Source organism: Python bivittatus, unplaced genomic scaffold (assembly GCF_059951505.1).
Source record: "Python bivittatus isolate LINGU-HERP-01145 unplaced genomic scaffold, Pbiv_v1 ctg000080_np1212, whole genome shotgun sequence".
In the NCBI taxonomy this organism is placed as follows: domain Eukaryota; kingdom Metazoa; phylum Chordata; class Lepidosauria; order Squamata; family Pythonidae; genus Python; species Python bivittatus.
In genome coordinates, this window is record NW_028277035.1 from 88,313,826 (window position 1) to 88,366,320 (window position 52,495).

Consider the following 52,495-nt stretch of genomic DNA (forward strand, 5'->3'; position numbering starts at 1 on the left):
AAACCCTGCTTGACGTCGCTTGGCTGTTCACCCCCGGCTCTGCTTCGCCTTCCTCCTTGCTTGCTGTCTCCCCCAGCCCTCTCCGTCCTCCCTCTCGCTAGCCCGCGCCGTGGGCTTTGCGGCTTTGGCTACAAACGGTTCCGCCCGCCCGAGAGCGGGAGAAGAGCCGAAGCGAGGCGCTCGGGGCCGCAGGTCCCCTTCCGAGGCTCTTGGAAGCAGCGCGGTTTGCCTCGTCGGTTCCATTTGGGTAGAGAGGATAAGTTTCTTCCTTTCTCCTGGCGAAATCGGGGACTCCGGGTGTGGGTTGGCCGGTTTCCCCCATGGAGGGACCCGTTCCAAATAAAATGGCGCCGATGGACCTGATCGTTTGGCACGACCGTAGCAGATGACCCAAGTCTCTGAGTTTGTAACACGGGATGGAGCTTCATCCCGACCCACTTCGGATGCGAACGCTCCTCCCTTCCTTTGCGCGGACTCAGAAAGAAATGAGAGGCGGCGGGCGGGCTGGGGGTCATTCACCCGCGCCTGGCCTCCCAGGTCCCTAAATCAGGGCGAGAGATCTCTCTTCGCGCTCTCCAAATGCCCCCACGTTACTTTTCTCCTTCGTAAGAGATTTCTCAACAGAGTTTCTCCCAGCAGCTGGATTTCTTTGCGTAATCCTCTCTTGGCTGATGACAAGGGGCGGCAGGTTTGGGAGAGAGGATAAGTTTCGGTTTCCATTTCCCTTCTGGGGTCTGCCATTTCATCCCGTGGCGGGGCTGTTTGCTCTCGAGGAGGAAAATCCTCCTCCATTGCGAATCTGCGTGGATCGGTAGCGCAGGGCGGAGGGAGCAAAGACTGGAGTGGGTGGCAAGGCTGGCAGGTAACCTCTCGCTTCTGCGATTGCCATTATCTTGACACTTGTAATTCAAGACCATCGGGGGTTGCCAGTTTAGGGAAGGCTGTTCTGCCACATGGCCGCCAAAGGTGAGCCTTAGTTTTTATTGTTTCCTTTCCTTTGCTCATCAAAACTGAAAACTTCTGTGGTAATTTGCAGATTAAATTACTATGGGCAGCATTGACCAATTATGTGCCATCAAGTTGTCTTTGACTCCTAGTGACCACATAGATTTTCTCCACGACAATCTATCCCTAACCTGTTCTTTCAAGTCTCCCAAGGGTGCCCCCATCACCACTATAACTGAGTCCATCCACTTGGCTGCTGGTCATCCTCTTCTTCTCTTTTATTCCGCCATTCCCGGCATTATTGCCTTCTGCAGAGAGCTGGGTCTTTGCATCATGTGTCCAGAGTAGGATCATTTGAACCTGGTCATTTGTGCCTTGAGTAAGAACTCTGGGTTGATTTGTTTGATGATCCATCGGTTTGTTTCCTTGGCTATCCATGTTATTCTCAGGAGTCTTTTCCAACACCAAAGTTCAAAGGCATCAGTACTCTTCCTATCCTGCTTCTTCGGAGTCCACGTTTTGCTTCCAGAAAGTGTCACAGGGAATAGCATGGCTTGCAGGATTTTGATCTTTGTAGGTATAGACACATCACAGCATTTGAATTGGCAGCATAGTATGTTTCAAATATTAATGTTTTGAGAAATCCAAGTCACCTAATGTTTTTCAGACAGTTATGGAAGACAGTGGCTTAAATGTTTCAGACAGTTACTCGTGACCTGGTCACCTCACAATTGAATTATGGCAATGCGCTCTACATGGATCTGCCATTGAAGACCACCCAGAAGCTATAGCTGGCCCAAATTGCAATGGTGTGAGCGGTAACAGGCACCTCTTGGTGTGCCCATGTGTCACCACTGCTACACAAGCTGCATTGGCTGCCACGTGGCTTCTGAGTGTCATTCAAGGTGCTAGTTATTACCTATACAGTGGTACCTCTAGTTACGAACTTAATCCGTTCTGTAACTCTGGTTGCAACTCGAATTGGTTTGCAAGTCGAGGTAAAGTTTCCCATAAGGTTCAATGTAAATACGGTTAATCCGTTCCGCCCTCAGAATTTGGTCACACCACAAGGCAAATTTCCCCATAAGGTTCAATGTAAATACAGCTAATCCGCCCTCCGAATTTGGTCGCACCCCGAGGTAAATTTCCCCCATGAGGTTCAATGTAAATACGGCTAAACAGTTCTGAAACATGCATTTTATTTTTAAACCTCAAAAACATGAAAAAAAGTACAGTACAGCACAGTATAAAGAGGGAGAATGGGGTGGGGAGGCAATTATTGTTTGGAGGGAGAGTCCCCCTCCAAAGGGACATCGGGGAGATCTCCTTCAGGGGTTTCCTCTCTTCTTTGCCTCTTAGCTGCAGGCTCAGTTCTGGGGAAAAACCTGTCTAAAGTCAGTTGCCAGCCTGCTCTGCATTTTCTTTGGAGCCATGCTGACAAGCACACCAAAAACCTTCCAAACGCCACAAAACACACCACAAGCCTCACCGAACGTCTCCTTGCTACCGCGATCTCGCCCACAGGAAGCCGCGACCATGTGGCAGCAGGGCAAATGGCCGCAGATCCAGTTCGTAACTCGAGGCGGAGTTCGCGTGTCGAGGTAAATTTTTGGGGCCGGAGCTGGTCGTATCTTGAAAAATTCATAAGGAGGGGCGTTCGTAACTAGAGGTACCACTGTAAAGCCCTGTATGGCCTCGGGCCTGGGTATCTGAGCAACTGCTTGTCTTGTTTCTGCCCGCCCAGTATGTTCCAGCAGAGTGGGTGCGCTCCAGCTCCCCTCCATGAAACATTGTCATCTTGTGGGACCAAGGAAGCATCCCAGGCCTGGGGTTCGTGTTTGTTATTTGTTTAATGGCCCATTTTGTTTTGTGGATTTTGTTATTAGAGCTTTTTAGTCTAGGCCAGTGTTTCTCAACCTTGGTGGCTTTAAGCTGTGTGGACTTCAACTCCCAGAATTCCCCAGCCAGCATGGTGTAGGCTGTCTGTCTGATTTAATGTTTTGAACTGTTTTTATGTGTTTTTTTTCTAGTTTTGTACACCGCCCAGAGTCCATTGGAGTTGGGCAGCCAATAAACTTTAAGAAATAAATAAGGAAAATTAAGGAAGTTTGAAGAAGAGAAGGTTCTCCCTGACTTGTACCTAGATTCATAGGATTGGATGAGACCTTGGAGGCCCAGAACAGGAATCTTCAGACCATCCAGGACCAATGGCAGTTCAGTCTTTTCTTGAACATCTCCACTGATGGAGCACCCATGACTTCAGAAAGCTCAGTAACTCTCATAGTCAAGAAATTCCTCCTTATTTCGAGTTTGGATCTCTCTCTGTAAAGCTTCCATCCATTGGTTCTTGTCCTATCCTCAGCTGCTAGGGAGAATAAATCTACACCCTTTGCCCTGGGATATCCTTTCTTGGGTTAAAAGACTGTTCTCTTATAACTTCTTAGCCTTCTCTTCCATAGGAGAAATCTAACCAGTTCCTTTAACTGTTCTTCATAGGCTTTAACCTCCAGGCTCCTCACCATCTTCATTGCTCCTCTCTATACTCTAGTTCCTCGGTGTCCTCATATTGTGACAGCCAGAACTGGACACAGTATTCCAGGAAAGGTTTGACCAGTGCAGCATAGAGCAGAACAATCGGTTTCTATGACCTTGATAATATACCTCTATTGATTCAGTCCAAGATTGCATTAGCTCTTTTGGCAGCTGCAGCACATTGCTGGCTCATTCTTCCACATTGTTCACAAGGCTCCCCCAAAATCTAGAAAAGCTTGGTGGGAACAGTTGCCAAAATATGTGAGCAGTAGAAAGGTAACCAACAAGGTTGATTTAAAAGCTTTGCAGCAATATGCACATGAAAAATGCATATGTATTGATATATTAAAAGGACGGTGAGAATGAATGACTTTCCCTGGCATTGGAAAGATAGAAATGCCTTCACTGGGAGAGAATTCCAGAACCAGGAACTAGCACTGTGAAAGTTTACTCCTTTCCATTGAACTTCCAGAAATTTAGAATCAAAGCATTTTTTGATTCCCAGCTATTCTGCCACTGTTCTAGTATCTCTGTTTCTATTGCATTCCAGGAAGTGTTGTTGTTGTCATTTAAATTTATTATAGCCGCCCAACTCCAATGGATTCTGGGTGGCATACAAAACCAATAATTTTTTTTAAAAAAATCCATAAAAACAGATAAAACTTCAAACCCTACAGACAGCCTATTTATTCCATATTGCAAACAAATGAAAGCGTTTGTACTTTGCTGTCCTTCCAAAGCAAAACAAGGAAACAGTGGGTTGCAATTCCCTTTCAAAAATATAAATTTGTAATAAAAATATACTTGCAAATAAAAAAATTGTTAAAAACAGTAATATTCCAAGAGCATAAAATTACTGGGGTATCCCCTTGCTTGATAAACCCTGTGAGGTTCTTGTTTGGTCTGCTATTTTTTCTTTTTAATAAATTTACAGACATTTCCAAAATTCTGTTTTCACTTTGTCATTATGGGGTACTGAGTGTAGATTAATGAGGAAAAAAATGAATTTGAATGATTGTAGTATCAGGCTGCAACATAACAAAATTGAAAAAAGTGAAGGGGGCCTGAATACTTTCCGAATGCACTGTATATTACATACAGGTAGTCCCCAGTTTAAGAACAAGTTTCATTCCCAAGGTCTGTCCTTAAGTGAAATTTGTATATAAGTTGGAACAGCATTATTGTATAATATAGTATAAGTAGTATTGTGTAATGAACTCAAATCATTGTGTATTTAACTCGAATTTTGCTACAGTAGGCTCCATTCTTAACAATGGGTCCTCCTTAAACCGAGCGTTCTTAACCCAGGGGCTCCCTGTGTATAGCATCTGACTGAGGTATTTTTGAATTTGTATTTGTAGTGGGATAAACTAAAGAGGCAGGATAAACAATGGGCAGCTTAACCTCATGAGACTGGGCAATCTTACAAAATTTCAGCTGTTTAAAAGTTAAAACTGGTTCCATTTAGGGAATTTGCCAGTACTGTGGCAGTTCTGGGCGGTATGTTATGTCCTGTGTATGTGGCTTAGGAGCCCCTAATTCCAAACTCTTTTTCACTGACAGCTCTTGCCACTATGAAAGAGGACAGTGATCTCCTTGAGCCTTTTCTGCTTGATGAAGACTATAGAGAGCACAAACTGGTTCGTAGATCTTCCTATCAGAAGAAACCCGGGGAGCTCCTGTTACTAAACTTTGCAGTGTTATGGCATAACATAAAAAGTGGCATCAAATATAATGTGTCCTGTTTCTCCCATAAGCACACAATGACCGGACCTCCACTCAAAAGAAGTACCTGGGTTTTGATTCTGGTCCCTTCCATTCTTCTTACTATTGGAGGAATGTGGGTTTGGCGCAACCTGCCCATTGCAGTAGCTGACCCTAAAAATCTCACTGTTGCAACCCTGCTGGAAGCCAAAAAATCCAAACCACTTTGTGGGGCCATGGAAAAATGCTTGGATAAAGCTATCAAGGAATTCATTTTGGAGCCGGATATTGTAAAGGAGAATGCCAAGATGATCCTTGAGTGTAATGGAACAAGGAAGGAATTTGTGTCAGGTAAAGGGGGAAACTATATTGAAGTGTTCTGGGTAGATGGCCAAACATATTACACGGTCAAAGAAGCCAATTCAAAAGCCCGTATGGCAAGGCTGGGGCGCCAACCTTTACCACTCAGTCTTGCCAGCATCTTGAATGTCTACCAAGAGTTGGCCTCCCATGAAGGCTCAGAGGACCTGCGGCAGTGCCTGAATAAGACGATAGAGGAATTTCCCAAGGAACCCTCAGATGTGCAGAAAAATGCCAAATTGGTGGTGTCATGCGGAGAGAATAATGTTATCTTCTGTTCAGCTGCTGGAAAGAATGAAATCACTGTGTACAAAGATATGCACGGGAAGATTGAATTTAATGTGAAATATACAGGATGGGCTTGGTGGGCCAGTTTATTCACAAGAAGGCAAGTTAAGTAATGGCACCAGAGAAGACAGTGTGGGAAGAAGCTTTGTAGATGTGCTGCAGAGACAAATGATTTATCTTACAAAACTTCAGCTAGCATCTCCTCACCGTACCTTCCCACGTGCATGGTTACCGAGATCGTGCCAGAGTTCTGGGCCTATCAGTCATTTGGTTGATGATAGATTACTGTTTGGTTTCAATAATCAGAATGCTTGATCAGCTCACAGTTCCAGCATTTCTTTTCTCAGTAAATAGATGTAGATGAATCACAATTCCATGTATAAAAAGCAATTAATGGTCAGAGTCTTGCAGGGCAATCACTTTATCTCCACTCCAGGAGTCCACCAACACTGTATTATCCATATTGTATTCCTCTGCTCTCTTTTTAATGATTGCTTAAATAAAGCTTTAAATTGTTACTAGATGACAAAAATGTTACTGTCCTTTTTCTCCTGTGATATCCCAGGCTTTTAAAAATCCTCTTCCTACAACTGCTAGGATATGTTTTCGATACAGATCCCACAACATTTATGAAGACAAAAGGCAGACACCCTGGTTTCTCCCTGTCTCAGCCCTTGCTTCCCCACAGTGAAGAGTCTGACAGTGATATTTGGTGGTCCAAGGTGTCAGATGGGGCAGAAAAATCTACCAAAAGACAGATGGTTTGCTTTGGCCACCAGCAAGTTAATGATACAAACCAATGAAGATTCCATAGAGTATCTTAGACAAAACCCTGATTGAAACAGGTCCACAAGATTAATAGAAAGTTAAAGGAGAACTCCATACTGTAGATGAAAACAGGAGAAGAGACATTGGGTAGAAATTAGAGCAAGCAAAAGGATCAAAGAAGACTTTCTCAACAAAGTCTACCACCTCTTCTAAAGCAGGAGAAAAAGTGCAATTTTGTATACTGTTAGCTGGAGCTAACGCTAGAAGGCCAATAGTAGAATTAGAGCTTGACTCAACTAAATACTCCATATAAAATAATTACTCAACTCATTGGAAGAATGTGAAGAACATTCCTTAGCAATTGTCTGTAAAAGTGGATCTAAAGTGATTGTAAAGTAACAACTGTTCGGGAGGCTTCAGTTGAACAGATTTTATATTTTGAAAGTAATATTGTTTTGCCTGCTCCAATAAAAGTACTCTTACATTGATAACATTCCCACTTAACATTTAAAGTTAGGGTTCTAAACAACAGATATTAAAATATTTAATATTGATATTATTCTCTCTCTTTAATGTTCATATCAACAATGTGGTGTTTGAACCTTCATGACCATTATTTTTCATCCTTCAATTCAGGACCAGAAACTGCCTATTCTAATGTATGATACAGTCCTCCTTTCCTTGAATACTGTATGATAGCCCTAGGAGGTTGCTGATTATGATGGGAAATTTCTGCAAAGAAGAGAAATTAGTAATCACCACTCTAAAAAGTGGTTATTTTTTGAAAAACAAAAATGAGAGGTTTATCTGGCCTGGAGGCAGAGCAAATATGTTCTTTATATTTCAGAGTGTACATGTTAATAAACCAGTAGATTTCCCATTAGCAGAAAATAAAAATTTCAGTCTCTAATAGAACATACTCAGTTTTTTTCTTTCATGGGGAAGACAGTTGATAGAACATGGAGAAATCTATATAGGGAAAGCTGTAACGTAATTGTTGGGTGGCTCAGAGATTTGGGGAAAGAGGAATAAGGATTTATCAGAAGGATCTTTGCTTTTCTGGGACTGTTTTGGAAATCATTGTCAATTCCTGTTTTTCTAGATGGTATACTTGCCATTCATGATAAACCACCCCTTTTGCAAGATTTAACTTTCTCCGCACTGAGATTTCACGCTCACGCAGTCTTAGAGATTTTGCTGCCTTTTCTTGGTTGAGCATGTATGTACCGTATTTACTCAACAGAAAAAAGAAGTCCCGCCATTAGACAATTACTTCTAAATAAGGAGGGGTACACATTCACTACTGAAAAAACTTGGATGCCTCTGAATTTTAGCCTGAAAACGCTTGAAAGGCACTGCTAGCCTAGTGAATTTAATTTCTCTATAATGCATAAACTGTGTTTTTCTTTCCTTGTCAGTTCAGAATTTATTCCCTCCTCTCAGCTCTATCAAATTTTGTTCTTCCCTCTGCTTTCCTTCTCTTCATTTCCCAGCTAAACCCTGTCCCTCATCTTACTTCTGGATCAGCGCGTGCATGTACTTTTCTGTTTCTGCGTAACAGTAGTTTGTGTGGGTGAGAAAGAATAATAGAAGGTATAAGCAGATGGGGATCAATTAATTTTCTAAAGGACTATTTTATTTCACAAGCAATTTTATTTAGTTATTAATTCAATTAGTATTTATATTTTTTATTCTGGTCCTGAGGTTTTTTGGAGGATGACTTCTGTCATGTATACATACATGCATACATATATGCATACACATATACAAATGTTACACACATAACCATTTATTAGGGGGGAATCTTCAGAATTAGTTTAGGCTGGAATTGCCAACTCTAGTTTAACAATTTGGAAAGATGTCTGTATTCTTCACAGAAGGGGCATTCATCTTAAACTCAGGGTCAAAATCAACCTTCCTTTTTGAGTAAATACAGTGGGGCAAAAAAGTACTTAGTCAGCCACCAATTGTGCAAGTTCTCCCACTTAAAAAGATGAGAGAGGCCTGTAATTTTCATCATAGGTATACCTCAACTATAAGAGACAAAATGAGAAAAAAAAATCCAGAAAATCACATTGTCTGATTTTTAAAGAATTTATTTGCAAATCATGGTGGAAAATAAGTATTTGGTCACCTACAAACAAGCAAGACGTCTGGCTCTCACAGACCTGTAACTACTTCTTTAAGAGGCTCCTCTGTCCTCCACTTGTTACCTGTAGTACTGGCACCTGTTTGACCTTGTTATCAGTATAAAAGACACCTGTCCACAACCTCAAACAGTCACACTCCAAACTCCACTATGGCCAAGACCAAAGAGCTGTTGAAGGACACCAGAAACAAAATTGTAGACCTGCACCAGGCTGGGAAGACTGAATCTGCAATAAGCAAGCAGCTTGGTGTGAAGAAATCAACTGTGGGAGCAATAATTAGAAAATGGAAGACATACAAGACCACTGATAATCTCCCTCGATCTGGGGCTCCATGCAAGATCTCACCCTGTGGGGTCAAAATGATCACAAGAAAGGTGAGCAAAAATCCCAGAACCACATGGGGGGACCTAGTGAAGGACCTGCAGAGAGCTGGGACCAAAGTAACAAAGGCTACCATCAGTAATACACTATGCCGCCAGGGACTCAAATCCTGCAGTGCCAGACGTGTCCCCCTGCTTAAGCCAGTACATGTCGGGGCCTGTCTGAAGTTTTCTAGAGAGCATTTGGATGATCCAGAAGAGGATTGGGAGAATGTCATATGGTCAGATGAAACCAAAGTAGAATGTTTTGGTCTAAACTTGTGTTTGGAGGAGAGAGAATGCTGAGTTGCATCCAAAGAACACCATACCTACTGTGAAGCATAGGGGTGGAAACATCATGCTTTGGGGCTGTTTTTCTGCAAAGGGACCAGGACGACTGATCCGTGTAAAGGAAAGAATGAATGGGGCCATGTATCGTGAGATTTTGAGCGAACACCTCCTTCCATCAGCAAGGGCATTGAAGATGAAACGTGGCTGGGTCTTTCAGCATGACAATGATCCCAAACACACCGCCCGGGCAATGAAGGAGTGGCTTCGCAAGAAGCATTTCAAGGTCCTGGAGTGGCCTAGCCAGTCTCCAGATCTCAACCCCATGGAAAACCTTTGGAGGGAGTTGAAAGTCCGTGTTGCCCAGTGACAGCCCCAAAACATCACTGCTCTAGAGGAGATCTGCATGGAGGAATGGGCCAAAATACCAGCAACAGTGTGTGAAAACCTTGTGAAGACTTACAGAAAACGTTTGACCTCTGTCATTGCCAACAAAGGATATATAACAAAGTATTGAGATGAACTTTTGATATTGACCAAATACTTATTTTCCACCATGATTTGCAAATAAATTCTTTAAAAATCAGACAATGTGATTTTCTGGATTTTCCCCCCCATTTTGTCTCTCGTAGTTGAGGTATACCTATGATGAAAATTACAGGCCTCTCTCATCTTTTTAAGTGGGAGAACTTGCACAATTGGTGGCTGACTAAATACTTTTTTGCCCCACTAAGTATTTTTAGTGAAAAAAATGAAATATTTACTCTCCTGCCAATTAGGTCAATCAAGGATAAATTTCTTGCCACTCTTTAGCAGTGGAACACCTTAAGAGATATTGAGATTGTGACACAATGTCTGGTAGGTGACAAAACTGAGCAGGCTGCAAAGTTTGCAACAGCAGCTACAGAACTGAACAAGCTTTCTCTTTGGAATTGCAGTTGGCCATAGAAGTGGTAAATGTCCTTAATGGTTATTGGTTTGAAATTTATTTCTGCTGATTTGCAAGTAACTGAAGAATATGTTCATACATTGTAGAGTTTTATTTTGTATATTTATATACTTGCACTGCAAAAATTGTTGGCTAAAATAAATTTCAAGCTGCTTACATTCTGCAATCCCAGAATCTTAGCATCGCACACTACCGAATATTCCTAATGTGGCATATCTCAGCTTTGTTTAAAAAGCATGATGCTTTTAAAAACTTCCAGTCCTTTTTCAAACAGTATTCCAAATCAAATTTGTGAGCTGACTTTTCCATGTAATTTCTATAGTGATCTCAGTTGTTTTTGTTTTATTTGAAGCGTTAGTCTGAAATGGGCTGGTGTTGAACTTCGAAATGTTGTACTTTTGGCTCACCTCAAATCTTAAGTTACCCTGATACTTTCTATGGTGGGAAATCATGATTAGCCCACTATCAATTAAAACAGATTATTTTATTAGTAGCACTGTTACAAGCCAGAACACACATATCTTGCATTAAGCTGTGGGTTGCTGGAGAATTGCCAATGTAGTCATACTCAAGGGCTCCAACCATACAAACCCCTGCACACACAGGCGCACACACATACACACAGTACCATTAGAAGGCAAATAATAGGCCTGTCTAATTCTCAATTCTGAGATGGCCACCAAAACGTATATGGGAGCCATCAAAACATCACTTTGAGTTTGATCAGCCAAATACTAATTTGGGACTGGACAGCAAGCTGAAATCCTTACAGGAATATTTTCTGACATATTCAAGAAAGTTCACATTCAATATATGGTCGCCACTTCAGTTTTTGAACTTCCAAGTCCTTCACCTATTCAGGAGAGCTCCATCTGGGTGTGCACTTATTACACTCACCCTAGTCCTTGACTATCTAGAAGTAGACTTTCTTCTCACTTAATTGCCTGGAAAAGGCAGCCTTTAAAAAAAAAAAAAAATTCAGACTTAACTCACATATGGTGCAGAAGCTCATAAAGGCCACTACCAGCTTCCCCAGAAGAATGGTGGACTTGGTCTTGCTCAACTCACCACCCACTGTCCTACAAATGTCAATTTTTTTAAAAAAAATGGATCCATACATACGAAGTACTCAGAATTTCATACGTAATTTGAAAGTGCAATCTGGTCTAATTGTGAACATGAGAACTGGTTAAAGACCCGTGTTTTCTCCTTCAATTGGTTTCATTTGGAATTCCTTTATCCAGAACAGAACCTTGGTAGCTAAAATGAAGGCAGCTGGGATTCCTTTATCAAGAGGTTATATGATTTTTGTTAGGCTTTTTTAAGGTCAAAGGGGAAGGGAAAAGAATTACATACACACTAATACATGAAGACACATACATAACAGATATCTTCCACTTTATTATTTTGCATGCTGTTTACCACAGATTTGCTGCTGTTATCTTTCCCCGTCTGTATTTTAAAACCATTTTGCCAAAACCCTAACAAAACAAAACAGGCCTTCTTTCAAAGATAGCCTTCCACTGCTGCTGCTGCTGGATGTACTGGGATTAAAGTGGCCACGATGTACAACCTTTGGCCATGCTATATGGCAATCATGAAAGCTGTCCCCTAACAAATATAGAGGACAATAGGTAGCAAAGGCTATTTTGAGAGGGATCAACAGGGATCATGTAGCTAGCAGGATGATGGCACATCACTGCACAGTAAACCCAATTTACCTGGACTCTGAATGTGCAAACAATTTTTGGCTTCGTTCGATGCCCATCTCCTAAAGGGGAGATGCATTTGAAGAACGGTGGCTTGAAAGGGGGGAGAAGGTTCGTGAGAAGTTTTACACTGAAAACACCCTCCTGTGTCTGTTTTGGCTCAGCTGTACCTGCCAACAAACACTAGATTATAGTGAAGATGATGACAGGGGGTTATATTTGTGGTGAAATACTGGAAGACATTCAAATTCCACTGAAAGTTACTAAATTTGACTTCTCTGCATCTCTGTTTTTCTTTTTTTAATCTGTGGCATTTTCCTGACTAGGCAAGTGCCATAAGCTATTTGTCTCACCATCCACAGATAAGATGCCCACCACTCAACTTACCACTGAGGGAGTCTACTTGTATCTGAAGTTACACAGCTGAAATATCACAGGCAAAAAGCTATGAACTGAGAGATATTGTGCACTAGCCCTTCTGATGCAATCACACTGCATTCGAACCATAAGACACGCTGCCAAAGGATACCACCAGAGAGCACTTCCTTCTGTAGCTGAATCAACATTGTGATTTCAGCACTTTTCCTTTCATGGGCCACCTCTGCCAGTTGGTTGCAGCCACAATTGAATAGCAAAGCTTCAGCAATGCACAGAGGCAGCTCTGATTGTGGCAAAGAGAATGGTCTCCCTAGCCTCCTTGACTTATGCTCACTGTGCATTATAGTTTCCTTTTATTCTGCATCCACTCGACCTGCCAGCAAAAACAGGCTGTCGAGAAATAGATCATTTCCACTAATTATACAAGCAAAAGTTAAACATGTATTGTAACTCCTTCAAAAGGAGATGACCTCCCTCCACAGTGCACAGAATGGCCACCTTTTCATTCTCTCACATCTGACCAGCCTTGCCCACAGCCAACGCAATCTGTACGGCTTGTTGCCAAACACTCGACTAACCTTAAGAGATTTTGTTCCCCCCAAATTTAACTGCAATCCAAAATTTCAGAGACTGAAGTTTTAGATTACAGAAAAGTACAAGCTCTTTGCTGTTTCTTGCAAAGGTTTGCCTTCTCCAAACCTTTCCTATACACCTTTAAAGCAGTGTAATGCTGCTTTAATAGCATTAGAAGCCTAATGTGAAACACTCGGTATGAAAGCCCTTCCCTTCTGTGATGCTTTGCTTCTTCTGGTCGGGGATGATGTTGCTTAGTAGGCAGACCACTGATGCCTGCTCTCTTCCCCAGTGAGAAGCTGAGTTATGAAAACTCCATAATTCAAGGGCGAAGCGTAGCAAAGGAAGATGGGGATTTGGTCATCTTGTTATTCCCAGTCCGTGGGTGGCCGGATGACTAGGGGGGCTGCATTCTTGCGCCCAGCACGGATTCCTGGGTAGAAAAAAGGCCAAAGTTTCTCGGTGAAGGTGTCGGTAAATGTGTACATATGGGAGCGGTCCGTCACATTGTAGAAGGAGAGCTTCCCAGCCTCATAGTCCAGGAAGACACCTACTCGCTTAGGCTTGATCGCGACATGCAGCGGAGTGAACGGGGTTGTGGTGGCCGCGTACTTGTCCCCATTGAATAGCCGTACCCGCCAATAGCCAGTCTCTGGTAAAGAGGTTGTCTCCCCTTTGCGGCTGACTGAGTCATTGCACACCCCAAGGGCCCAGTGAGTCTTTTCGCCCACCTCTACCTCCCAGTAGTGGCGGCCCGAAGTGAAGCCTTCGGTGGCCAGCACACAAGGGTAGATGGTAAAACGTCTCGGGCTATCGGGCAGATCTCGCAAGCGCTGCTCCACAAATTTGACGCTCTTGCGGTCCTCAGAGAGCACTAAGTTGGGGTGAGCCGTTTCAGGATCAAGAGTCAAATCTCCTGCAGGAAAAAAGGACATATATCTGTCATTTCTTTCATGGTTAGACCATTACAGTATATCCTCCCTCCATTTGGCTTGCTTTTTTCCCCCCAGCCAATTCAGAATATAGCCATTAAGACTCTCTCAGATATGGGTACGTCTGCCAGCTCCCCAGAATTGTCTTCCTCAATAGCAACGTTCAGCAGATTCTTTTAAAAAATGAAATGAGGCTGCAAATATTTTAAAAAGTAGCAGCATCCTTAACCAGCACGTGCGCTTCAATCTCTAAGCAGGCTTGGAAAGTCTATGGCCTACACAGGTTCTCTAAACACTTTTTATTTCCAGGCCTGGAGTCTTTCTCCAACTGAATGCCAGGGACACAAACTATCTCTTCAAAATTATTATATCCAAACACGTTTAAAAAGTGAGGTTTTAAGCTAGTCTCCCAGCCACTTGACTCACGAGTTGACTGCAAGGACCTTCAGGTCCTGCAGTCTCCTCATGAGGAACAGCTGTCTGGAGTGCAGGTGAGTGATCTCTCGGTCTCTCCTTATCCGGAGAGACTCCACTGGCCCAAACTTGTCACCTGGCCACTGGTCTGCATTGCAACGTTGTCTCTGTTTCCTCGGAAACATCTTACTTCTCCATAGTCCTCACCTGGAGGCTGCTTATTTAGCTTTATAAAAGAATGGCTCGGTGAAAAGGTCACTTTACCACTGTCATGCTGCCTACAGCCCTTGGAAGCAGGAAAAAAAACCCTGCAACCTTCAGAAGCATAAAAGGCTCAAAAAATGTATTTAAAACATTTGCCTAGTGCTACAGGCACATCAGAGTGAGGACATGGAGGACGTTCCTTTTATGAGGCATGCCCCAGCCAAAAAAGATTTCAACTACATGCCTTACTTTAGGAATGTCTGAAGAGAATTGCAACACAGAGACAAGGTAGGGTGCAAGCAAGCACTCCTTTCTATACTCCAGTCCCAACCAAAGATTCAACACTTTGAATTTTGCTTAGAAATGCATTAGGAGGCAGTGGGACTTCTAAAGTACTGATAGAATGTATTCTGCCAAGCAAATCCCAGTTACCATCCTAGCAGATATTTTATTTATTACTTAGTAATATTTTGCTTACTACCTGCTGTTTCCAAGTACAATACAATACAAGAGTCCGGGGATGGGCAATGTGTGATCTCACCCTCCCCATATGCACACTGCTGAACTCCAACTTCCCTCAGCCCTAGACTGTTTGGCCATTGGGGGAGGATGATGGGAGTTACAGTATCCATTGCTACTGTAGTCTTCTGCTGTAAAGATCAGCAAAGGATTCATGAGGGTCATGGTCAAATTTTATGTAGTGCAAAGAATACTTAAAAGAGACGTTGCTTACCCTTCCAAGCTTCTCCACAGCCTACTGACTGCAGAGCTTTGAGAAACCATCAATTTTCTGTAACTGACAGGGTTCATGGGACACACAAAGCCATGGTTTACTGAAGACAACTAGTGAATAAGTCAAGTTGACTGGGTTCATACAACATACTAAGCTCCAACTAGACAATGTTGAATGGCTTAACTGATGTGATACCACAACACTTCTGCATTCCCTTCTCTCATAGTGTGATAGTGTGAAGTCAAATGGTTTCAAATTCAGATTGCTAAAAGATGGTACAAAGGCTAAACTATAAATTGGAAGAGGCTATTCTGTAATTGTGGAAAACTCTGTTGAAAAGCACCAGCAAGGTATCCACATAAATGAGTTAGACTCCAGAACAAAGGACAATAGCAGATCATCATCTTTTTTGTTAGACCCAGGAAGAGCAATTATGCTAATACCATTCTTTATTACCATGCTTCTCTCATTTAGTTACTATTAAAAAGGAACAGGGCTCTTCTCAACTTAAACTAGATCAGGACTGATTAAACTTGGCATTGGAATCCTTACCCTGGTTTGACACACCTACATAGATAAAAGAAAAATCAATGCTTTACTAAGCTTTAGGCAGGCAAGGTAAGTAGCAACAGAAAACACAGGCAGCAATCTTGCCAGAGATATCCACAAGTATCTGTAATTCACTAATATGGTGATTTATAAGCCCTGTACCTAGGGCGGAGGGTAAGTACTCAGAAAGGCTGAGGAGAGGACTCTTGAAAGCATAGTCCTTCCTGGAGCTGATAAAGAATCTATAGTGTCTCATAAACACTGAGATCAAGCAGCTCATGATACTACCCTGATGCAGCAGCTTCACACTCAGTTTGCTTAGCTATCTCAGAACAAAGCTTCAGAGTTTCAAGAATGCATCTCCAAAAGCACCAGTTTTTCCTTCCCACAGAAAGGAAAAAGCTACGAGATGCAATGCAACGAAGATAAATTTTAGATTGTAGCGTGAGTGCTGTAAATTGTTGAACAGGTTAGTGAAATAAACCGAAACAACTAAATATGGTTTATATGGAAAGGAGAAAAAACTTTAGAGAGGTAAGAAATATCTGGCTGAAAGACCAGTTTGGATGGAGGAATAATTCTGAGCAGAAATCTCCCTCACCCTGCAAGTTGAAGCAACTGCCATGAGGGGGGCAATTTTCGCCAAGAGGAATTGTAAGAAACAAGTTTTCAGTTCAAAGGGTTTAAATGTAAATGCTGAAAGTGCTAAGGACAGACTCCAGGCTAAAAACAAAAAAGAGACTCAACAATTCCTTCATGAACAGTATTATTTGAGTATTAGTATTATCTGAAAAAGTATTATTTGAAAAAATGGAAGCATTGTCTACCTGAGCATGGATGTCGAGAAGGTCAGTACAACTTTTAATGAGGAAAGAGAGAGACTTGCAATTCTGGAGACAGCAAAAAGTGATGAGGTATAAAATGGTAACATTACTGCAAATTCCATGAATTTTTTGCCATCCAGAAGTATATCCTTTACAGGCAGTGTTGATGTTGTAAGAAACACTTCCCAATTGAAATCAAATAGAATTCAGGTCTGAATCTGCCATGCCATGAATTTGAACGACAGCAAATCCAGGTATCTCATTCAGCCCTTATAAAGTCCCAACAGGTCTGGCATTTTTGGTAGGCAGATGTACGTGCTGTTATAGTAAGTACAGAACCATGTAAACCAGGGCCAGTAGGACTATGACTGAGTAATCAAGATCCAGTCAGTTTTGTCTCTATTGCTGCAAATATTCTGGTCATGAGGATGAGAGGAAGGGTTTGGAGCCTTTTAACCAGCTTCAACACTAATGCAGGCACTGGGTTTAGTCATAGTGGTAGACAGAGCAACATCTGCTGGAGGAACAATGCCAGAGGAGTATAACTACAACACTGTTTCACTTTCCATCCATATGTCGTAGGTAAAGAATGGCTTACAGTGCCTGCTTGAGTATCCAGGAACATTAATCATTTTCTTCAAGCATTAGTCCCAAGGGTCCAGTGAGAGTAGCAATTAAAGGGAGAACTTCGCACCTCCCTGCTTGTGCATGTAGCAGATCGTAACTGTATTGCCCAACGTGGAGTGTTCAATACTCTAATACAGTTCCAAAAACATTTAGGCCTTAAGTATCACTAGAGGTCTTAGCTTGTTGATGTGAAGCATCTTCTCTGTTCTTAACTATGACCCTTTGATTCCTAGGAATAGATAATATGACCACCATTTTATGAGGCAGGCATCTAAAGTGAGAGTTAGAGAGGAGAGTTTGATCAAATGGTGTGTCTCTTATTAAATTGTTCATATATTCCATGGAGACACCTACTCTTCTAGGATGTAAAGTGCCATCTGATGGATGTTCAATATCTGTGCAACCATTAGGAAGTACCAAGCCTGTAAGGTTCACAAATGGAGTCTTGTAGTTTGCACTATATGACTCAGGAGTTGTAGGATCACATGAGCAGGAACTGAATTCATGGAACTGATTCATGAGACCAGTGTAGAAATTGTATCCACTTTGTCTGAAGTCAATCACAACGATCTTAGCTCCAATGAACTTTAGAACCTGAGAGAGAGAGAAGTATGATTTTTTTTTTGAAGTTAACTTTCAAGCTTATGTACTCAAGCAAGATAAGGGCCATAAATATGCCCTATATAATTCTTTTCTGGGTGGCAGTGATCAACAGCCAGTCATTTAAGTATTTGATAACCATCACCTCTCATGATTGTAGAGATGCCACTACTGCTGCTATAGATATTATTGTAAACCACAAAGCAATGGTTTAGCTGAAGGAGAGCCATAAGGATTTTTGGTAGTGGAACATGATATTGATGTGGAAACATACACCTATCAGGTCAGGTCGATGGATGCAAAGCTCTGCCCTTCTTGTAACAGTGGAAGGATAAAATTGAAGATACCACCCTGAATTTTGACAGGAGGAAAGAGGAGTTCACGTCCCTCAGGTCCAGGATAGGCCACAAGTCTCTGTCCTTCTTAGGGGCAGCAACATAGCTAGAATAAAAATTCTGCCAGATCTCATGGGGAAAGTCTCTACTGTGTCTTTGAATAGTAGTATATGTACCTGCCAGAAGAGGGATGACTGACTAGGATGCTGACAGAAGTGGGAATACAAGCTCGGTACGGTAGCTATCTTTGACAACGAAGGCTACCCAACTGACTACAGTAGTTGCAATCAAGGTGATCAGTAAATGGGCCAAAATCATAACACTCCTGCTATCTTTCAAAATTGCTGCTTATGAGACTGGAAGGATTTCCTTCAAGACTAAGTTTTATCCCTGGGCCTGAGGTGCAGTTTTCTTTAATCCATTTAACTGTGAAGTGATTAGAGAAAGAGATGTGGGCATCATGCTTGAGTGGTGTACAGTTCCACTACCAAGGACAAGAAATAGGTTTGGTTTTGCTGAAGATCCCTGAAGTTTCAAGCATATGCATCACATCCAGTATGCCCTCTGCTTAGAAATTAAATAGTCATACTCCATTAAAGGAAACATTCATGTTTTTTTCTTCCTTTGGTCTGCAAACATAGCTAGGGATGATAGTAGAGGGCTACAGGTTCAGCTAGAAACTAAGAAGTTTCTAGAAGTGCAGCAAATGGCACATCTGGAAGTGTAATTTGTTGCTTTGTATACCTGTAACTTCTGCATGGTAGACTTATGCTATTTGCAACCTGCCTCTAAATGTTATAGAAAAACAGTCCTGCTTTCCTCCGTTCAATAAAATGGTAAGGCCATGCAAAATATAGTAGATCGTGATCCATTAAGGACAAGTTTCCCAATGCTTCCGAAGTACTGAACTTCCTTTCCTTCTTAATCCACTGGATCTGAATGTTGTCTGTTCTGTGAGCATGACTGCAATGCCTCAACAATGATGGCATGTTGGAAAAAGAACTGACAGCCATCATTCTTGACTTTTGGTATGCTGCAATTTGGTTGCGTTGTCCTATACTACCTGGAAATCCAGATCCTGTAGAGACAAATCAGGTTGTTTGTCATTCAGGGCTTAAAAATGTGAGATTCTTGAGATTCAATAGAAACTTAAGTTCTCTGAAGGTAAGAAAAAGGCTTGGTCTCCAAATTCTGCAGATCAACATAAAAGATCAGCTGAGAAGGAATTGGAAGTGTAATTTTCCAATCTTCTGACAAATTCTCCAGAAGATGTGCTGGTACATTGTCCTTTAAAGATGGAGATTGTGCTTATTTGGAAAACCTGGTGGTAGAAGAAGCTTCTGCAATAATAATGGTATCTTAACCATCCTGTGGTCAACTCAGTTGTTATTTTCCAATAAGTACATTTGGCGAATAATTATTATGTGTGTGTGTAAGTGTGTGCAGAAAACCCTGAATGATGGTGGGTAAAATGAGATTACATATCCCTGTTCCTAAGAAGTGGCAAATGATAATGATCCAACGAATGCTAAAATTTATGATTTTATAAAATGCCTATGTTGGAAGAGTCACAACTCATTCTGAGACTGAACAGTATCTATCAACTTCCTACTCATGATTTATGTGTAAAATGATACACCCTGTATTAGAACACTCTTCCATCCATAAACACTGATCTCAGTGAGATAACCCAGATATTGATATCTGGGGATTGTGGAGAGATCCTCTGGGATCAAGAAAAGAGTAACTTATATAGGACGACTGTGATCCCAAGAACAGAAGGGACTTCTTTCAAATCTCCCTTCCGAGATAGATTCCTCTCAATTCAGTTAGCATGAAGAGGGTCTAGTTCTAAGAGCATACTTAAGAAACATACTCAAAATCCTGTAAGAAGGAGCTGACAACACTAATGCCTTCTTGGCTACTCTTGAGAATTAAACCTGCTGGAATGGAGTGATACATTCTACTTCTTTTTCACCAGCTCCATTTCAAAATAGTCTTTGTTTGAAGAATGCTTCTGAGTCTGTGGCTTGAGTGGGGTAATTCTTTGAGAAGCCCAGTCCTGTGGTAAGCATTAATACCAATTACAATGACACTAAACATTGTTTCTCTGTTCTTGGTGCTGATGAAGCCACTGGAAAAAGAAATGGTTTGTCAAGATCTACAACTGCCAACTAGTCCGTGTCTCTAAGCCTCTAAAACCACCATTTTGAAGGCATGCTCAAATTCTCAAAGCTGTAAGGATCGGTTTCTACTCATCTGACAATAAAGGAAGTATGGGAACTTTCCTCAAAAGGAGGAGGATCTCTATCTCTATCTATTTCTAGCATCAACAAAATGACACTTTCAAACTATACAGCCAGAACAAGAGGAGGCAGAAAAGGATCAAGTCCAATACAAAACTATCAAGGAGAAAGAAAAAGAATGAATACTATCAGTAGTAAATGATGAACAAAAACATATCTGATAAGATGGGTGGGACCACCTAATACATGTTAATGAATGTGTGGAATTCCCACACAAGAATCTTCCAGAGCTAAGATTTTAACAGAGAACTAATCTATATACATAAGTATAGAGACCACATGATGATATCTAATGACTGGCCAAATTTTAAAAAAAAAGGATTTCTCCAAACAACAGGATTACAAAAATGAATGGTTAAAATTTGGCAGACAAACAGTTAAAAGTATAAGAAATCTGTTATGACGTAAGCCATATGATGGCTGATTCTGAGTTTTCTCAGGAAATGGTCTTTATTTACAAAATGTTTAAACTGGACAACATGACTAATTCAATTTGCCTTCCAAATCTGGTACTTTCTAGATGTACTGGGACAGCAACTTCCAGAATTCCCAGCAAATACACCTGTAAAATCACAGATTGGGGAAGACTGACCTAGATTAGTTATTGTTATTTCACAGCACTGTATGACAGATCATTAGAGGCATTGGAAGATCCAAGGACTTTGAGTTCCAGTCCTCCCTTAGGCATGAAAAACCAACTGGATGACTTTGAGCCAGCCCCTCTCTCTCAGTTCAACCCACCTCAGAACATTTTGTGGGGAAAATAGGAGATGGGACCAATAGGTCTGTATGCCACCTTGAGCTGACCAAAAACAAAGGCGGGATAAAAATTAAATAAAATAAGCACTAGTCATCCCTGAAATTCTTAATTTAAAATGGCAATATTCCTGTCAAGAATATTGACAACTTTTCTGATCAATCCCCAAAGCATATCCCAAGGGAAATGGCAAGGACGCACTTACAGACCTGAGATATTACTCGGCTTGTCATCAAGGCATCTTTTGTGTTCTTATGTGATAAATGGAAGTACAACTTTCCTCTGCTTAGGAAATGAGGGCATCTTGTCCAACAAGGTACCCTTTCCTCTTTTGCCAAGCCTCAAATTACATTTTTCCACATTTAAGAACAGGCAACTCTACCAAGTGTTTCCCATATTTTTTTCTGAATGCTATCTTAACTCTCCATGCCAATATATTTCTAGGATCTTTTCTGGATATATATATGTGCACATATGGACAAAAGCATGTGTATTCAAACCTAGTCTGTCAAATTCATCCTGAACACAAAAAGTCCCTGGCATCTGAATGAACCATCTGACCCAATGAGCAAGGCAGACTAGTCCTGGAAGCAGTAAGTAAATCCATTTCAACACCTAGCAGGCACCTGCCTCACCTATTAGAACGTGCAAAGCTGACATTCTGCAATGCAAAGCACCAGCACCTCTGGACCCACAAGCTTTCTTGGAAAACTGATGGATTTTGCCTGGAAATGTGCCGCATTCTCCAGAAAAATAACCAAAACAAACCAACCCCAAAAATTGGGAGTAGGAAATGTACCCCACAGGAGTTGCTGGAGGCAACAGGCGGTCTTCCAGTAAATGAGCAATGTGTAATGGTTTAAATGCCCATGATGATTATTTGGCGAACGGACAAGTCCCTCTAGAGCCATTTTGCAAGACCTGCCAAAATTCCAGATGTGGTCATCAGCCCAAAAAGACTTGGGATGCCTAGGCTGATCTTTTGTCCTCAAAGCTCTTTCCACCCACACAGAAAAATACTGGATGCAACTCACCTGTGAGTCTCTTAATAATTTTGCGCAGGACAAAGTACTGTCTTGGAAAATTGCAGAAATTTTTTTCCAGCTCAATGGAGACCTGACTTGACTCATGGGCTTGTGCCTCTTCACATCTGTGTGGAAAGGAAGAGAGCAAGCTGGGTAAAATCCAGTCAATCACAACTCTCAGAGTACCCCTTTTTTCTTTTTTCACTTCAAGAAATATAAAAACTAGACCACATCTGCCTCCAAGAGGATGCAGTGGCAGAGCGCAATAGCTTTGAGGACCCTGAGCAGAACACTAAATGAATTCCTAGTAGGCTCAAGCTAAGGGGAATCCACAACAGAGGTGAGAGCAGATGAGACTGCAGATGTTAAGAAAATAGCCACCCGGGAGAAGGCAGTAGCAAGCCACTTCTGCACTGTTGCCAAGAAAATTGTATGGACATGGCTGAAACATCAAGGCAAGTCTGGGTGCTAGATGATGAGGTCAGAAGGAACTTCTCTAGTTACTGGGAAAGGACACCAGGCTTTTATAAGTAGATAGGGAGGTAATGACGTGGTCTGGCCAAACCTGCCATGAAGTCTGACCATGGATATTTCCAGTATTTAAAAAGGAATTTCTTGTTTCATAAGGACCCACAGAATTGGAACATGGAATGTGAGAAATATGAACCAGGCCAGTATCATTACTGAATACAGGTAGTCCCCAGGTTAAGAACGCCCGGTTTAAGGATGACCCATAGTTAAGTTCGGAGCCTACTCTAGCAAAATTCGAGTTAAATACATAATGATTCAAGTTAAATACACAATGATTCAAGTTAAATACCCAACGATTCGTGTTAAATACACAATGGTTTGAATTTTTTACACAATACTACTTACACAGTATTATACAATAATACTGTTACAGCTTACATACAAATTTGACTTGAGGACAGACCTTGGGAATGGAACTCATTCTTAAGCTGGGGACTACTTGTAATTATTATAAGATATTCACAACAATTTTAGCTGAAAGGCCAAAAAATGTTTTACAAGATTTTATCTAAGAAGATGTGTTTTTTTTACCTAAGGGACAATTAAGACACAATATTAGAAATGTTCTTAATGTATTAAAGTACTTGGAGCAACATAATGAAAAACAAGCTGCCTTAATATTTCTTGATGCAGAGAAAGCTTTTGATAATTTAAACTGGACTTTTCTGCTTAAAATTTTGGAAGATATGGATTTTGGAGAGAACTTTATTACATGGGTGAAATTGATATATACTTCAGAAAATAATTGTGAATGGGGAATTGACCAACTGACCCGTGTCAAAAAGAGAAAGGAACGAGGCAGGGATATGCCCACTTTCTCCGTTGTTATTCATTCTGGCTCCTGAAGTTTTGAATAGAGACATAAAAATTGCTGGAGTAAAAGTTAAAAAAGAAGTTTATAAACTAAGGGCATTTGCTGATGATTTGTTTTAATTTTGGAGAACCCTTTAGGAGAGATAGATGCATTAATGGAAAAACGAAGGGAATTTGGTGCACTGGATTTAAAATTAATAAGGAAAAAACAAAGATGCTGTCAAAGAATATGAAGGTGGAAGACCAAAAAGAGTTTTATGTGAAAACTGGTTTTCAGATGCAAAAAGTTACATCCTGATTTATATGGCAGTGCAAAAAAACCAAGGGTTAAATATTAGATTCTCCAAGATGCAAAGGAAAGAGGAGGACTGGGATTGCCTGTTTTTTAAACTGTATTTCGTTGCCTGCTGTTGTTAAGAAATAAGAGATTTAGAAGGTCATGGTCTGAGGTTTGGGTGGCATGATTACTTATGGTATGATAAAGTTAAAGTAAATGTAGATTTTAAAAATAATTATATTAGGAATGCCATACTACAAATGTGGAATAGATTCAAACCCAGACTATGCCCGAAAATACCTTTGTTGGCCACAACTCAAGAAGTGTTTTTTAAAAAAGAAACAGCAGGCAAAGACAAATGGTTAACATATAAAAACTTGCTAGTACAAGAAAATGGGGAACTTAAGAAGAAATTAAGAGAACAATTGACTGCAGAGGGATTTAGTTTTCAGTGGTTCTCCTATGTAGAGTTAAGAGAAAGATTTAATATAGATAAAAAAGTACCAGGAATAGAATGTGATAAAGCAGCATTTGAAAATGAATTACCGTATTTTTCCGACAATAAGACGCCCCCATGTACAAGACGCCCCCCACTTTTCTAGCCCAAAATTTAAAAATCAGTATTTTAAAGATAGTGCAGAACACATTTTTATTTAGTAATTAGTTAACATTGACCTGATACACTCAGTGGGAGGAGGTCCAAACCGTCTCTCTGCAGCTCTGTTTCCATGCTCTTTTGCATAACTGATTACATTCAAGCACAAGTGAAACTGCCGATAGCTTGTCTCTGCAAACAGCCTTCCTCCAATTGGTTTGTTCAGCATCAGCTGACGTCAGTTACATCAGGCTCGTGATTGGAAGAAGTCTGTTTGGGAGACAAGCTATTTCATTCGTGATTGGAGGCTAGCAATAGGAGGAAGCCTCTCTGCAGAAACAAAGTTTGGCAGTTTTGCAACCGCGATTCTCGGCTGACTTCCTTGAATAAGACGCCCTTCAGTTTTTAGGGTAAGGATTTTAGAAAAAAGTGTCGTCTTATAGTTGGAAAAATACGGTATATACAAATGATGAACATGTAATTGCTAAAATGTATAAACTTTTGTTGAGATTTGAAATGGAGGAAGAGCAAGTTAAAGAATGCATGGCAAAAAGGGCCAAGAATTTTGGTTATAATATTCACATGGCTCAGTGGAAGAAAATGTGGTTAAAAGGTCTGAAATTCAAATTGTCTTATAATTTAAAAGAAAACTTTTTTTAAATGACATACCATTGGTATATGATACCAGAGAAATTGTCTAAGATGTATAAAGGTACTTCTAATCACAGTTGGAAATGTGAAAAACACGAAGGGACATTTTATCATGCATGGTGGACTTGGGAAAAAGTGAAAAGATACTGGACACAAATACATATGGTGATGCAGAGAGTTTTAAAAATTAACATTCAGATGAAACCAGAACTTTTCTTATTAGGACTTAGAGATAGTCAATTAGAAAAGGCTCGTGGACAATTGGTTTTTTATACAGGTAGTCCTTGCTTACCGACCACTTGTTCAGTGACCATTTGAAGTTGCAACAGCACTGAACAAGTGGTACTTATCACTGGTTCTCGACGTTCCAGTCGTCACAGCGCCCCCACAATCACATGATCACAATTTGGGTACTTGGCAATCAGCTCACGCTTACAATGGTTGCAGTGTCCCACAGTCACGATTGCTATTTGCGACCTTCCCTGCCAGCTTCCCACAAGTGAAGTCAACATGAAAGCCGGTAGGGAAGGTCACAAGTCACTCTCATAAGTCCCCCCCACCTTCCTGTGCACCGCACCATACCCTCCTTCCCTTAGCCTCCCTGCGCTCAGACTGCACAGTGGGCCTCCCGCCATTTCCCACTTAATAACCCACATGTCTTGGAGTTATGACGGCAACCAGGACTGCCTGGATTGCCGCTGTTAAGCAATGCAGTCATGTGATATCGTGCTTTACAACCACATTGCTTAATGACAGCAATCCCAGTCCCAGTTATAACCCGAGGACTATCTGTATGGTAACTGCAGCAAGGCTATTACGTGCACAAAGAAGGAAGACTACAGAAACACCAGTAATGGAGGAATGGACTGTGAAGATGGCTGAATTTGCAAAAATGGCTAAGTTGACTACAACTACTTTTATAAAAGACTGGAAACCCTTTAAAGACTTTTTTCTGAAAACGCATAAAAACAAGCTGCTGATTTCAGGATTTATTGATTAAAAAGGGTTGTTTATGGGAAGAAGGGAACTATGAAATGCAATATGGGAAGGTGGAGGTGGTAATTGCTATGTTTGCTGCAAAAGAGATTGGAAGTCGCTTCTTTAGAGATGTTTCTTCTTCTTGCTTTTTTGCTATTCTTTCCTTTTTCTTTTACCCTTTTATCATTTTTCTTTTTCTATTTTTTCTTCTATGTTCCTGTCGTTTTTAAAATCTCCGTAAAATCTTCTTTTAATAGAATCAGAAAGAAAACTGAAAAGTGCAATCCGGTTAACCCAGGTGGAGTCTACGGGACAGACTATGAGGCCTGATGAAAAGGTGGCATTCAAATTACTTTAATACCTAAATAAACATTTACATATATATGTGTCAAATATAGAAAATTAAAGAGAATAAGTGTACCTGTAAGATATGACATAAAGGCCAGATTCAGTGTACTTAATTTATGTCCCCCACAAAAAAGCTCAAGGGGTTTCGGAAAAGGTAAGAAATACCCACATGGGAAAAAAAAATCCCAAAATTTCCAACAGGAAGAAATCCAAGTGGTTTGATTGATAAAATAAATAAAATAAACAATGAAAGAGGGAACAGTCAAGAATACCAACAAAGATAAATAATTAAAGAAAAAAGAAAAGAAAAGAAAAGAAAAGAAAAGAAAAGAAAAGAAAAGAAAAGAAAAGAAAAAAGAAAAATGAGATGTCTCAAAGGAGATCAAAGAAAACACAGGAAAATTTACAACTAAGCTAGGAATATTGTAGAGTACTTATGGAAAAGACCTAATAGATGTAAATGAGGTTAAAGGAAGATGGAAAGACAAGTCTTCCACTCATAGAATGGAGAAAGAATTTTTGTCAATCAAATTAAAACGTTTAACTGCAAAAATATATTTCATAAACCAAAAACCAGAATATCATGGTCCTTTCTCTGTAAACAGCGGAGGCACCTGTAAAGACCTACCACAGAAAATCTTACAGTATGGCTAGATACATAAAGTATCCTGATTTCATCTATGAAGGCCCTCTAAAAAAGCTCTTTAAATCTATGAAATATACCCAGAGTCATTACAGCTGACATAATACAGATCTAATAGGTTTGTAATACTGATCCTGGTTAGAAAACTAGCAATCATATTCTGCATGAACTGCAGTTGCCTAGTAGTTATTGGGGGCCATCCCATGTACAGGTAGCTCACTTAACGACCACAGTTGGGACCAGCAACTCCATCACTAAGTGACATGGTCATTAAGCAAGACATCATGTGACTACGACTTGCGATTTTACTTCCGGCTTCTCCATTGACTCTGCTTGTCAGAAGCTGTCTGTGAAGCTCACAAATGGCGATCGTGTGACCATGGGATGCTGCAATGGTCATGTGATCAGTGTGTGAAGACTGGTTGTAAAGTTACTTTTTCAGTGCCGTTGTAACTTCGAGCAGTTGCGAAGCAGGGCAGTCGCTAAGCGAGGACTACAATACCCTAACCCATTAAAACATAGGTAATTGACACCAGACCACCTCTGCCTAAATAAGAATGTACCTGGCCTCCTAGTCAAAGCTGATAAATACACCATGCCACTGAAACAATTTATGCTACCAGTGACCAAGTTGGATCAAGGAAGATCTGATAAGCTGCACATCTCAACCAAAACTCTGTTTCATCTCTACACCTTTACTGAACTGAGTTTCAGTGTTGTTATCCTATTGTGGCCAAACACATAATAAGAGCCGGATGCTGTCTGCTTTCCGATAGCATTTAAACAGATGATACAGTGTCGCAAACGATAATTTCATTAACTTGTTGCAAATAACATTCACATTAAATTAAGCCAAATGGATTTTTTTTCCTGGCATTATCAACTTTTTTGAAAAATGGCCCCAGAATGCCACTCAAAGCCCAAGTAACACTGTAAACTTCACTAAAGACTGTGAACCCTGGTGTAAAGTATCCCACCTTAATTTCATTTAAAAAAATTTAAATGAATTAAGAAAAACAGGGAATCAATGTGGAAACAGATACACATTCCTCTAGATACTGAACTTTGACTCTTTATGTTTAAGCTAGTTACACTGCTTCTCTAATGATAACAGTTAATAACAACCTTGCCAGCCCCTATAAGAAGCAGCAGCTGAACTACCAAATTCATTGAAGAGGGATTTGTTCCTTACCTCTCAAAAGTGCTCTTCACATCCTGCATAAAGACAAGAAATAATATCAAGATTTCATGTGATCATAGGAGAACCCACTCATTAAATTAAAAAAATCCCATTTGATTAGGAAGTCATGCACCAATAGGATTGGCACATAGCGTGAGGATCCCATCAGCCTCTTCTGTACTCTCATGGCATGTTTGCCGAGTTAGAAACCAACACATTTAAATTAGAAACTACAAGAGCTATACAAATTTCATTCACAAAGCCACAGAAATGGGCTCCAGGCTCATTAACCATCGAGTAAATATCAGGTGTAAGAGGATGTACGTAGGAAACAAGATAAGCTTACACAAGTGGCCTAGTCCTGGGTTTTGCAAATCACTTCAAATGAAAGAAAACTGCAATTCTGAAGATGTGGGAGTAGCAAACACTCAAAACCAATTAAATTACCTACAGTGTGATATTGTAGCTTTTATTTCAACCATTTTTCTTCTGTCTGTCTAGTTTGTCAATATACTAACGTTTAAGATGGACGGCCATACAGATCTTTTAAATAAATAAATAACAGTGTGTAGTTCTTGAGCCTCCTAAGGGAGAGAATAAACACCTTGTCATAAGTTTAGAACCACAGGGATGGGTTACAAGGCTTCCAAGAATGCTGAACTAGGACTACAGAAGCCTTGACTCAACCCCCCCCCCAACCCCCCCAACCCCCAAACTCTTCTTTTACTCTAGACTAGTTACAGTCACTCGACCAAACTATCCTTATAACACCCCTGTGAAATAAGCAGCTAAGGTAGGGCAGAGAATTATGTGTGCTGCTTTGAGCTCCTGAAAAGTGGGGTAGAAATATATTCTCGGAAGGCATTTTCCTATGAAAATTTCTTAAAACCTCTCAGATTTTTCCCTCCTGTTCTAAACCCACTTTTTGTTATAGAAACCAAAACAACCTGAATTGTACCAGAAATGACCAGTCTCTTCCCAGAACACACTTCATTCTCTGATTCAGAGACAGAAGCCCTTCCATTCCTGTGGGGCGCATACCTTGAGCATATCCATGCCTGACTGTAAACACTTTTCCTCAATTTCTGTGATAAGGCTGTTGAGGGCACTCCGTTGTTCTGACAGCTCTGTCACATTTTCCTTCAACTTCTGTAAAATTTCCTTCTCCTCGTTCTCTAGGCGTTGCATTAATATTTCCTGTTCCTCTGCTAGAAATAAATGCAGCTCCTCAAACTCACTAATGATGAGCTGGCGACGGTCTTCAACCTTCCGCTGCAGACGCACAGGAGAAAGGGTTGTATAATATAATAAGCTTCTATGCTGAACCAGTTATTTTTTAATAAGTTTCTTTATTATTACTTTACTGCTTTTGTGGATGTTCTTAATGCCTCTAAACATCTATGAAGTAGTCATCTTTGAACTCCTACCTGGAGAAATTTTCTTCATTATTACTATTAATTTGGAACGTTTATACCTTTTGAACATTTTTGAAACTGGGACAGGCTTTCTCATCTGACCTAGAAATCATTTAAGGAATTGGTAATGTCTACTGGAGTGGTAAATAAGCACTCTGAAGTGTAAGAAATATGTGTAAATTAACTAAAGTGGGGATGGAGCTACAAAAGGCGGAAGTCTGACATACATCTTAAAGCTGTTTTTCTTTTTGCTATAGTGAAGAATTAAATTAAGAATAAATACTCTGTCATTCGACAGTATGCGGAATATGCAACACCTGCCTTGAGCTCCCCAGGTTTCTTTTCCTCTCGGGATTTGCAGTGGGCAATCTCTTGCAGTTTTTTTTCCAATGGCTCCAAGCATTTCTGCATCTTTTCCTGGATAAAAAAAGAAACATATGAGTCAGAGCCTGCAAAGGTAGCTAAAAGAATGAGGGTAAGAGCCTAAGCAGCAAGACTCCTTTGGGAAGGGTACATATTACAATACAAGCTGAGCAATCCGTTCTGCAGATGCTCCTCAGCCAATGGCGTTCGGCTGCATCCAGCTTACATACATGAAGATTTCATCAAAAGTCATAGTTAGGAGCAAAAGCTGTACTGATGAATATATAAATATCATAACTCAATTATGAGGAACTGAGGTGAAAGGGAAGAAAACACTCCAAAAGGTTCAGATACGAGTTTATCAAACAAAACTACACCTGTCAATCTAGATAGTGGGCAGACACCAGCAAAGCCCAGGAACTCATACATTACCTGATTCTATGATGGCATCACAGAATCAAACTAAAAAGGTTTCTCTCTCCGTTAAGCATTTAAAGGGGTAGGGGAGCTTTTTATACAGTCTGATTTTTTATCTAATTAATGTGGGTATTTATTTTTTTAACTGTTTGCAGGTTTTACTCCAACTGTGAGCCGCCCAGAGTCACCCTCTGGGGGAGATGGGTGGCATACAAATTTAATAAATAAACAAACAAACAAAAACTCCATTTTTTTCTTGCATCTTCCATCCCAAGAGGAGACAGCATCTCCTCTCAGTCTGGCTCCTACCAGCAGATAATACCAACCCCTCCCAGAGAAGAGTTGGAGAATTGGAAGGAGAGAGTCATTTGGGGAAACATAAAAGCTAAATATGAACTGGGACTTTAATAAATAGAGAGACAGAGATAAATTACAGATTAGTCTAAGCCAGGGTTCCCCAAAGTGGTCAGTATTGACTCCCAAGGGTCAATGGGGCTATCCATTGTTGTAGTTGTTCTTTGTAGTACTACTAGACAACCCATGACCAGGTGGGTCATTATTTCAGAGACATTTCCTACCTAAACAGAGAAACAGAATGACCACAGGGGTGCAGGGGCAAAAAACCAGTGGGAGCAGGAGCAACTTCCAACTGGCTTCCCCACTGAGTTTCCTTGTGGAAGCTGGCAGGGAGCGTTGTAAATCTTATTCCCTTCCTCCCGCCTGCCTGCTTGCTTTTTCACATGCCACCCTACAACCAGAATAAGATAGCTGTAATTCCAATCTTTATAGAAAAAACCATAGCTCAGCCTTGCATACAAGCTTCAAGTTCAACCTCCATCTCATCTCCATCTCCGTCTCACCTCCAATTATAGAATTCTGCCTGGGGTCCTGAAGAGCTTCTACCTCTCCAACAAACCAACCAGAATCAAAAATCAATATTTTGATCTAGCACCTCACTGATACACCTGGCCTCTTCTCAAGCAGCACAAATGGCTAACAGTTGGTTGACAAACCCACTATTAGGTCAACACAGCAGAGCACAAGTTAATGGGCTACTAAGATATGTGATGATGGAGCCCATGAATTTCAAATAATCCTGATGTGCCTCAGAGGAAGCCTTGCTTCAAAGCATGTTCCAAACATATGACTGCTAACAGAACTGGAACCCAGATGAGTTTGCCAATCAAAGGTAGGTTTTCAAAATACTAAGTTTGAAGAAATATAAAAATAAGCCACAAAAGTTAACAACTCCTTAAAGGTCACCAGGAGCTACTGAATGCTTGAGCACCAGTTGAAGAAAAAAAAATAAAAACAGAAAAACAAACGGAGGGCAAGGCTGAAGCGAAGTGCCTTGTTTGAACACCTTTAATAGTTTAAGGTTGCCTTTCTCAATCTAGCACTCTCTAGCTATGTGGGAACTGCAATCCACAGAACTGCAAACCAGCATAAAAATGCCAGCTTCACTGAGACTTCTAGAAGTTACAGCCCCAATACCTCTGGCGCATACTGAGTTAAAAGATTGCTCTAAAATATCTTGAAAGAAGACATGACCATAAACACTCCTGTTATGGGACAGGTTCTGAATACCACTTTTAAAGCCAAAGTCAGAATATAATTGATCAAAACAAGAAGCTGCACAGACACTACACAAGCTCATTTATTACGGAACCAAAAAAGGGCAGGTATATAGCAAACGCACTGCTGGTGGCCTTCATTCCTCCTCCTGCTTTTAGAAAAGGTTTGTGCCCGTTGTGTGCCAACTCCATCTTACCTTGTATTCCTGAGAGGCATCATCCAAGGACACAACTGTATGGGAACGATGTTCGTGGGAGATCTCACACGCTAAGCAAACTGCCTCCTGGTCTTCCTTGCAGAAGAGGCGAAGCACTTCATTATGCTTCTCACATAAGTTTTCATCCCGTATCTTTCGCTTGTTGGTAACCTGCAGTTGCTTGGCAATCTCTACCATGTTGCCGAGCTGCCGGTTGGGCTTCAGAGTGCGGTGGCGGAAAGTCTTACGGCACACAGGGCAAGGAAAGTCTCGGTTCAAATCCTCCCACCAGCGGGTGATGCACACCCGGCAGAAGTTGTGGCCACAGTCAATGATCACAGGATCTTTCAGGTACTCCAGACAGACAGAACAGCTGGCTTCCACTTGGAGGTTCTCCAGAGGATTTGTGGTGGCCATGGCTCCTGAAACACAGAGGGGAAGGAACAGTTTAGTCAGAATCAACCGAGTTCACAGTTTAATATTTTATTTTATAGATATCCCACCCCTCCTCTAGAAAACTCAGAACAGCTTACATGTGCTCCTCATATACGACACTGACAGATGTGATGACAAATGGAAATTGGACTGGGGCTCCAACTTCCATCAGCCCCAGTACTATACTTGTTTGTGCAACATGTGGCCTACTATAGCCACTAATTTGATCACATTTCATTTCTATAATTTTAGTTGCAGCTTATTTGGGTAGTTTTAGGTGCATTCCATAAATTCCATCAGAATCTTTGCAATTTAAGACACATTACTGGCATGACAGGTAAGTCAGCGTATTCCCCAAATACACTAAAAGAACAATTCCAGCAGTGAAAACAAACAACACTAGCAACAGAGTAAGAGCAAACTTATACTGTACCCTTAGTATACAGTACAGATGTCCATTCAAATGAATTCAAAATTTTATTTAGTAATAATTGTCCAGGAACATTTACGGAGATTCTAAGATCCGAATCATATACTTCTTTCTTTTATTTATAATGTAAGCAATATTATAAAAACATAGTGGAGAATTAATAACTACTAAGGCTGCAATCCTAAACACAATCCTAAACCCTCTGAACAAAGCTGAACTGAAAAATTTTCTAAAGAGGTATTCATGTTAGCCTTTTAGAAAAAAGGCAATGGCTTTACATTCATTTACATACATATGCAGTTTTGGGGAGATAGTCAACTGAGAAATGTATTAAACATATTTGATATAGTAGTCACCCATTATGTTAAAATTTATCTTATGAAATAAATGTGCTTTTAGTAAAAATAACACAGGAGACTGCCTTAAACATCAAACTATTTATGCCATACAGCTTACACTTGTCTATTCCAATTGGCAATTCAGGTACACATCCTTTTCATCATCTACCATCTTATTCTTTTTAAGTATGAAGACCAAGAGTGCTCTTCATGAAAAGCATGTACCCTGGGAACTGAGTTACAGTTCCCTCCTAACTGAAAACTGTTCATGGAAAGATAAAGCAGTGGAAATGTTCCCATTTTGGAAAACATCTGTCCTGTATCACTGTAGCTCAGCCACTTGGACTGTACCATTAACTCATATGAACTGACACGACACCTAAGCACACTGAACATTCCTGTGGAGCTCTCCAAAGGGAAAGGTAGGAGAAGGACATAGATGACAAGTCCTTCAATAAAACCAGTAAGTATTTAAAAAAAAAATCCAGGTCTCTCTGGGCATTGTTTGAAACAGCTAGAGAAACAAAGGAACCTAGAATCCCTTTCAGAACTCAAACCTGGAGCTAATTTCTACTCTAATATTGTCGTGTTAGAATAATAACCATAACATTATCTCTGAAGTTTTACCTGTGTGCTTTGATTCAGCTTCAACTGAATAATAAGAAGTCAATGAATATATTAATGGCCCTTCCTCTGAACTTGGGAGATTAGATATACTCACTTTGGAATGCTGAAATTCAAAGAAGTTTCACTTCAAAAAAGTCAATATCAACGAAGATGATAGCTGAGGAGGACATCCTACTAACAAGCACAGCAGGACATGTACACTGTGAAGGATCTAGACAGCCAAGAGCTGAGAAGACAAGAACAGGATGGCACGGCTGCTAATAAACACAGTAAAGATAATGGAAGAAAGAGGATATCCAGAATTTCTATATGGGCCATCTTCAACTTACTCCATTAAGTGTGTTGTGCAAATAAAACCAACAGGAATCTGTCTCCCAAGTTCAGAATTTACAATCTATTAATTACATCAAGGTGCACACACTTTGAGCCAGAGAGATTCATAATTTTTACTAAACACTCAAAGTCTACCAACCAGACTAGATACAAAGACATATATTTAAAAGTAAAGAATAGGTTGCCTCTGAAAATATTCTGAAAGTTGAGATTAGTTTTAAATTTTGGGGAAAATCATTTGTTGCTGCTGCTGTTAAACAAATATGGTTCAGGAACCTTTGCTGATCAAACTTCAAATTGCCTAAATATCTAGCTGCCAGTCTTATCTTCTGCCCAGACCACCGTGAAGACTCTCAACAAAATCAATATTAAAAAGTAATATTTTTAAACACCTTAACAGCTTCGGTGCGTTTTATACAGATATTTGTCAAAGTAGTGTACAATCACATTACTATAGACCTGAAAGGGATTCAGAGATCCAGCTGCTGAAGAGAGGAAAATCATACCACCTGGATTCCTTCCTTTGAACAGGGGGATATGCAATATCTAACGCATTCCTGGAAAATGCCTCAAAAAAATATCTAAGAAAGAATATCCCACAGCCTTCTATGGTAACCTATGTGATGAACTAATTAGCCTGCAACATACACAACCATGTTCTACTCCAATTTTGCCCTGAGCTGTCAAATTTCCAACACCAGCTATAAAAATATGACTGACGTCTTAAGCCGAAGGAGTTTCTCTAGAACATGCCTTGATTACACAGTTCCAGCACTACAGCAAGTATGAACTGAGAGTTACGCTCACATCCAACACTGTTAATCTGGCTTTTACAAAGAGGAAGGACGCAGCAGAATGGCTACTATGCCCTACAGCAAAACTGTTAGATAGCTGTGATCAGTGGCTTTACCACACTCTACCTACCCCTTGTTTGACTCATCTGGAGCTGATCGATTATCACAGGCATCTTCTTCTTTGGGTAGGAGTTAGGATAGTCAAGATTTATCCACAGGAGCTGATGAATGAAAGCAGCCCAAATATGGATGTTGATTTCTTTCTTTTCTTCTTTAACATCAATTTATCTTGCAAAATTATGCATTTCTTGTATAATTTGCTTTCACAGTTTTTCTTGTCATGCCAAAAAAGAAAACAAAATAAAAATGAAAAATCATAGTACTTTACATTCATAAATCAGCTTTCTATAGTTCAAAGCACTTGTGATCTACTAACCTCAAACCACACTATCAGTAAGTTTGTGTTGTTATACCCAAATTGCAAATGTCTTGCTGGCCTAAAGGTTCAAGAAAATTTGAACTCATGATCATTTGACTCAGCCCTTACCTTCATAAGAGGTACATTATACAGATTTTGTAGAAATTCCTGTTGAATTATTAGAATTTTTCAAGCCAATCAGTTGTGTTGTCAAAAGTGCAAAGCTGTTGCTCAATGACTGCAAAGGATATTGATCTTTCTATTTTAAAAGTGTTCTAATAACACTACTGTATTGCCTTTCCACAGCACAGAAGGTGCAATATATTTCTTGCAAGAAAAACAAAAGCAAGAGCTATTTGTGTCATGGTCATAGTCAACTGAGCAAACTCAGGGAGGCAGTGAAGGACAGGAAGGCCTGGCATGATATGGTTCATGGGGTCATGAAGAGTCGGACACAACTTAACGACTGAACAACAACATAGTCAACTGACTAATATCCCAAATTGATTGACAACAGTGAGCACTTTTTGCACCAGTATTGCGCTTACCAGAAGAGGGCTAACAAAGGGGCAAGCTTTGGGTCAAGAGACTCATTAGGTTTCACTCTCCACAGTTATCTAATTTCTTCCCTCTTTTTTTAAAATGAAAACTGCTCCCTTTCCACAAGTTGCACTGAATGAATGTGAGGAGGAATTCGCCCCATCAGTTGGTAAATGCAATGCCAACAGTTGAAAGGAGAAGGGCATCAAGGAAGGTGGGTCTTCTGTAGAATGTAATCCCTCCACTCCACACGGCTCATGTTTTTCTAGGCAGCAGTGATATGATGCAGAAGCAGGAAGGAAGAGTACTGAGGCCTCTGAACTATGGTGTTGGAGAAGACTCCTGAGAATACCATGGACAGCCAAAAAACCCCCGATGGATCATTGAACAAATCAATCCAAGTTCTCACTTGAGGCACAAATGACCAGGCTCAAATTAACCTACTTCGGACACATTATGTGAAGACCCAGCTCTCTGGAGAAGGCTGCAAAGGTGGAAGGAAAGAGAAGAAGAGGACGACCAGCAGCAAGGTGGATGGACTCAGTTACAGTGGCAATGCGCTGGGAGACTTGAAAAAACAAGTTAGGGATAGATCGTCACGGAGAAAATCTATCTATGTGGTCACTAGGAGTCAAAAACGACTTGAGAGCCCATAAACAATCAATCAATGATACGACAAGAACATTCCATCCGCTTTCCAAATTTCACTTCCAAAAACTTCTACCTTTCCTTCGCTTGCCTTTGCTCCCTTTTCCTTCAGAGCGTTGCGCTCGTGTGAAAACCACAGAGCTTGTCACCTTCACTTCAGTCCGCTGAGAAAACTATACCAATTTACACCAATCCGCTGAAGAACCTGCAGCAATTTCCCCGCTTCTTTGAACCCGAGGACGGGAAGTACAGCTGTAAGTTTACTCGGCCCAGAGATCCTCTTTAAAGCGGCTACGTAAATGAGGAGGGGAAACTCTCCTCTTCCCCAACAGCAGAGGCCATGATTCGTAGCCGCGCAGCTGGGAAGCGCCTGCCCTTAACCCCCAAAGCACCGAACCGGCGTTGCCACCATCCTCCTCCTCCTCCTCCTCCTGGAAAGGGAGCTCGGGCGAGCGGCCGCGCATCCACGGCGAAGGGGAGGAGGAGCAGGCCTGGCCCGCCGCGGGTAAAGCTCCAGCGGGCTCGAGAACGAGGCTTCGTCCTCCTCAGCCAGCAGGCGAGGGAGGCCTGGCAACCTACCTTCCGCCTGAGACGCGCGCAGGCGAGCCTCGGCCGCTCAGGAGGGGACCGGCACCCGCCGCCGCGCTGCCTGCGGAGGAAAGGCTCGAGCCCTCGGAGGGTCCAGCGGGGCGGACAAAGGCGGGGCTGCCATGGGGCCGCAGCACCCTGGGCGGCGGGGCTGGACGCGCCTCGCGGGGCAACTGCGCTCAGGCCCGGCCAGCGGCCCAGGCTGCCCCTCGACGGGCGGCTGCGGCTGCGGCTGCGGCCGCTGCCCTCGCGCCCTCACCTGCCTCCCTCCCCGCCGAGGCCTCGGTGCCCGCGGGCGGCGGTAGGGCTCCCTGCACGGCCTGCCCCGAGCGCAGCCACCCTCATCTCTCCCCCGACGCAGGAGACTCTCCGCCCGCCGATGCCGCTCTGGCGTCACCGGAAGCGGCCCTTCTAGCCCCGCGGAGACCATCGAACCCCGCGAGGGCGGTTTTGCTTTCCGACTCGATGGTGAGGAAGAGTCTTGGGCATTTTTGGTCGCGGATCACAGTCCACAAGTGCCTTCCTGGGGGTCTAGTCCAAGGCCGTTCCGGCCGGCAGTAGACTTATACCTGTGGAGTTACAACAGAGCGCCAACTTCCGGGGTCGCGTTGATGTTTCGCCCCCCTCCCTTTTGGGGAGGGCGGGGTTTTAGGGCGGAAGTGAGAGAATCCGCAAAGGAGACTCGGAGAAATCCCACATTCCGAGTTGCCTGGGTGGCGGCGCGCTCAGAGCGCTGCCTTTCAGCCTTGGGAACTTTAAGAAGTGTGGACTCCAGCAGAATTCTGGGAGTTGAAGTCCACGCCTCTTAAAGATCCCGAACCTGCAAAAACTCTGATTTAGAAAGGGCTGGCTCGTGACGTTCAGAGCACTTTGCGGGCTTTACCATTCATGGGAATGCAACTGGAAAGGGAAACCCGGGCGAGCGTGCACAGTACAGGCGTTCGTCCTCTGGAGACACGAGACAGCCGCGCCAGCAGATGAGCAGGCGAAGCGGCGGCGGCGGCCAAGGGAGGCGTGGGGACGTACCTTCCGCGCAACACGCGTGCACGCGAGGCCGCTTTCTGAACGGGAAATCAGCTGCTGGGCAGTGCGGGCTTGGATGCTTTTATGGGACAAGTGCGTGGATGTCAAGACTTCCTGCCTGATAAATAAATACAACCAATAAATGTATTTCGTGCGGGAAAAATAGACGCAGGGGCCAACTGCACGAGCGCCGCGCTCCGTCATCGGACAAGCCTCGATATCGGCTGTAAGCAGCTGTGGGCAAACGTCGCACCCGCGCCGCCCGCTCCCACGGGGCTGACCAGCGCCAAGAAGCCCGTCGACGGATTGATTCGCTCTGTGCTCCGAGACCCGTCGGGGCTCAGCGGGCGCCTTCGGGGGCTCCGGGAGGGATGTGTCCTCGGGCCGGGGCACCTTTGCCGGGGGCGGGGCTGGCTCGTGCTCTGAAGGAGCGAGGGGTGGGTCGGGGTCACCGCGCAGCCTGAGGGGCGGACTCCCGCCCGCCGGGCCGACCCTTCTTTATTCGAGTTTCGTCCTGCCTTTCCGTTCCGTCGAACAGGCAGCAAAAATGAACATGCCAGAAAGGCGGCGGAGGAGCGCGCTGCGTGTCTCGCCGCAAACAGCAACGATTTTCGGGGGGGGGGGGCTCAGAAGGGACCCCCACTGAGTTCCTTGCGGATCTCAGCAATGATTTTCAAGGGGAGGGGACTCAGAAGGGACCCCCACTGAGTTCCCCGGGCTCTGCTTGAAGCGCTTCAGCCACAAAGCCTCAGTAGATGGCAGCACGAAGCCGGCCTTGGCCGGGGCGCGGAGGCTGCGCAGGTTGGCCCCTTTTGCGGCTCGCTCAGGAAAGCTGCACCGGTGTGGTTGCAAGGGGTCGAGCTCGGAGGTATAATCCCGTCCCAAGGATTTGGGGATGACTACGGTGGAGCTCAGAATCCCTCGCAGGGCGTCGCTATGTATTGCTCCGTTTCAGTTGGGCTCGGACCCACAATGTTATTAAATCTGGATGGGTTTTATGGTTTAGCTCGAGAGCAATAGGCTATAACATGGTATTCTTAGCACAGATGGTAAATTTGCACATGTACAGTACCCGTCTCTTTATTTACATTGTGGTATATTGTTTTTGTATTTTCTGTATCTTTTTTTTTCTCTGTGCATCTTGGATTTATGTTAATGTAGTTATCTGATATTGTTTGTTAATCATAATTCAATTTTAAAAAATGAAAAAAAAGGTTGGAAGCAGGGTTTCTCAGCCTTGGCCACTTTAAGATGTGTGGACTTCAACTCCCAGAATTCCCCAGTCAGCCATGCTGGCTGGGGAATTCTGGGAGTTGAAGTCCACACATCTTCAAGTTCCCAAGGTTGAGAAATGCCTGGTTGGAAGGGACGTACCTGTGAGGACCCAGATATGACATTATATGACACCCTCCCCCAACAGGGCACTCTCAAGATGTGTTTCTTGCTGGGATTAATGGATAGACAACTAGAAAAGACTTATGGATGATTGTTTTTATACATGGTAACTGCAGCGAGATTATTATATGCGCAAAGATGGAAAGACTGAAATACCCACAATGGAGGAACGGTTGGTGAAGATAACAGAATTTGCTAATGGCAAAATTGACTTGTTTGATTAGAGAAAAAACTACATTTGTGAGTGACTGGAAACCCTTTAGGAACTTTTTGCTGAAAACAGAAAAAAATGAACTTGTGATTTATGGGTTTAATGATTAGAAAGGGTAGAATATGGAAAGAAGGGAGCCATGATATAACCTTAGAGAGAGAGGATAAAATATAAAAGCATTTATAACTGCTGTAAAGAAGATTGGTAGTCATTTCTTTATACCGTTTTTCTTTTCTTCTTTTTTCTTTTTCTTCTTTCCTTTTTTTCTGTTTATCATTTTTATTTTACTTTACTTACTTTTTTCTTTACATTGTATCGTTTTTATTTTGTAAAAAAAAATTTTCAATAAAAATTAATTTTAAAAAAGATGTGTTTCAGTACCCTTAATCCCAACTCAGTATACCCAATGGCTGGGAGATGATGGAGTTGCAGTGAGTTAAGAACATATTCTTATAATATGAGCTAAGTCCTCTCTTGTTGGCTGGTTTCCCCCCTATAATTCAAGTAAAAGTGTCAGTTATGACTATAACGTAAAAGGAAAGTGTTGAAGGGAAATTTTGGAAAGATCATCATGTATTATTATATTATACACAGAGGGTCATGGAAAGGATTACTGAAGGCTCTTTGCCTCAGACTTGGGTTCTTTTCAAGTAGCATGCCTGCCAGATTCCTTCTGGTGTTCAAGGGCATCAGTTTGAATTAAAAAAAAAAATCTGTCCCTTGCAATCAGCACTTTTGACTTCTTGGATGGACCACCATATTAAATTTACACAGACCTTGAACCAAACTGGAGGTATCGTTTCGAGGGGGAGGAGCAAATCACATACATCAGACCACTTTGAATAATTAAGAGGACAGAGAGGGAAAAAGTGGTTTCTCAGACAATTTAAATGCAATGAGGCTATTTCTTTTACACCACTGCAAGGACTGTCACTAAATTAGCAGTCTGCAGTCCTTAGCCTGGTTCTATTATTCTTCTTTCCTCCTTATTCTAGTATGGTTAGAGTTACTTCCCTCTTATACCAGCTATCTTAAATAACGGGGGACTGTGATAGTTTAGCATCTTGTGCCCCCATCCTCCCTGCTTTTTCTTCTCCAAAATTGGAGTTCTGATACTGAGAAGAAAAGCCCTATGAATATGTTCACGGACTGGGAGAGAGGATCCAAAGTCAGAGGGAGAAAGACAACATTCTATGGTTCCCAAGATGTTTGCAGTTTCCATAAGCCATCTGCTGAGGGTTGTTTTTACCCTCGTCCATTTTTTGCTCTTGAAGGAGAAATGTGTGGAAGAAGGAACATAAACCCCTTGATCAAAGGCTAGAAATTTCAGAAAGAGGAGATTGATTGGAGATTGTGAGAGTGAGCGTGGCAATGCCAACCGCGACAGCATAGGACAGAACAGGAATTGGGAAGAATAGGTGTATTGGTCTCTTTCTAGAGACCTGCAAATTTTATGCAAGTGTTATTTACATCTATAATGAAAACTCTCCCCAATCTATGATAGGAGAGATTGATATTGAACTCCAAAACTCTCCAAGCAATGAGTGGGTGTGAGCCAGGGCTATCAAGCCTCAAAATGCCAAGTTTGATGTTGGCAGTGAAATATTTTATCTAGGAATCAAACATTTGAAAGGCTTTCCACAATCTCAGTGCCCATCACTGGTACGGTTGATCCACCTGCACAACTAGAAGCTGTTTCCTGGAATAGAGATGTGTGGTTAAATTAAAAACCCAGCTGCCCACAGATAAAAAGTGCCTTTTTCTCTTTCCATGCCAAGGACTATCCAACCCTTCACCGAAAGACTCAGGAGTAAATAGGCATGATTCAGCTTTGGGTACTTACATCCTATGTTCTCCTCTTCGTCACAACAGGAGGTAAGTCCCCAACAAAAATAGAGATATTGCCAATCTCTCGATTATTCCCACCACCACAAACATTTCCCTACATCGACTGTATCCAAAGCTCTTTTTGTTGAAAATAACAGATGGCCACCCAGACTTAATGGAACAAAGGGAGTTGAGTGCTCAGCAGCAAAAACATGGTTGTTACTGCTGTTAGCATGACAAGATAGAGATCTTCTTTGGGTTATTGGGAGAAAGTAAGTCTTTAAATTCCCCCTTTCCACCAAAGATCTAATACTCCCCACTTTGCTTCTAAAGAGTGAAAATTGTGATTTTGGCTGCACTGGGGTGAACTCTTAGCCTCTGGCACTGAAACCATATGTCTTCTAAAAAGCCTAATACGTTCCCCAGCCAGATGCTAAGCCATAACCAGCGGGTATCTCCTTTCTCGGATTGGCTGAGAGCAGAACAAGAAATCCTCTATCTTTTGCTATATCCTGTTGAGTTTGTAGTTTATGTGACTAAATTGGATAGCTGGGCTTTGCCAGGGAAGGTGGCACCCATGGACTAGGAATATCAGTTAGCCCAGCTGAGCCCAACATTGACAAGATTTTTTTCCCCATCAAATCTGTTCTGAAGAGTGTGTTCTATAGAACAGATGCTCGCAGAGGTGTTTACTTTATACGTTAGCTGCCATTAATACTTGTTCCTTTTTAACTGTTTACATTAATAATATATAGATAGCTTGATACAGATTTCTATATCTCTACTGGAATGGCCTAACTTTGTTGTATTGTAGAAACAGCAAAGCAGGAAGCATGAAATTATCTAATTACAGTAAATACATGAATAAATGAGTGAACGGGGGAGAAAAAGCATAAAGTGCAGAATGAACACATTTTAAGAAAGAGATCAGTCTATAGCTGGCTGAGTTCCAAACTGGGCATTCTTTTTAACAGATTACATGTAGAAATGTCAGCCTCCCCCCCCCCCCCACCCTACATCTCCATAAAATTAAGCATGGGAGATCCATCTGGATTAGATTCTCACCACAGGGGAGGTATTAGAGAATGGCCATAACCCCCTTCCTGGGTCTTGAACGTGTAAGAGGCTGCTGTGACATGTTTGCAAGTAAAATCATTCATATTCTCTCAGAGGTGGAATACCCTCCCCTGTGAGATCTGGCAGGGTCCTACCCTCCGAGCCTTCCAGAAAAGAAGAGGGTAGGCTAGGTTGAGCTGGCTCTTCCCCAGACATTGGGCTAAGGTTATTTTGTTGCTGGTTTTATGGTTCCTGTATGTTTTATTGTGTCCTTGTGAGCTGCCCAAGGTTGTTGTACATAAAATGGGCAGCCATGAAGTCTTTTTAAATAAATAAATAAACAAACAAACAGTCACTATGGTTTGCCAGTGTTTGTATTAGCATGTGACTCCTCAGCCCAGTCCTTTAAGATGAGAGCGTGATCTAGAGGAGATGATGTGTTGTGAGCCTGGAGTTAATGCTGCAGTAGCTTCTGGGGCTTAACACCTGCAGGGCGATGCAAAATGTGGCTGGCACAGAGAGAGACAGCACCACTGAGATCCACAGAGAAGAAGGGTGGACAAGAGGAAGTGGCATTTGTAAGCTTTTTCTGCTACTCTACAAAAGGCAAGGATTTTGGCCAGCGCCTGTAAATGCCACCTTGCATGCATTCACTCATTGGTGAGAAACCTGTCTCAATTGTGCAGAATTGAAAAGTAAGGTTGAACCAAAAGGGTGGTCTGGACTGAGCAGATCCAGAGGGCTGAGAGCTGAGCTGAATTCCCAGTTTCATTGGTAAGATGTGTGCAGAACTGCACAATAGAGTGCAGAGTTTGACACATCCCAAGGAACATTGAGCAGAGTCCCTTGAGACTTGGTCAATTAAGCTTATAAATAAATAAATACATACATACATACATACATAAAGTTTTTTCCCTCTCTCTCTCCAAGCCCGTGTTGGCAGAGGGCAAAGAACACTCTGTGCTACTCCTACCTGTGCTGCTTAGCATTGTTGTCTAAAGAGCCAGCCACCTCCAGATTGGCCACCACAATGTAGATATGTTTCCAGATAAAAGTCAGCTAGATCACTGGAGAACAGCCAGATTCTTTTTCTGCTATTGCTAAGAATCTCTCCAACAGAGTAAAATATCTTTCTCAGAACCCAGAAGACACCCACGATTCAGGCGTTGCTCCTTACAGCATTTGTGTCCCTCTTTTACAGACCCCGTTGCCCAGAGAGTTTCAACAGGTGGGGTCCAGGAGGAGAGCCTTTTCTGCCGAGGCTCCCGCCCTGTGGAATATCTTGCCCCTGAGTTGAGATTGGCCCCCACTCTGTTGGCCTTCCGAAAGGGTGTTACGTCCTGGCTCTGCCAACTTGCATGGGGACCCAACAGGGGTTTGCAGCACTGAGGGTGGCTGGTAGCCTGAGGATACTCTTCCCACCTTTTTCATTTGCACCGTAGTTTTAACTTTTTAGCTTCATTTTAACCTTTTGTAGTTCTTAACTTACATATTTTTTTCTAGGATTTTCTAGTTTTTTATGTGTAATGCCACCTAGAGTCACTTGTATAGTGAGATGGGCGGCATGTATACATTTGAAAATAAATAAATAAATATTCTAATTTGCAGAAGTCTATAAAGAGGGATTGCAATTGCCTTCAGCACTGTCAGTAAACCAATTTGGGCTTCAATGTATTGTGTCCTGATCTCTGGCCCAAATGTACCCCTAAAATATTCTCCCTAGCAGGAAACCCCACTGAATTCAATAGGACACACTGCTGATGAGGCACATTTAGGATTGTGCACCTTACAATTGGTGTGGAGGGCATTCTCACAAGACTGGTGATCCTGAGCACCATTAGAATACAATCTATCTGTCTCTTTCCCAGTAGATAACTTGCTGTGCCGAGACTGCATGTCCATTTGGCCAATGGCTCCTTGCCTGCCTCTTGAAAACTTCTGCCTCACCTCCAATGGCGTGTGTGTCCACCTGCAAGTCTTCGGACGTAAGGATTCTTTCTTAAAGACCAGCTTTCCTTTAGTAGCCTCCTTTGACAGAGCTGACTTTTCTAGAAGTAATACAGAGAACCCACCTGTTCACCACTTTGAACAAGCTAGACATTCCTTAAGCAAAGCTTTTCCAGAGATGGATGCTGAAAGCAGTTAATTAATGTGACCTTGGAATTTTTACCCCTATGGGATAGGTAGGGAGCCAGTTTGGTGTAGTGGTCAAGGCATCAAGCTAGAAACCAGGAGACCATGAGTCCTAGTCCCACCTTAGGCGCAAAGCCAGCTGGGTGACCTTGGACCAGTCCTCTCTCAGCCCTAGGAAGGAGGAGGAGGAGGCAAGGGCAAACCGCTTCTGACTGCAGGGACTTGTCCAGGCAGTCACCAGGAGTGAACACTGACCTGAAGGCACCCCCCACCCTATGGGATAAGTAATTTTATTATTATCCGCATATTATTCCTGTGTTGGTCATGGTTTATATAGCTTATGCAGTAGCACAAAGAAGGAACACACTGAAGATAAGTTATAACTCATGGAAGTTAGTGGTTAAAAAGAGGGTCTCGCCCTCTAGTTCCCTGTTGTTATCATAGCCAACCAACCGGAGGGACGTGGAAGAGGACAGAGAATGCATGGAGAGCAAGCCGCAGACAGCCTTCCCATCTACTGACCCCCAGAAAAGTTGGACTACAACTCTCATCACCTCCCAGACAGCATATCCAACCCTCTTGGAGAGTGGAGATTAACCAACTACAATGTGAGGGTTCACACAGCATGCTGAGAAAAAGCCAAACAAACCACTTTATAGGTCATGTGTGCCCTTAGCCAATGAGTTGTGCCTGTTGACTTTCTGTACTCCAGCATTCAAGTCAGCCAGATCTGTAGCAAGGCTAAGGCACCAAAACTGGATGGCGTGGTGCCCCACTTATCTGAGAGTCCCTTTTTCCATGCCCTAGATGCATGCACACCACATTTAGGTAGGCAGGAATCCTTTATCATGGGTGGTGACCAACCACCATAAAACAGCAAAGCACGTGGTGGGTAGATCATAGATCAATAAGATGATGACGCATTGGAACAAAGGATTTGACAATAACGTATGATATATATTCCATGGGAAATTAGTAAGAATAATTTAAACATGACTCCTCTCTCCCTAAACGCAGGTATGCGTCTGGAGACGCTTATACTAACCTGTTTGGAGGAAGAATCGAATAAATGTGGGGATCGCTGGGAAGACACAAAGACCCATTTTCGATACAAAATGAGCTGCTGTTCTGATAAAGATTTATGCAATTGGAAGCCATTTATACGTCCATGGTAGACCTCTCTTTCTAGAGTTGTATAATTAGTTCTCTTGGTTGTGAAAGAGGATCCCAGGGTGTTTATTATGCATTTATTTATTGTACAGGTTTTCCTGTACTCTCCTGTGCTTTCTCAAGCATTTTTGTGGCTTTTCTGCTCACAAAATGCTGCTGCAGAAACACTCTGTCTTATAAGCGTAGGCAAAACCCAAGGAGATTTTTCTTTTCTGTGTTCTCTTTTGTCCTTTCGTGTTCTTTTAGTTACAAGCTTCCAGTTTGAAAATTGTGACCCTGCTGTTTATTTATTTATTCATTTGGTTTCATGCCGATGGGAAATGAATACTGAGCCATTTCTTTATTGATCCTAAATTGCTTCTTTAATAATAAGCTTCATGGAAGTTAATTTATTTCCTTAGTGAAATGAGTAAATGAATCAGATAATAGTTATTAATGAGTAATCAGGCTTGTACAATAAATCACTTTCTGTTCTAGAGAGTGCTGTCTGCTGGAAGGGGGTCAAACAGGTCAATTTGAAAAAAGTAGCATTGCACTATTGCAGCACAAAGCCACCTGTTTTGTACATACAGTATGACATCACACACACCCAAAAGGGGCTGAGCTTGAAGATGCAACACTGCTTTGGTCAAAGCAGGATAACATCTCAGTCCTTGAGAAAAAGAAAAGCACATTTTGGAGAAAGCCCAAGGATTGGTGAGGGTGAGATAGCAAGCTAATGCTTATTATTTTTTAAAGCAACATCATTTTTCTTTTTTTCTTTTCTTGGCACAGGAAGTATTTCAATAACCCAGCATACATCATACAAGAGGAACACAAGAACATCAGAAACGTATTAGTGACAAAGAAACCAACTCAAAACTCAGCTTATAGCAACACTACCATTTAAAGGTAGCTTGCATTTGTGCCTGAGAAGGATCTAAAACATCAGACCTGCTGGTTCTTGAACAAAATATTTCAAGACGCGGCTCAGATTGCTCTTGGAGCAATCAATCAAAAGAGATTGTGTATTGCTATTCTAATTTCCATTCTTTATGTTTTCTTTAAAAAGAGCACAAAACCTTAATACAGTGGTACCTCTACTTACGAACGCCCCTACTTACGAAATTTTCGAGATACAACCAGCTCCGGCCCCAAAAATTTACCTCGATGTGCGAACTCCGCCTCGAGGTACGGCCATTTTTCCACCCTGACACGTGGTCCGCAGTCATTTTTCCGTCCTGACACGTGGTCTGAGGCCATTTTTCCGCCCCTGACACACGGCGCATGGGCGTTTTGCCACCCCGCCGTACGGCGCGCGGGCGCTTTTCCGCCCCTGACGCGTGGTCCGTGGACACCAGAACAGATTAACGGTAATTACATTGAACCTTATGGTAAAATTTGCTTAGGGGTGCGACCAAATTCGGAGGGCAGAATGGATTAACCGTATTTACATTGAACCTTATGGGAAAATTTACCTCGACTTGCGACCAACTTGACTTGCGATCAGAGTCACAGAACGGATTAAGTTCGTAAGTGGAGGTACCACTGTACATGAAAGAGTTACAAATGGTATAATTCTCTCACCTTATTAACAAAATGGGGCAACTGGACTCCTAGACTTGCTTGTCTAATATAAGGAAAACATCACTCAGTAAAACAATTAAGGTGTAAGATTGAATAATGTGGTGGCTTTCTTCTATGAAGTTATATGTCTGTAATGGCCTTCACCAACCTGAATGAATGCGTGAGAGTGTTGACCTCCTCATTTGTCCCACCATTTGTATGGCTGGTGGGTTAACCATAAAAAACAAAATACATTAAGTTATTTTTCACAATAAAGAAAAGGAATTTAGAGATCGTTTGTAATCTCTCAGCTGAGAGATTACAAAAGCTCCAATATTTTGTTATTTAAAGATACATTTTTAAAAAAGGGAGAAAGAACTACTAAAAACCTTTTGGTGAAGATTTAGTTTCTAACTTCTCCTTTGTTGTAGTCTGACTGATATACAATATCTATAAACCTTTAACATATTATTCATACGTTTCTGATTTCAGTTTTTTGGTTAATTCTTTTTCCCATTAAAAACCATACTCTAAATGCCTAAATTTGCCTTGCTGCAAAATATGTAATATATATGGAAGCTATTCTTGCTTAAATTTGGTCAAATTTCTGTTATGAGTGTCTATTGTTAATTGTGACATTACTGCATATTCTCCAAGTTTAAGTTCCTAGTCTGATATTGTCAGTAATGTATTTTTTTCCCAGTGTTGTACTGAGTTTTTTCTCGCAGCCATGAACATGTATCTTAGTAAATTGATATTTATCTTGTTGATATATCTTGGAATTATGTCTAGTAAAAAAAAAAAGAGTGGTTTCATTTCAAATTCGATTTGTAAAATTCTCTAAATAGAGCTGTGTATTTCTTGCCAGTACTTTTGAGGTTTTTTGACATGTCCCCCACATCTGATAAAACGTTCCTTCTGTCTCATGGCATTTCCAGCATTTATTACTATACGATTTGCCTATCTTAGCAATTACTGATGGAGTTTTATGTCATCTATAAAACACCTTATACTAGTTTTCTCTTAAGTTATAATTTGGGGTAAATTTTATAGATTTGTTCCATAGTTCTTCCCATTGTTGTATTGTAATTGTTTCTTTGAAGTCTTGCAGCCATTTTATCATTCAGTTTTTGATTAGTTCTGTTTCCATGTCATAGCTAAGTAATAGTTTATCTATCTGTCCTAATCGGTGGTCTTGATTCTGTATGAGTATTTCAAATTCTGTAATTTTTCGTAGAAGCCCTCCTTCATTTTTGAGGTCAGATTTTATTCTTTCAACAATTTGTAGGTACATCAACCATTTTATGTTCCAACCTATTCCAGGTTCCAAGTTTCCAATTCTTGCTGTGTCTTTACTCTGTTTGTGGGATGTGAGTGGACCATAGCTGCGTGTGTAATTGCACTTTTCTTATTACAGTTATCTCCAGCATAAAAAGCAGTTAAAGGACAGGACAGTAGGGAAATTTTTGGACTTATTATTTTTCTTGCAATGTTCCATGCTTTTATCAAGCTTTGTCTTATAATATGTCTTTTTAAACTGGTATCCAATTTCATGTCCTTGTACCATAAGTAGCTCAATTTTTAATTAATGAATTAAAAACAATTAATTAAATCATTTTCATTAATCGATTAATTAAAATAATTAATTAAATTGGTTTAATTAATCAGAATTAGCTCTCATTAATATAAAGTGGTATCTCTTCTAAAAATACTTTAACTTTGATATTCCTAATGACACTAACCTTTCTAATAGGAATACTTCAAGACTGATTTCTCCCAAAATAGCAGTTGGCCAGTTTTAAATTACATAATAGTCTGCTTGATTAGAATGAGGACTTTTCTATTTGGAAGGCATATCTAGAGTTCCTGGTCTTTGTTTATTTGCATAAAGTCAAGTCTTAATAAACGAACTGTCAAAGGGCATCAGATATAAAAGCTCACACATATTTTGACCTTAGCTGGCCATCAGGAATAGCACAGACATACTGGGTAACATGCTAGGAGAATGAGAAAGAAAGAAAGAAAGAAAGAAAGAAAGAAAGAAAGAAAGAAAGAAAGAAAGAAAGAAAGAAAGAAAGAAAGAAAGGGAGGGAGGGAGGGAGGGAGGGAGGGAAGGAAGGAAGGAAGGAAGGAAGGAAGGAAGGAAGGAAGGAAGGAAGGAAGGAAGGAAGGAAGGAAGGAAGGAAGGGAGGGAGGGAGGGAGGAGAGGGAGGGAGGGAGGGAAGGAAGGAAGGAAGGAAGGAAGGAAGGAAGGAAGGAAAGAAAGAAAGAAAGAAAGAAAGAAAGAAAGAAAGAAAGAAAGAAAGAGAAAGAAGAAACAATTAAATCAGAATATAAATTAATGTACAATCAAAATAGCATTTTTTTTTTTAATCTGCACTCAGTCGTTACCGACTCTGCAGTGACTGCTTTGGACAAGTCCTTTGCAGTTTTCAAGGCAAGGTGTTTCGGAAGTGGTTTGCCAGAGCCTCCTTCCTAGAGCAGAGCCCAGCTGGGGGGCGCAGGAGGCGGGGTTTCCGTTGCTTCGCGCCCTTTTTGGGCGCGCCCGGTTTTTCATTTATCTACTCACGTGAGTTTTCGACCTGTTGGGTTGACAGGAACTGGGGAAGAAACAGGAGCTCACCCTGTTAACGCGAAGGCTGGACTTGAACCGCTGAAGCGTCGACCATTTCTGGCCGGCAACTTTCAGCGTCATTAAGCCGCTGCGCCACCGCGTCCCTTCAAAATAGCATGCATCAGTGCATTGTAGTAATTTGAGTGTTGAATCTGGATTGGGAACATATTGAGTTAAAATTATAGGTATATGTTTCAAGCTCAAAATACTTCCAGAATTGTCAGAACAATTCCTATAAGGTTGGAACAACCTGTTTTGAGCTTGAAACTATGCTTTCAAATTGAAATACTTTTTCATACCCCTAGGGATATTAATGGCATACAGACTGAAAGTAATGAAAAAGGGGATGTCTTAGTCTGATCTCCTTGGGAGAAGGTTAACTGAAGAAATAAAACTGCACACAAAAAGTTTAAGGGAAGGTCAAATACCTGAAAAATCCCTAAAAAAAGCTTTCAACCGATTTTCACTGAGGATCAGTCTCCATTTTGGATGGGCCAACCCATTGTTTTGTTTAGACCCTTTCTTTGAATCCTAATTCTTTCCTGAAGTCCAAATCCATGTTTCTCTTTGCTGTTTTGTGCCTTAATAAACTCCAGATACTTTTAAAGCAGACATTCTTGGTGCTAGTTTCTTTCTAGGAGGAAGTGATGAGTCTGTAATTTGGAAATTTGGTAACTTGCCTCAGGAGCCCTGGCCATCTACAGATTAACTACCAAATTACTGGACTTACACAGTCTTCATGCTTCTTTTTCTTTTTTCTCGTTCCTTTTTTTCCCCCCCCAGAAAGGGGGAAAACATTTTAGCATTGCTTCTGGATGGAAATAATGGCCTCAATTAACCCTCCATCTCCTGTTAATAAGAAATTTCAACTGCTCTGTCAATTCTGTGTGGCTTGGTCAGCCAAGAAATGTGTAGTTGAACAGAAAGCCCCCAAAACAGTAGACTTTTAACAAGTAGTTTAGCATCCTGGAACAATAGAGTCTTGGCATGTTCTGTGCCAAATCGAACTAATCGCTTGTTCTTATAAGTAGCGCTCCCTAGACGCATGCATTATGTCCCAAACAGGAACTGCATATTGTTCCCCTGGATATCACCAGAGCCATTATGTCAAATTTTAAGTCTACCAGGATGACGTGCTTTCAGAAGTCAGTAACTTCCCATCTCTGCTTATATAAGCTCAGCACGACTCTTCAATGTGAGTTGCTTGTTGCTGATTAGAAACTGAGCCCCTACCATTTTGACTCACCCAGCAAAATTTATTTATTTATTTATCTATCTATCTATCTATCTATCTATCTATCTATCTATCTATCTATTTATTTATTTATTTACCTATTTATCATATTGATATCACCGCCCATCTCACATAACGTGACTCTGGGTGGCGTACAGTTAAAAACCAAAAAAAAAAAAACAGTTCTATAAAAACAGTCCACAATTTAAAAATCTCAATATTATGATTATTTATTTATTTATAAATCAAATGTATACACTGCCCGTCTCACTATATAAGAGACTCTAGGCAGCTCACAAATCAGTTATTTTAATTTATTAGAATTAAATTAAATTAAATTAAATTGATTAAAAGGCAAGGAGAGAGCAACAGAACCTAACAATAGCAGAGCCACCTCAAGATTTCCCCGGTCCCCTGGGACCCCCTGATGACATAACCAGGTCTTGAAGGCCTTCTGGAACATCAACAGGGATGGAGCTGACCTCACTTCCAGGGGGAGAAGGTCCCACAAGGTGGGCGCCATGGCAGAAAAAGGCCCGCCTCCTGGGACCCACCAAGTGTAGCTCCCTCACAGACGGGACCCGCAGCATGCCCTCTGTGCCAGATCTGGTAGGACGGGCAGATGTAATTGGGGAGAGGCAGTCCCTCAGGTAACCAAGCCCCATGCCATGAAGGGCTTTAATGGTCAAAACCAGCACCTTGAACTGGGCCCGGAACAGACTGGCAACCAATGCAGCTCGCGGAGCAGAGGCATGCCATGTGTTGTTCTAGGGGCACACATGTGCCCACCCGCTGCATTCTGCATTCTGGTTTGTTTTTTTAACTAGCCTCAGCCCCGCCCAAGA

At 41.6% G+C, this 52,495-nt stretch overlaps 2 protein-coding genes across 7 annotated transcripts; one reads left to right on the forward strand and one right to left on the reverse strand.

Moving 5' to 3' along the window:
• Positions 1–272: 272 nt before the first annotated feature.
• Positions 273–6,352, forward strand: LOC103060316 (uncharacterized). 4 transcript variants are annotated; one of them, XM_025172270.2, is made up of 2 exons: positions 273–966; positions 5,041–6,352. In XM_025172270.2, the coding sequence occupies exons 1-2, from the start codon at positions 954–956 to the stop codon at positions 5,940–5,942; spliced, it is 915 nt and encodes a 304-aa protein (XP_025028038.1). In that variant the 5' UTR covers positions 273–953; the 3' UTR covers positions 5,943–6,352. The 4 variants fall into 4 exon arrangements, with proteins under 4 accessions (XP_025028038.1, XP_087990667.1, XP_087990668.1 ...); XM_088134541.1 differs by having other exon boundaries at positions 274–862; XM_088134542.1 differs by lacking the exon at positions 273–966 and adding an exon at positions 1,411–1,518.
• A 4,456-nt stretch (positions 6,353–10,808) lies between these two features.
• Positions 10,809–38,013, reverse strand: TRIM39 (tripartite motif containing 39). 3 transcript variants are annotated; one of them, XM_088134545.1, is made up of 9 exons: positions 37,434–38,013; positions 35,379–35,582; positions 34,216–34,347; positions 32,292–32,713; positions 30,062–30,157; positions 29,367–29,597; positions 28,338–28,360; positions 22,319–22,434; positions 10,809–13,919 (listed from the first exon to the last, which is right to left on the reverse strand). In XM_088134545.1, exons 4-9 carry the CDS (start codon positions 32,706–32,708, stop codon positions 13,372–13,374), a joined length of 1,431 nt encoding a protein of 476 aa, XP_087990671.1. In that variant the 5' UTR covers positions 32,709–32,713; positions 34,216–34,347; positions 35,379–35,582; positions 37,434–38,013; the 3' UTR covers positions 10,809–13,371. The 3 variants fall into 3 exon arrangements, with proteins under 3 accessions (XP_087990671.1, XP_087990670.1, XP_087990669.1); XM_088134544.1 differs by lacking the exon at positions 34,216–34,347 and having other exon boundaries at positions 37,702–38,013; XM_088134543.1 differs by lacking the exon at positions 34,216–34,347.
• Between the last annotated feature and the right edge of the window lie 14,482 nt (positions 38,014–52,495).

Bases quoted from the DNA above. Each gene is read 5' to 3' on its own strand.
- TRIM39 (XM_088134544.1), bottom strand. From the start codon at position 35,421: ATGCCTGTGATAATCGATCAGCTCCAGATGAGTCAAACAAGGG. The intron at 29,598-30,061 runs GCAGGTGTTGCA...GTGCGTCTGCAG, and splicing joins AGAAACCTGGGGAGCTCAAG to CGGAAGGTTGAAGACCGTCG. The intron at 28,361-29,366 runs GTATGCGCCCCA...GTCTTTATGCAG, and splicing joins CAGGCATGGATATGCTCAAG to GATGTGAAGAGCACTTTTGA.